At 41.5% G+C, this 72,089-nt stretch overlaps 1 protein-coding gene across 1 annotated transcript; it reads left to right on the plus strand.

Annotated features, from left to right (window-relative positions):
* Positions 1 to 15,152: 15,152 nt before the first annotated feature.
* Positions 15,153 to 32,398, plus strand: LOC136764052 (sialoadhesin). Its single transcript, XM_066717882.1, has 10 exons — positions 15,153 to 15,222; positions 17,852 to 17,951; positions 18,280 to 18,639; positions 18,810 to 19,079; positions 19,460 to 19,729; positions 19,946 to 20,224; positions 20,487 to 20,574; positions 20,754 to 20,805; positions 21,567 to 21,700; positions 31,756 to 32,398. Exons 2-10 carry the CDS (start codon positions 17,897 to 17,899, stop codon positions 32,396 to 32,398), a joined length of 2,151 nt encoding a protein of 716 aa, XP_066573979.1. The 5' UTR covers positions 15,153 to 15,222; positions 17,852 to 17,896.
* Positions 32,399 to 72,089: the final 39,691 nt, after the last annotated feature.

Genomic DNA, 72,089 nt, shown 5'->3' on the forward strand with positions numbered 1-72,089 from the left:
GAACATTTAAAAATAGACTGGATAGGATCCTTGGATCACTTAGATATTAATGGACACCAAACGAGCACGATGGGTCGAATGGCCTCCTCTCATTTGTAAACTTTCTTATGTTCTTTTAGACTGTGGAAGACTGTAAGGTCACACAATTATGTCATCACTCAGGTTTTTGACACCAGATATGCCCTGCCATGTTTTGTGTATGGCATTTTAGAATACTTCAGCAGCTGATGATATTCCAAAGTTCAAGTTTTTATATCTTCTCAGTCCCATGTGCATTGTGAAAATGGTGATTTATCTACTGTCTGGGTGTAGGTCTAGTTGGTGGTAACTGTGTGTCTACAGCTCTTTTTGCCTGTGTCTCTGCAGTGACCCCCCTATAGGAGTGTGGTCTGACTCCTCACCACTGACAGACAGTAGAAGGACAGAACTGAAGCTGCAGCTATGGGTGTGGAAGAGACGCTGCGCTTACTGGGGGCGGTTCTGCTTATCTGGCCTGGTAACACTGACTATAAATTCTCACACAAGAAACACCAGCCCTGTACTGTGTTGATTCTCCACAGCTTGGTTTAATTAGCTTGAAACAGAAAGTATAATATTGAGCACTAAGCAACCCGAGTCACTTCACTGCAGTGTCAGATTAAACACACAGCACAGATGACAGAACAGTTTATGTAGTGTTGGTTGTACTACTGGAGAGGACTCAAATAATTGTTTTGTTTTGAGACTGAGGAACAGAGCCCCTACGACCACCCCCATTGTATTGAAAGCCTGCAAGGTTTGTGTTTTGTTTCTGCGATAAGGGGTTATGTGACATCACCAAAGGGGAAACTTCACACTGTCAAAAATGACCATGCCACCCTGTGGCAGGGAGGGGGTTAACTGTTAACTTTTGGTTTTGCTCCTTTTGTGGCACGGTGAAGTCCTTTGACCAGCCCGTGTATTATTGTTTGAGTTTTGTGTATCTTTTGTTTGGCCATTGTGCCAGTTTATTTTCTTTATTTAATAAAGCCTGTTTTGTTTGCCTGTGGTCTGTCTCCAAGCCTCCAAGCCTCCCTTACTGGCTACCCCACCACACACCCAAATTAATTTATGGTGAGGAGGGTGCCTCACTACTTCCCCTCTTTCCCCGTGCAGGTTCTGCAGAATCTCCAATATTGGCTAACGATATTTATTAGAGATGCTGTTAGAATACCAGTTAAAGTCCAATGGGGCACGAAGCCCACTAATGCCAGGGGCTATTGTCCTAGTACATACCAGTTAATATAGCTTTTAATAAAACTGAGCAACTACGAACTTATGTATATAAACACTTAAAATATTAATAGCAAAATAAAAAAATAAAAAAATCTAATCTAAAAGTTGACAAAACAACGCAGCACCGGTCCCTTCTTTGGTGTCCCCTCTTCTGGCTTCCCTTCACAGTGCCGCCGGTGATCACAGATAGAGGAGAGAGTCAAAAGAGGGAATTATGAGGGGTCGTCAGCACAGCGCTGGACATTCATTAAGGCACTATTGTTGTTAGTCACTGTACACGTCCCTCCTCTATGGGAGCTTGTCAATTCGTCCCTGATAATCCATCCCCGCGATAGTTCGACCCTATAACAATTTGCACCCACGTCAATTCACCCCCATCATTATACCTTCTCCACTTGAGCATTAGTAACCATGAGTGAGTGCATTCACTTATTGTAGAGCCATAGAACACACATATGTGTACAGTGAGGGAAAAAAGTATTTGATCCCCTGCTGATTTTGTACGTTTGCCCACTCACAAAGAAATGATCAGTCTATAATTTTAATGGTAGGTGTATTTTAACAGTGAGAGACAGAATAACAACAAAAAAATCCAGAAAAACACATTTCAAAAAAGTTATAAATTGATTTGCATGTTAATGAGGGAAATAAGTATTTGATCCCCTAGCAAGATTTCTGGCTCCCAGGTGTCTTTTATACAGGTAACGAGCTGAGATTAGGAGCACTCTCTTAAAGGGAGTGCTCCTACTCTCATCTCGTTACCTGTATAAAAGACACCTGTCCACAGAAGCAATCAATCAATCAGATTCCAAACTCTCCACCATGGCCAAAACCAAAGAGCAGTCCATGGATGTCAGGGACAAGATTGTAGACCTACACAAGGCTGGAATAGGCTACAAGACCATCGCCAAGCAGCTTGGTGAGAAGGTGACAACAGTTGGTGCGATTATTCGCAAATGGAAGAAACACAAAATAACTGTCAGTCTCCCTCGGTCTGGGGCTCCATGCAATATCTCACTTCGTGGAGTTTCAATGATCATGAGAACGGTGAGGAATCAGCCCAGAAATACACGGGAGGATCTTGTTAATGATCTCAAGGCAGCTGGGACCATAGTCACCAAGAAAACGATTGGTAACACACTGCGCCGTGAAGGACTGAAATCCTGCAGCGCCCGCAAGGTCCCCCTGCTCAAGAAAGCACATGTACAGGCCAGTCTGAAGTTTGCCAATGAACATCTGAATGATTCAGAGGAGAACTGGGTGAAAGTGCTGTGGTCAGATGAGACCAAAATCGAGCTCTTTGGCATCAACTCAACTCGCTGTGTTTGGAGGAGGAGGAATGACCCCAAGAACACCATTCCCACCGTCATACATGGAGGTGGAAACATTATGCTTTGGGGGTATTTTTCTCCTAAGGGGACAGGACAACTGCACCGCATCAAAGGGATGATTGACGGGGCCATGTACCGTCAAATCTTGGTTGAGAACCTCCTTCCCTCAGCCAGGGCATTGAAAATGGGTCGTTGTAGAACCATCTCAGAAATAAGTGGAGAAGTCGCGGAGACAAAGCAAACAGAACTTTAATCGGGCCGGCTCGGAAGTTCCACTGTCAGAAATAATTCCTTCAGTGAGGCTTAATGTTTACAGACATGAGTACAACTTTTATAGGAAAAATGACATAACATCTTATGGCCATTCATCCAATCAGAAGATACAGGTCCGGGTCCGTTTTACGATCTGTCCTCCTGTGAAGAGGTGATGGATACAAAAAGCAGATGTCCGTCTTTGATGTGCACTAGGAAGATGCGATCCCACGGTGGTCATTCACCGGTGTCAATCGCTCATTAACAGAAACATTCCTGCCTTATCTGGAGAAACGATTAAGCCATAAACAAATTCTCAGCAGACATCTGTAGGCTATTTCAGCACTGCATAATCTTTCATTACTGACGGGAGTTTCTAACAAATCGACCTTGTTGACCCTTTACTTGTCCTGCTAAATCGAATCTGGTACCAATGCTAGTACCAATACAAAACATTAAATAATTATCACAAAACACTTTCTTCAACTTCCTATACAGAGTCTTCAGTCGTGGATGGGTATTCCAGCATGACAATGACCCAAGACACACAGCCAAGGCAACAAAGGAGTGGCTCAAGAAGAAGCACATTAAGGTCCTGGAGTGGCCTAGCCAGTCTCCAGACCTTAATCCCATAGAAAATCTGTGGAGGGAGCTGAAGGTTCAAGTTGCCAAACGTCAGCCTCGAAACCTTAATGACTTGGAGAGGATCTGCAAAGAGGAGTGGGACAAAATCCCTCCTGAGATGTGCAAACCTGGTGGCCAACTACAAGAAACGTCTGACCTCTGTGATTGCCAACAAGGGTTTTGCCACCAAGTACTAAGTCGAAGGGGTCAAATACTTATTTCCCTCATTAACATGCAAATCAATTTATAACTTTTTTGAAATGCGTTTTTCTGGATTTTTTTGTTGTTATTCTGTCTCTCACTGTTAAAATACACCTACCATTAAAATTATAGACTGATCATTTCTTTGTCAGTGGGCAAACGTACAAAATCAGCAGGGGATCAAATACTTTTTTCCCTCACTGTATATATACCGGGCAGGCTATATAAAATAAATATATATATATATATATATATATATATACACGCTGTAGCGTTATGTTGGGTATATTTGGATAAGAGCATTTGGGCTCTAAGCTGAAGCACAGATCTAAAGAAGACCTCTCCCCCCCCAAAGTTATCAGATTTCCTTGGCTCATCAGCTTGGAACTGGTTTGCATCAAAGTGACAGTTTTGGGGAGGATGGCACTGAGAAGAGGCCAAATAGTTTGGAATTCTGCTATGAGATGTCTGGAGAAAGGGGCCTGTAGGTGATAAAAACTCTTTGAAGTGGATGAGAGCCCCACTCCAATAGGACCCTGGGGGCTGAAACCGAAATCCAATCTCAAGAACTCAGGAACCAATCACCTATTGATCTGACAGACTATAAGGAACAGCGGACAGTCTTTCTCTCTCTCTCTCTCTCACCTGAACCAGTAACTCGCTGCCACAGCTCAACCTGTAGTTCTGTTGCCAGAACCGGAACCAGAAACCAACCAAGTCTTTGCCGGCAACAGAAGAGTTAAACTGGGAGAAGGAGATTGAGCCGTACGAAGAATTCTTTTAAAGGACTTTATTAAATAAAGAACTTTACAGACTGAGCTGCCCGCCTGTGCCCACCTGATCAGTGGTGTTTTACAGCTGGACAATTGACTAAGTCGACTGTATACGAAAGTGTCAGTCATTTAAATAGCTATTTGAGTCTTAAGAAACTTGACCCTTGGAACAAACAGGGCCCTGCTTTCCTCAAAGACTTCGTCTTCAAGTAACTACGGTGGAACCCCTGCTTACAAAGAAGATTTTGTGCACAACCTTGGAGCCTTCAAACCAGTGGAAAATCTGTTTGGAAACGACTCTACTTTCGCAAAACCCCAACTTCCAGGTGCATCGACTGAGTGGAAGTTCTTGGACAAAGCCGAACCGGACTGCCTTTGTTCCAAACCACACGGACCGTGTGCTGTTATCTGAGCCCGAAGCCAGAGAGGCCTCTCTGCGACGAAGTTCAGATAAGTTTAACAGTTTGGAGTTCATGATTCATGACATTTGAGAAATCAATTAGAAATGTTAATCTGTGAACTCTAGAATGTGTAATATCATTTAGTTTTCTTAAATATAAATGTATGTTGCATTAAACTGTTTTGTTGATAATTTTAGAAATAAAATCTGTCAACGCCGAGAAATATCTTCTCATTCCTGTTTAACTGTTTAGTCTGAAATTGACACAAATTAATAGACATTAGATTATTGGTGGCCCTGCCTATCCTTAATCATTGAATAATAATCAGTTAAGGGAAATTGTGGTAACAAGTAATGATAGGATCTTTCTCGGCACCTAAACGTAAATGAAACTGACATATATATAACGAGAAGTTACCTGACATAAATACTAACCTGCGTAGTTATTTAATGTCTGACTAATAATACTAACGAGAGACTCACCTTCGTCTTACTAACCGGTATTGTAGTCAATGTGTTTATAACCTTTTTTGTTTAACGATTTGTGTTATCATATGTGATCCCATGGTCTTTGATTTGGTCACGGAAGTGATTTGTCTTTGATTTGTTGATCTAGAGTTGAATTTTAATTAGTTTTTCCCTTTTGTATAATTAGTGTAGTGCTACATTTAGTCTTTGTTTTGAATAAATTTGACAATTTATATCTTTGGAATTGGTGTCTGCGTCCAATTATTACAGAAATTGAGTTCTACAAGATTCCAGGATTCGTGATAAGGTGATAGTATAAATTCACTTCTTTAATTGAAATTTATAAGTGTACCTTACGCTACAACGCACACACACACAACTATTTTGTATAATTTATTATAATGTATGCTTTTAATTGATACATTCATCTGAGACTATAATGCCAATAATTACGTTAATTAATTAAATAATTAGTCACAACAGCTGGCAGCGATGACTGCTGGCTACTTAAAATAGATTTAATGTTGAAATTGTAAATCAGTTGGTACAGTGTTTAGGGAACAGCACTGTTATCCTGGTGATCTGTGTTCAAATCCTGATCAGTACATGTGATTTTCTTATGTGTACATTGTTATTAAACGTTATTACAAGTACAGATCAGGAATCAAACCCAGATCACCATGGTCACAGTACTATTACCTAACCGCTATTGTAACATGCCACGACACTATAAGGGGTTAATGAGTAGAGGTGGTGTGGTGGGAGGATCATAGAGAGAGGGAATAAAAGAGAAAGGAAGCAGAAGGATAGGCTTCAGAGTGTGTTAGGGTGTGTGCAGTACATATGAGCACTGTTGCAGTGAATAAACAATAAAAAGGACTTATTGTTGCACCTTGAAATATGAGTTGGGCTCATCTCTTGGAAGAGCCCCCGAGCATTACACTATTTTAAATAGCCTGCAGCCGTCGCTGCCAGCTGTCGTGACTAATTGTATAAAACTTAATTATTGGGGTTATAGTCTCAAATGAATGTATCAATTAAAAACATACATTATAATAAATAATACAAAATAGTTGTGTGTGTGTATTATATATATATATATATATATATATATATATATATATATATATATATATATATATATATATATATATATATATATATATTCATATAGCCTGCCTACTATATACACCGATCAGCCATAACATTATGACCACCTGCCTAATATTGTATAGGTCCCAAAACAGCCCTGACCCATCGAAGCATGGACTCCACTAGACCTCTGAAGGTGTGCTGTGGTATCTGGCACCAAGACGTTAGCAGCAGATCCTTTAAGTCCTGTAAGTTGCGAGGTGGGGCCTCCATGGATCGGACTTGTTTGTCCAACACATCCCACAGATGCTCGATTGGATTGAGATTCGGGGAATTTGGAGGCCAAGTCAACACCTTGAACTCGTGATTCATCAGACCAGGCCACCTTCTTCCATTGCTGTGGTCCAGTTCTGATGCTCATGTGCCCATTGTAGGCGCTTTTGGCAGTGGACAGGGGTCAGCATGGGCAACCTGACTGGTCTGCAGCTACGCAGCCCCATACGCAACAAACTGTGCTGCACTGTGTGTTCTGACACCTTTCTATTAGAACCAGCATTAACTTTTTCAGCAATTTGAGCTACAGTAGCTCGTCTGTTAGATCGGACCACACGGGCCAGCCTTCGCTCCCCACGTGCATCAATGAGCCTTGGCCCCCCATGACCTTGTCGCCGGTTCACCACTTTTCCTTCCTTGGACCACTTTTGATAGATACTGACCACTGCAGACCGGGAACACCCCACAAGAGCTGCAGTTTTGGAGATGCTCTGACCCAGTCGTCTAGCCATCACAATTTGGCCCTTGTCGAAGTCGCTCAGATCCTTACGCTTGCCCATTTTTCCTGCTTCTAACACATCAACTTTGAGGACAAAATGTTCACTTGCTGCCTAATATATCCCACCCACTGACAGGTGCCATGATAATGAGATTATCAGTGTTATTCACTTCACCTGTCAATGGTCATAATGTTATGGCTGATCAGTGTCTACACATATGTGTGTTCTATGGCTCTGCAATAAGTGAACACACTCATTGTTACAAATACAAAGTGGAGAACATATAATGATGGGGGCGAACTGTCGTCGGGAACGAATTGTCGCAGGACGAAATGTTGTGGGGCGAATTGACGGGGACCCCTACTCTACCCTCTCTAGCCACTCTACCTCCATACTGCCTTCTCAAAGGGAACCCTGTCTCCACCATTCCCTGTTAGGGAATCAGATGGGAGGTGAAGATCTACAGTAGCCGTGCGGATTACTGTAAATAGTTTAATTAAATGAAAGGATGCTGATCTGATAAGATACAGCCAAAATGTTGCAATGGACAAATTTAATAATTACATATTTTTATGAAAGCAGAATAAGCAAAACGGCAACACAGGCATAGTATAACCAAAAGTGTTATCAATAGTTTGCATTTGCAGTAATTCGTTATCCTATCCAAATTTAAGATAAATCCATGTAAATGTGCATCCTAGCTGATTCTGTCATCTTAACAATAACATACTTAATATAATACCAAAATAACAACTGAATAAAATCGTCCTAACCAGTGCCATGCCATGCTCTTTAACAGAGTGTGCTTTCAGGGGATCCTCACATGTAACCTTTAAATGTTTACAAACCAATAGATATCACTTAAAAGAAAGTAAGACATCAATACTGTGTTAATTGCCGAAACAAGATGCATAACATTCATTGATACTGAAAAAATACCAGCTTAATTGCATTGATTTCAGTGTGTGTTTTCGGTGCCGGGTGATTTGAAACTCGTGACTGCATTTCTCATGGATAGAAAAATACAATGCATTTAAATCCCATTTGTTATAGCAAGTTGCTTGATCCGTGTATCTTCACAAATAGAACAAAATAAATTGTAGACTGTGTAAGCATTTAACGTACTTACAATTTAGAGAAGATACCTGTTTATGTTTTCAAGAAAATGCGTTTCACATATGACTGATTAGCAGAAAACAAAACATGTGCATGCATTAAAATGACAGTGAATGACATACACCTTTGACATTAACGCATTATTGATATGTCTGATTTATGTCAGTTTGTAAAAATGTAAACGGTATCAAAATGCACTTTCACTTGTTTAAAAATGCATACACTACAAAATGCAAAGTACAATATGCAAGAAAATTAAACAAATGCAAATCTTAATTACCATTTTAATTGTCTACTGTGGATAAAAATAACCAAATTCAATCCGTGCAATGGTTGTTTTAGCTAATGGTATTTCTTTTAAGACTAAACATGGCTTGAGCATGTTTTGGTTCTGAGGTAGAATTACTTAAGTGTCATTAACTTAGTTTGAAGTCACCTTTTTTGTTTGTTATCAAACTGAGGAAGAAGCTGGGTAAAACTTCTGTTAGCAGCATGTAGTTTATATTTGGGTTTGTTGCCCTGGTCTATGGAATATATAAAGTACCATTGAGTTTCACAAAATAAATATTCAGTTGGAATGTGATGCTAGTCTCTGTGGAGACAGGGAATGGCAGCCCATTTGTCAGTTTGGGGGGGGGGGGGGGGTCTCCAGCATGGACGTGTTATCTGTCGTACTTTGGTGAGAACAGGCCTGTCATAAAACACAGAACCTCAAAGCTGTCTCCTTAAGTCCTTTAACACAAGCCTAAATTTCTCAGTTAGGAAGGTATATGAATTTGTGTATATATTTGCCAAAATAAGGTCGTATGATTTAGATTACTAAATTGACTGACATCATGCTTTCCACAGGGATAAGCAGGGCAGGTTTCACATGGGAAGGGGTGTAGCAAAAAATGTGGCAAATCCACTTTTTAATCAGGCAATAGAAAAAGACTTGGATTCCTATAAAACTGCAGCCAGTCTGATATCCTCATGACCCCATCAGCTTTCCTCCTCAGGATATCAAATACTGGTCCTGTATAATCCCATTCCCTACACACGGTTCCCTTTCTTCTAGCTCTGGCTTCTCAATCCACGTCCATGCATCTCTGTCTGAACACCCCCTCTGAGCATTAAGTGTCCTCTTTAAAGACAAGGCTTTGGGCAGTCTTAGGGTGGGGAGATAATTTAGAAAGTGCTCCAGTTGGGAGGACGGGAGACACCATTAAGTTCGACAGGTGCACTACTGTCAGGTGATGAGAAACCCATGCAAAAATGTATCAAACGCATACAAATCTATTAAGTCAATTAAGACAATTAAATGAAGTAATTGAATAACTAAACTGAATAATTCAAGAAAGTAATTGAAAATCAAACCCACACTAACCCACACACAATAAAATACCCACTGTCTGTGGAACCATGTGACCTGGCCTGCCCAAGCAGGCGATGTCATGTGATGCAGACCTTTCTCTGGAGGGCCCACGAGTCTGGAGCCCAAGCCTGCTTAACTGGGAGAGCCGCTGGACCTTTACTTTGCCCAGCACGCTACGGCCCCGGACACAGTCACTGCTTCACAGGCACCGCCCTGCTGGTCACTGTGATAAGTCATAGCGCAAGGGTACTGGGCGCTCCTTGGCAGCCACCGTGGTGGCGCACTGCAAGCTCTGGCGGTCATAGGCGAGGCGGGTGCATGAGACTGACCATATCACCAGGCTTTACTATCGGCCCCTCCACGGAGGATATGCTGACACCCACTCTCCAGGACAAGGAGCAGTCCCTGCAGCTGGCCTGGGTTTACCCTTTTACACCCCAGCCCAATCCCCGCTGCCAGCCTGCAGGAGTGCGACGACGGAGAGGCCCCCTCCAAGTGAGGCCAGGTCAGGTCAGGTCTCTTCAGATGCATCCTTGCCGCAATTGGGCATGCCAAGTCACAGTCACTCCAGCGTGTTGGATGGTGCTCTGTTGGTGGTGGAGTCCTCATAATATAACCCTCAGTGTGCCCCTGAACCAATCTGTCACCAAGTGGTGATGACAACAGATGCCCAAAAAGGTTGGGGAGCAGTCTGCAATGGACGTGGAGTCCGAGGCAGATGGACGGCGCATGCACCAATCCTCTACAGCAACGTCCTTGAGTTACAAGCGGTGCTCTTCTGGCTGTTTCACATTCTGCCAGTCCTACGGGACAGACATGGATCTTAATAAGCAAGGAGGTCTCTGGACACGTAGACTAGATTGTCTAGCATGCCGTCTGCTTCTGTGGACACTGGCTCCGTTCCATCAGAGCAGTTCACCTCCCCGGCTTATCCAACATGGTGGCGGACCTCCTCTCTCAGAAGGGTTCAAAATGGAGCCTCCACCCACTTGTAATCCAACAGCTGTAGAGCTGGAGTGGAAGTGGATCTCTTCACTTCAGCAGAGTCCAACTACTGTCCACTATAGTTCTCTGTCTGCTCAAGAATCCCGTTGGTCCTGGAGAAGGTCAGGAGAGAACGAGTGACAATTCTGCTAATAGCGCCCCTGTGGCCTTGCAGATTCTGGTTCGCGGAACTGGTCTCTCTACTGGTCGGAGGGTGCTAGCAGCTACCCGTATTCCTACCGCCACACAACAATTCACACCTGGTGCCAAGACGGGAGTCATGACCCAGTTACTTGCCCCATTGAGGTCATATTACAATTTTTACAATAGCTGTTGGACCAGGGCAAGTCTGGCAGTGTATCTTGCGGATATCTCCACACGTCATGTCCGGATTGATGGTGAGCCTCCTGGGTCTCATTTCCTGGCTGCGCAGTTTCTGAAGGGAGCTTGTAGGCTGTGGTCTCCTTGTGCTTCTTCGCTGCCCGCATAGAGCCTTGATGTAGGCTGGACACACTTAATCAAGGCCCTTTTGAGCCACTGTAGTCAGCTGACCTCAAATTAGTGTGACTAAAGACCACGTTTTTGCTGGCAATCACCTCTGCAAAACACATGAGTGAGTTACACGCCCTGTCCATACACCCATCATGTATCCGTCTAGCGGCAGATAACTCCAGGGTTACTCTTCGGTTTAATCCTGCATTCCTCCTGAAAGTGCTGTCTCCATTCCATGTCAACAGGCCAACTGAGTTGATGGCTTTCCATCCTCCTCCCTTCTCTTTGAAGGAGGAGAGTCGGCATCACCTGCTCTGCCCTGTGTGGGCCCTCAGGTGCTATCTGGTGCACACAAAGGTCACTCGGCGCTTGGACCAGCTGTTCGTGTCCTACGGAGCAAGGACACAGGGCCAGGCGCTTTCTAAGCCGGGCCTCTCACATTGGACTGTGGACACCATTGCCATGGCCTATGAGTCCACTGGAACCCTGGACCCCTGCAACAAATATCTGTTGGATGAACCTAGAATGAAAACCCCAAACAAACAGATTCTTAGTTGAAATTACTTTATTTAAAGTATCATGTGTTATTAATAAGCTGTATATAACTACATTTGTTTATGTCGCATTGTATTTTGTTATTTATATTAACAAATGTTTTTCGAATTCCTGTAGAGGAATATGCTTAAATACCAGTTTTACCTTATATAATATATTTTTTTACAGTATATAGTAGTTAAACATTTACAGTGGCTCGTTGAGGACATCCAAAAAAAAAAAAAAACACCTCTGGTTATCTCGTGATCACAATATAACGAGTTATTATGTCGTGACCACGATATAAATTACCTCCCGTTAACTCGTGATCGCGACATAGAGTCTCTGGAACCCTACTGAGGGATGGAACATCATTCTTCCAAAAGATATTCCCTCATTTGGTGTTTTGATGATGGTGGTGTAGAGCGCTGTCTAACACATCGGTCCAAAATCTCCCACAGGTGTTCAATTGGGCTGAGATCTGAGCCCATAGTATATTATTAACTTCACTTTCACACTCATTAAACCTTTCAGTGACCGATCGCTTTCACCATAAGATAAAGGTGATCACTCAGAATAACTTAGTAATGATTTGCAGTGACCCATCCCTCTAAGGGGAAAAGTGGACCCAAACTATGCCAGGAAAATGCCCCCTACAGCATAACAGAGCCTGTATCGTTGTCTTGGTGTCGCCACACATGCACTCGCCCACTTGTCCAGAACACTAGTCAGTTGAGCGTCTTTGTCACTGAAGCTCCTGCCATTTGTGCCCCAATAATGACCCCTCTTTCAAAGTCACTTAGATCCTTTCCTCTGGCCATTTTGATCCAAAATTGAGGTCAACTGGGCCTGCTCAGCATTTTTATATGTCACAGAGCATGATAAGGTGTTAATTATGGATGGTTCGATACCACTTTTTCTTTTCCAAAATTCTTATCACAACATTTAGTTAATGCAATATATATATATATATATATATATATATATATATATATATATATATATATATATATATATATATATACACTCACCTAAAGGATTATTAGGAACACCATACTAATACTGTGTTTGACCCCCTTTCGCCTTCAGAACTGCCTTAATTCTACGTGGCATTGATTCAACAAGGTGCTGAAAGCATTCTTTAGAAATGTTGGCCCATATTGATAGGATAGCATCTTGCAGTTGATGGAGATTTGTGGGATGCACATCCAGGGCACGAAGCTCCCGTTCAACCACATCCCAAAGATGCTCTATTGGGTTGAGATCTGGTGACTGTGGGGGCCAGTTTAGTACAGTGAACTCATTGTCATGTTCAAGAAACCAATTTGAAATGATTCGACCTTTGTGACATGGTGCATTATCCTGCTTGAAGTAGCCATCAGAGGTGGTGGTCATAAAGGGATGGACATGGTCAGAAACAATGCTCAGGTAGGCCGTGGCATTTAAACGATGCCCAATTGGCACTAAGGGGCCTAAAGTGTGCCAAGAAAACATCCCCCACACCATTACACCACCACCACCAGCCTGCACAGTGGTAACAAGGCATGATGGATCCATGTTCTCAATCTGTTTACGCCAAATTCTGACTCTACCATCTGAATGTCTCAACAGAAATCGAGACTCATCAGACCAGGCAACATTTTTCCAGTCTTCAACTGTCCAATTTTGGTGAGCTTGTGCAAATTGTAGCCTCTTTTTCCTATTTGTAGTGGAGATGAGTGGTACCCGGTGGGGTCTTCTGCTGTTGTAGCCCATCCGCCTCAAGGTTGTACGTGTTGTGGCTTCACAAATGCTTTGCTGCATACCTTGGTTGTAACGAGTGGTTATTTCAGTCAAAGTTGCTCTTCTATCAGCTTGAATCAGTCGGCCCATTCTCCTCTGACCTCTAGCATCAACAAGGCATTTTCACCCACAGGACTGCCGCATACTGGAAGTTTTTCCCTTTTCACACCATTCTTTGTAAACCCTAGAAATGGTTGTGCGTGAAAATCCCAGTAACTGAGCAGATTGTGAAATACTCAGACCGGCCCGTCTGGCACCAACAACCATGCCACGCTCAAAATTGCTTAAATCACCTTTCTTTCCCATTCAGACATTCAGTTTGGAGTTCAGGAGATTGTCTTGACCAGGACCACACCCCTAAATGCATTGAAGCAACTGCCATGTGATTGGTTGGTTAGATAATTGCATTAATGAGAAATTGAACAGGTGTTCCTAATATTCCTTTAGGTGAGTGTATATATATATATTCTAGTGTCATACACTGGATTAAAATATGACTATAAATAACTCAAACAAATATATATGGAAATGCTTATTTATATATAAAGTATATATAAATATTTCCAGTGAAAAAATATAATTTTCAATGTAGAATGTAACTCAACTTAACATTAATGTAAATAGCATCTCCAGTGTTGGTCCTAAGTTATACATTTAAGTTTTCACTTTATTTTTCATTCAATAGCCTAATAGTTTAGCAATGTGAGCTGCACCGAAAATGCCTTAACATTAGCGTCCTTGTGGCAATGTTTTCTGGTCATAACAGAGAAATACAAAATGTATTAGACTATGTATGTAACTAATTTATACAATCTACTTAACTAAACAATTTACTTTTCCACGTTTCCAAACCACACTCAACACACACTCCAGTGTTTTTGGCCTATATTGGACTGATACCAACTTTGGATTATCGGATCGGCGCATCTCTAGTGTTAATTGCTTAATGGTATCATGCAGTACATTTGTTTGGATGCATCTGCATTCGTTATGTTCCTCCACTAATTTATTCAGGTTTTTCCTTTAATTTGTCACCTGTCTATATGTATATATATTTATTTATATAAAATAATGTCCTAATTGATAACTATCTTCTATCTTCATTATTTAAAGAAATGCACAGACTTCTAATACAAGACTTTCATACAGTAATAAAGATTGTTACTTCACTTCTATATAAACATCTATTTTTAAACAGTTTTTTTTATTTTCTTTTCAGGTTTCATTTCCTTGTTGATTTTCTCTCTCAGTAAAACTGTTGCAATTTATATTGTATATACTGCTACTCCACATCACAGATCACAGATCTGTGAACTGCAATTGCTGGGCTGCTAATTTTAAGAAGTAAACTTGAGTGCTCTATACACATTCAGATTTTGTGGATAGAAAATGTGTGGCTTAATTACATTGAGTAACATCCATATTTAATTCATAACGAAATTCCTCATCATTCCTGCTGATAATTAGACATTTAACATAAAATAACTACATTATCTGTACACCTGGTTTAACCCCTCCCCACATCATCGCCCCACCACCCCTCCAAAACCAGCACCACCCGCAAATTATTCGTCATGACATGACATGATTTCTTATTTCTCTGACATGTGACTTCCTGCACTGGGCACTTTAGAGAAGGAAACAAACTCCAGTGCTATATAAAGATTTACTTTCATGTTTTAAAAGTCCCCAGTGTTACTGGTAGCCCTCAGTCAGTCAGAGCGCAGAGCACAGCCTGTGAGTGCGGAGCTCTCTACACGACACTGAGCAACCCAAGGGACCTGGAGCCACTGTGAGTCACATACACCATTAACACCATACAGCAGCACAGAGCTATGCATTGATCTCTGCATATCCTCAGATTTGCACAATGATTAAAATACAAATCAGTACAATAACAAGAAGGCGAGAGGAAGGATAGAGGAGGATATTTCCAGCTCCCTCAGATTGCACTGCTTGTGCTTGTGGACGGCCTCCTTCAGTTCATAACTTGCATTTCTGTAGGATTAAAGACTGGTGGCCTGTCAATAATGCTGATTCAGTGTCATTTAGTCAGAGACTTGGATATGTGATTAACGATTGTGAATTTACCCCGATATTCCCACATGGGAACAATTTGATATTTGTAATATGTTGTGGAATTGTGTGATCTCTATATGCTGCCAACATTCCCTCCTTTTTGTATACAGTATTTAAAATATTTGGGGTATATTTTTAATATTTTTGTGTGAAATTAATACATTGAAAAATATTTTAGAAATTAACCTCACCGTATATTTGCAAACTAATAAAAATGATATATGGATTTCTGAATAAGAAAAAGTTAATACATCCCATATATTATAAATATACAAAAAGGGCCCAATTTTGGCATGTGATGAATATGCTGAGCACAGACTTCTACTATATATTACACATGTTTGTGTTTTTGAATTTGGGTATGTAGTTATTATTAACTTTTTTCTAAAAATACTGATATGTATATGTGTCTTGTTGCAGTTTTGGATATGAGAAAGTTCTAGAAATTAGTATTTAGGTGAATAGCGATAATTCAAAACTAAAACAGAATATTCTACTACAATGTTGTTTGGTATTTTCCTCTTTGTATTCTACATTAAATAACAATCTTCCAGAGATTATACATATTCATTAAGTGGATTCATTTTTTGCGCCATTAACTTGCATATAGATCAAGCTTGAATGCTTATATGTTTATACAGTGAGGGGAAAAAAGTATTTGATCCCCTGCTGATTTTGTACGTTTGCCCACTGACAAAGAAATGATCAGTCTATAATTTTAATGGTAGGTGTATTTTAACAGTGAGAGACAGAATGACAACAAAAAAATTTTGTCCCACTCCTCTTTGCAGATCCTCTCCAAGTCATTAAGGTTGCGAGGCTGACGTTTGGCAACTCGAACCTTCAGCTCCCTCCACAGATTTTCTATGGGATTAAGGTCTGGAGACTGGCTAGGCCACTCCAGGACCTTAATGTGCTTCTTCTTGAGCCACTCCTTTGTTGCCTTGGCTGTGTGTTTTGGGTCATTGTCATGCTGGAATACCCATCCACGACCCATTTTCAATGCCCTGGCTGAGGGAAGGAGGTTCTCACCCCAAGATTTGATGGTACATGGCCCCGTCCATCGTCCCTTTGATGCGGTGCAGTTGTCCTAATGTTTCCACCTCCATGTTTGACGGTTGGGATGGTGTTCTTGGGGTCATTCCTCCTCCTCCAAACACGGTGAGTTGAGTTGATGCCAAAGAGCTCGATTTTGGTCTCATCTGACCACAACACTTTCACCCAGTTCTCCTCTGAATCATTCAGATGTTCATTGGCAAACTTCAGACGGGCCTGTACATGTGCTTTCTTGAGCAGGGGCACTGCAGGATTTCAGTCCTTCACGGCGCAGTGTGTTACCAATTGTTTTCTTGGTGACTATGGTCCCAGTTGCCTTGAGATCATTAACAAGATCCTCCCGTGTAGTTCTGGGCTCATTCCTTACCGTTCTCATAATCATTGAAACTCCACGAGATGAGATCTTGCATGGAGCCCCAGACCGAGGGAGACTGACAGTTATTTTGTGTTTCTTCCATTTGCGAATAATCGCACCAACTGTTGTCACCTTCTCACCAAGCTGCTTGGCGATGGTCTTGTAGCCCATTCCAGCCTTGTGTAGGTCTACAATCTAGTCCCTGACATCCTTGGACAGCTCTTTGGTCTTGGCCATGGTGGAGAGTTTGGAATCTGATTGATTGATTGCTTCTGTGGACAGGTGTCTTTTATATAGATAACGAGCTGAGATTAGGAGCACTCCCTTTAAGAGAGCAAATCAATTTATAACTTTTTTGAAATGCGTTTTTCTGGATTTTTTTTTGTTGTTATTCTGTCTCTCACTGTTAAAATACACCTACCATTAAAATTATAGACTGATCATTTCTTTGTCAGTGGGCAAACGTACAAAATCAGCAGGGGATCAAATACTTTTTTCCCTCACTGTATATGTATGAGACTTCATTCAACTAAGGTTTCTCAAGCTTGCAGGAAAAAGTAAGTTATAATTTTCATTTTGGGCTACTGAGTCTAGACTGAGACTGAATTATTATTATTATTATTATTATTATTATTATTATTATTATTATTATTATTATTTATTATTATTTTTATTTATTTATTTATTTATTTATTTATTAGCAGATGCCCTTATGCAGGTCGACTTACAAAATATATTGAGAATGAACGCTGTAGTGTCCTCCACCTGTTTCTTCTGTCTGCCTTCCTGCAATCCATATTGAGCACCCTGTAACTATTAATTCATTAATAATATGTACAATGGTTTTCTAGGTTTTTTAATAATGAATGGAAGGATTTCAGGAAGTGTTTAAACTGTGTGTCTACAGCTCTTGTTTCCTGTGTCTCTGCAGTGACTCCCTATAGGAGTGTTGTCTGACAGACCTGAAGCTGCAGCTATGGGTGTGGAAGAGACACTGCACTTACTGGGGGCGACTCTGCTCCTCATGCCTGGTAACACTTCTGTCACATGAATGTATATACATTCAACACAGGAGACCCAGCCCTGTACTGTGGTCATTCTCCATAATGTGTTTAGATAAGAAAAAAGCTGAGCACTGAGCAAACTAAGCCACTTGCAGTACTGTGATCCTCCTAGTTTAGTTCTTACTGAGCTGCATGCTTATGTACATTTACAGCTTGTCTGCATTATTGCAAAATGCATACATCTATATATGCATACTTATATATGAATGTAATTACACTCACTTACACTCATTATCCTGAGCACTGCTGTACCTCTAACTGGCCAATGCTGACGACTGGCCTGGTGTTTCTGCAGGTGTCCTCAGCAGTGAGTGGGGTGTGACCTATCAAGAGCAATCCATCTGTACTGTGAGAGGCTCCTCTGTGGTGTTTCCCTGTTCTTATAGATACCCTGACAAAGTTAAAGAGGTCACACAAGTGATGTGGTGTCGGGATCATGAAAAGTGCACCGATACCTCATATGTGTATCACAGTGGAGGGGGTTCAATCAGCCCTGAATACCGACACAGAGCAGAGTACCTGGGGAATAAACAGAAGATCTGCACTTTGAAGATAAAGGACATAAGAACAGCTGACAGAGGGAGCTATAGATTCAGATTTGAAACCAATGTTGATCAATGGACTGGTGCCCCTGGAGTGACTCTTTCTGTCTCTGGTAAGATTGGTGATTCTTTTAAACCAAAGTCTGATTTATGTATTTAAGACATAATTCATGTCACTATTGTATCACAATAGAACACTGTATAGACACTTTCTTTTGTAATCAGATTTCCAATCTATCTTTCAAATATTCTAACTAAAATGTGATCTGTTTATTTTACAAAGATGAAGCTTTGAAAGTAACAGTGACATCCACAAGAAGTGATGAGATCACTGTGGGAGACAGCGCGACCCTGACCTGTAGCACAGAGAGCTGCTCTCCAACACAGACAGAGCTCAGCTGGTTTAAAAATGGCCGGCCCATCTCTCACACACAGACACCAGCCAACACACTGCGCTTTAATCCTGTTTCCTATCAAGACTATGGGAACTACTCCTGTGGCCTGAAAGACAATGCAAGTGTACTGTCTCCACAAATCACTTTGGATGTTAAATGTAAGTGCCTATCAGCCTATGTATAATTTCAGTTTAATTTAATTGTACATAATCACAATTCTATTTCTCATCCAGTTTAACTAAGTTTACTTTATTAGAATGTTAATTGTTTAATCTAAATTTTAAGGACTTCAATGACAAGAGAATCAGCTTAGTAGCTGGTTCAAGAAAGTGGATGAGAATTGACTGTTAGACAGAAAAATGCCCCCAATAGCATCTCAATATGACCATGAAGAGGACTGTTTCACAGATAATAATTTATTTTGGAAAGAATAATTAACATTCAGTAGTGGGACACATTCTCTCATTCTAACAGTATTTAAAACCATGTTTTCTATGTTAAATGTTAATCTACAGCTCTCATTTGCTTTCTCTTTCAGACGCCCCAAAGGACACCTCAGTGTCAGTCAGCCCCTCTGGTGAAATAGTGGAAGGCAGTTCTGTCACCCTGACCTGCAGCAGCAAAGCAAACCCACCAGTGCAGAACTACACTTGGTTTAAGACCAATGGAGCTGCTGTCTGGGAGAAAGGATCAGGGCAGAGTTTCACCATTACAGAGATCAGCTCTGGAGACAGTGGGCAATACTACTGTGAAGCACAGAATAAACATGGAGCTCACAACTCTACAGCTGTAACTATGGATGTACAGTGTGAGTATATCTTTGCTACTGTGAGTACTGAAGTTCAGAGGGGTCAGTGAACTCCCTGTGGGGTCACACAGTGTCCAGTGATCAGGCTGGGAATCAAACCCAAGACCTCCTGGACCTTCACCCTTCTCTCTGAGCTGTAGAGGACTCTGGGGCTTCACTGCCTGGACACTGTGTTCAGTTGAACCCTGAATGATCACAGACTGTTCTCTCTTCCAGACGCCCCAAAGAACACCTCAGTGTCAGTTAACCCCTTTGGTGAAATAGTGGAAGGCAGTTCTGTCACCCTGAACTGCAGCAGCAATGCAAACCCACCAGTGGAGAGATACACCTGGTTTAAGACCAATGGAGCTGCTGTCTGGGAGAAAGGATCAGGACAGAGTATCAACATTACAGAGGTCAGCTCTGGAGACAGTGGGCAGTACTACTGTGAAGCACACAATAAACATGGAGCTCACAACTCTACAGCTGTAACTATGGATGTACAGTGTGAGTCAGGTACACAACATCTTATTAGAAAGTTATATAAAAATATATGGCAACGAAAGAATCACAAAGATGTAGAACTTACTGGTTAAGAAATATCCTGAGAGATAGCACACCCTGGGTTGAATGCTCTTTAATTACTTAATTAAACCATTTCAAGTGTTAATAAAAATACCCGATTCTAGTTTCCTTATTTTTACTTCAGTGTCAGCAGCTCAGGCCATCTACGTATAATAAAATATGAAACTGTTTTGTCTTTTGCTTTGAATTCCAGTCAAGTGGAAGACAGTGCTTCCAGCTGTCCTGGGGAGTGTGCTGTCTGTCTGTATTGTCACTGCAGTGATTCTCATCTGTGTCAGAAGGTCAGTGGCATCAACGCTGCATGTGTGTGAGTTTGTAACGTTCTGAACTCTCAAGGCAAAATACAACTGTATGTCTATGTATATTGTTCTCAGAAAGTGCCAACAAGACGTGGACTGTGTTGAAAAAGTTGACAGAGAGACTTACTTGCTCTGGTCTTTGTGTTTTGTGTGCTTCAAAGGAGGAAGGCTGGTCCATCTGGAGAGGAGAGTAGCAGGGACACAGGGACTCAGGTATAGATTCAGAAAAATATTATTAATAATGTTAATAATATTAATAATATGAGATATATTACATACCTGGGTTACACTATATAATAAGGTGTTAAAGGTAGCTAAAATGTGTCCCTCTTATGAATCATTTATAATCAAATGGGTAAAATAATGTCATTATTTATGTATTGCTTTATAACCTGTTCATACATTATTTTAAGAGCGACACTTTTTAGCTACCTTTTTGGTTTTGTGACCATTCTAACTAATTTATAATGCATTGTTTGTATTTTATAAAATAGCTATTAATAATATATTAAACATTTATACTATGAAATCTAAATATAGCTGGCTGGCTCTGTGTGTTTGTGTGTGTGCGTGTGTGTGTTCACTAATAATACATTTGTAAGCAGCTTACCCACAGCGGTAACATTTCAGTTTCCCCAGATACATTTACTTACTTACTATTAACCAGTAGGAGATCCATAATGCAAACACAATTAATTAATCACAGACAGCAGACCAGTTCTTGGCTCTGGCTTGTGAGGGAGTCTCCAGTAGAGCACTATGGAAACCACTGACTGGTCTGTGATCCTGAGAAATGGCCACTCAGGACTGTCACAATCTAGAAGCAGTGTGCAGTGATAAAAGTAACACACTATTTAAAGACACCTTGCATGGCCAGAGTGATGATTACAAAAACTTTGGAGGGGTGGGGGGCAGGGTACAGTAATTTAGCTATAGCCGTGTGTCTTATTCTATATGTTCCCAACTGTAAACAGGCAGTCATGGAGGACATATATGCGAATGTGCGATATCCACACCCCTCAGAGAAAGAGCAGTGCCAGAGTGCACCGATAGAGGAGGATGAAGACGACTATGAGAACATCAGCTTCCACACCAATACTGCACCCAGGCAAGTCTCCAGGCCTCCCTCCCACCAGCACTGTGCTCCCTGTGCTGAGATAATGAGGATTCTCCCCAACCTGAGCTCTGCTCCCAGTGCAGCCCATTACATTACATTACATTATTTGTCATTTAGCAGACACTCTTATCTAGAGCGACTTAAATTTGTACCCATTTATACAGATGGGCAGTTTACTGGAGCAATCTAAGTGGCCCCTCACTGCTGGCATCACCTGTAACACACAGAGAGCCGCAGACACTGTCGCATTACCACGGTGCTCCTGTTACTTTTGACCCTGATCAGCTGAATCAGAGACACTTGTTCACTATTATGACTAACTACATTTATGTTTGTTGTGCAGATATGTATAGTCACTGCTCTGGAGTCAGAGGAAACCTGGGTTGTGCTGGATACTGTGCAGTGAAGAGGAAATGGCGGGGAAACATCACTTTACATTGACAAGCAAAAGGTTAATTATTTAGAAAACTTAAGTGAAAAAGAAAAAAGATTATTATAAACATTATTATGAAGAAGTTAATAATGTGTCTATCAATAATAATACTCTTGAATAATAATACATCCCTTAAAAAAAATCAGGAGATAAGAGGTGAGATTGAAGCAACTGTTTGGGAATTGAAAACGACTGCTTTTTGTAAAATAATAATTGTATTGTAATAAATATATTTTGCATGGTAATTTCTTGACCAAACGGTGTCTGAACGCAGGGAATAAACGAGAGCTGTGCTTCAGTCATGAACTATAAATACATGTAACCTTAGTAAATTTGGCTTTCTTGTTAAGAATTATTGTGAGAGAGGGAATTTTGAGTTACAATTCACAAATATATATAACAGTAGTCCCCAGGCATAAGGGATGCTGGGAACATCCTCCCAGACTTAAACTGGACAATAGCCACTAATGGACTGGTCAAGCACCCTGTACATAGTTGTACTGTGTGATCTTGATCGCTATCTACTGTACTTACCTGTGTGTGTCCAGCCAGGCTGGGTTTCCTAGCACCTGTACAGCCCCTCTGCTTGTTCCCTGTGTGTGTCTCCGGCCACAGACATGTAGTCCTTCAAATGATAGTTTTAAGTGCACAAAATTATAGAACATTCCTGTGTTTATTTCATGACAGAGCGGATTTAAATTTAACTTCATATCAATTTTCTTCATCTTTTTTAGAGCTCACTTGAAACTAAATACAGCAGAACTATGTGGTGAAAGCCTAAACATTTTATTTGAAATAAAACAGCAATAATAATAGTAATAATAAGTAATAATTCAGAAGCGTACTCTGCCATCTTGTGGACATTTTGGAACATGTTTTGGTGCATCTATTTATCTGTCTGTTCAGTTCTGGCAGTGCAATGATGAATTGATTTAGTTCCTCCTACTTGCATTAATTGGAAATTGTATCAGTTTTTTCTCCCTGGTGTCCATTTAATTTAGTGCCTTTGACTTAACAAGGAAAGTGAATTGAGAACGACTACATCATTGTGTTAAGGCAACTGGAAAACATGTGAGTTTAGGTCATTTTTGTCGGAGGCACTCAGAGACCGGGTTGCCTGTAGCTTAAAGGTAATCTTTTCCAGAAACATTTTTTGTTATACTGGTTGAAAGTCTCTTCACATCCTGTTAGCAATCAATAATTTAAGTGGTCTTCTGTGGAAGGGACAGCACTAAAAAAGTACCGACCAATGATTGCATTCGGTCCGAATGTAATGATAGGATGTCCTTCCTGTCTGTCAATCTATATTTGCATACCGCCGCGTCGGCAGCGCGGTAACCTTGACGCTGTCGCGAGCGCGAGAATGGAAGGCGAGCCGCAGCTACTATTTTTAAAAACATAATAAACGTAAATAAGTTGTTTACGTTCGTTATTATTGTAATGTCTAACCTGTGAATGAGACATGAGGTCATCTGAACCCGCTGCGATCGATTCCACCCACACGTCTCTCCTGGCGCTGAGACTCTGCTCTGTGTGTGTGCGCATGTGTGATAGAGGGGGCGTGGCTTTGGAGACGCTCTGAAGCGAGGGCGGCTGTATGCTTTCACAACAAGCTGCGAACTGCTGCCTCTCAGGATTGCACAGCCTAGCTCAGTGATTCCCAACCTGTGGGCCGCAAACAGATTTTTAAATGCTTTTAAAATAGAAATACATTTTTTGTTAAAAAAAAATATAGTAATTAGGCCTGTCTTGGAAGGTTCGAAGGTTCGTTCGGTTTCCAGACCTTCGGAGGTTTTGAAGGACAATCACATTTTTATTTGGCTGTATTCAAAACTGCATACTACCCATACTACATGTACATTACTGAAATGTTGGTATGTAGTACGTATAGTATGGGTAGTATGCGGTTTCAAATACATCCATTGACTTCAGATGTCACTTGTAGTCTATCTACATTAAAACATTTGATTTGTATAATCCCCATTACTTAAATAAAAGTTGTGGTATTATTGGACCAGATTAAATTTAAACAATGTATTTTGAAAATGTACGATTACACTGATAATTTAACTATTTTTTTCTTCTGAAAGAGTACTATCCCCCATCTATCAGCATGCATGTGGACCACTCTGTTATTCTGCATTATTGTTTCTTTATCTGTCATTGTGCAAAGTGTTGTGCAATATAATGCAAACGTAAAAATAAAATAAATGTCTCGAAAAACATCTGCTGTTTGGGATTTTTTGCTAAATGCACAGAAGACACCAAAAAATTTGAATGTAAGCTGTACAACTGAAGTGGTCTATCATGGAGGAACTACCAATCTCTGGGATCATTTAATCAATGTAAATTTTAATTAGTATGCATAATGTATTAGGATTAATGGGTCAATTGCAAAGAACTGAAAGCAGCACACTAACTGGTTAGTAAGCAGCTCCGTACTAAGTTCATTGCAATTTACCCATTATTATTATTATTATTATTATTATTATTATTATTATTATTATTATTATATTTTTGTTTTGTGTTTGTTTTAGTTTTGTTTTTTCATAGAAAACAGCAGCTGGCATTGTGGAACCTGAGTGGACATTGGGAAAGCTGAATTAATGCAATTGGGATCCCTGGCCTCATCAAGGGACTTTCTTTTATTTTAACCTAAATATTTTATGTTTTGAGTAGGCCTATTCTAAATTTGGTAATTGGTATCCTTGATTTTATTTTATGGACAGAATGGAGGAGGAATTACAAAGTGAGAGAGCAGTTGCAGCTGTTAAAAACTGATAATGACCAGTTACAAGAACGCACAGTAGCTGATTCGGCCCCTAGTACCTCCCAGGTAGCTGGAGGAATCTCCCCGATGGTAGAGCGATTAGTGTGTATTCCCAGGGAAAGAAGATGCCCTAGATTTAGTGGCAAGGGTGGAATTTCTGTAGCTGAATGGGTGGAGGAAGCACGGGTCAGCATACGTGGAAGGTACATGTCTATTGCAGATCAAGCCCTATTTATAATGGATCATTTAGAGGGTGAATCTAAAATTGAATTAAAATATCGTTCCCTACAAGAGAGAGAAGATCCTGAAAAGATCTTTACAATTTTGTTAGAACTGTATGATTGCTCTGAATCATATGTGGGGTTACAACAGAGTTGTTTTTGCTTGGAAACAACAAGAGGGTGAATCATTGCAGGAATTTTCTCATGCCTTATTTGCCCTTATGGAGAAGGTAGTGCAGAATGCTCCAGATGGAATGCCAAACTCTGCTGTATTATTGAGGGATCAATTTGTAGAGCATGTACAAGAAAATGCATTGCATAGGGAACTAAAACATTTTGTTCGTCTTAATTCTCAATCTACCTTTTTGGATGTTTAAAAGGAGGCTTTTTGATAGGAAGCTGAAGGAAAACGAACCTATGAAGCAAGACTGGATAGCTCAGCTTCTCCATGTTATGCATTTCAATATGAAATTCAGGGGAGGGCAGAGGTTGGTTTTGCTAGGGGTGGGAATAGATTGGAATTCGCTGAGTTACGAGGAATATTAGAGAGGCAACAAATGCAACTTGATAAACTCTCTCAATATATAGAGAGATTGCAAAATCCTGTTAATCAGAGATATCAATATAGTCAAAATGGACAACCCATATGCAGACAGTGTAATCAGGTGGGCCATATAGCCCGATACTGTGGTAAGGATCAAACTGCTGCAGTGGTATCACAGCCTCTGCAGCACTCTATGGGAAGGCAGGTTCAGAAAGTTGATCAGCCTTCGGAAAACGAATGCCCTCTGAAGTTCTGAGCCATACTTTTGGAGGGGTTAACTCTGGCTGGTGTGTCCTATGGCTGTACAATTGGTGGGTCAGTGTCCAATGGGTACTGTGGCTATGAGGGGGGTAGAAGTGCCATGTTTGTTGGACACTGGCTCTATGGCGACCACAATTTCGTAAGACTTCTTTGAGCAGTATTTTGGGTCCTAGGGTACAGAGAAGCATCCTGGTTGTGGATGGCTACAACTTCATGCGGCTAATGGCCTTGAGACTCCATATGTAGGTTATTTAGAGATAGAGATTAAGGTATTGTCAAAATCTATCCCAAATTGTGGGGTATTGGTTGTTAATATATAAAGACCCTCCTAGCGTGAGTGCTCAGTCTAAAAGAAGGATTCTGGGGTTGTTGGGAATGAAAGTTATTAGGGATTGTTACCATGAGCTGTTTGGTCAACATGGCACTGCATTGTTTAATCTCCCTGTGGTGCAACAGGCTCCCAATACATGGCAGCAGGCTTTTCTGCAGTGCCAACAGATAGAAGCAGATTCGGGGGATACTAGAGCACGGACTGTGAAAGTTCAAGGGAGAAAATTGGTACGCATACCCGCTGGTACAATGAGATTGGTAGTGACTACTTGTTCCCAAAAGGATTTTAAGTCTTTAGGATTTAAGTTTTATTGGAACCTCTAGGGTATGGAGGTGTCTTACCTGCTGGGTTGCTAGTGTCTCCTGCTATGGTCAAAATGGGTGTCACGGTTCCCACGTACTCACCCTCTCTCACCGGTAGAGGCCGCCATCACCCTGTCTTTCCCTGTTACTTCTGCCAGCTCCTGTCAATTACTCTAATAACATTCCGGTCTCCCATGTGCACTTGTTCACTCTACCTCTGTTTCCATTGGCCCTGCACCTGCCTTCCCAGTTCCTGCTCCTCTTCTTAAACCCCTCACTGCCCTCACTCGGGGCAAAGTCTCATCAGCATTGTCTACGATTCCAAGCCTTGTCTCGTTGCTCCTTGTCTCCTCGCTCCTTGTCGACCTTTGCCTGTCTTCTCATTTACGACTCCGTCTCGCCTTTGCCTGTCTGTCTGTTTGAACCCACGACCATTGCCTGTGACCTCGATCACATCCTTGCCTAGCCCTGATCTGCCATCTCCACAAACACTGCACCAGGGTCCTAATTCTCTTGCCCTGCGGTCCTCCCCTGAGACCCTGACAATGGGGAGAGGTATAGTCTATGTCCCGGTAGTAAATGTGGGGATGAGTGAGGCCCTCCTCTATCCCCGGACCACTCTCGGTACGGTATGTCAGGCTGAGATTGTGAGTTTACCCCCTGGGAAGTGATCAATGCTCCCGTTAATATTCAAAGTGTGTATGCAGGAAGCAGTCCAGAGGGAGTTGAGTCATTTGAATTCTCACAGTTGACTGTGCAGGAGCAGGGACGAGTACAACCATTACTCAGTAAATATAAATCTGTGTTTTCGGTTAAAGAGGGGGATATGGGTTGTACAACTTTGATTTCCCACCAGATCCCTTTGTTAGATGACACACCAGTCGGTCAAAGGTATAGGCGTATTTCTCCATCTCAATATGATGCTGTGAAAGCTCATATTCGACAGATGCTGGATGACCAGATTATTTGTGAAAGTAGCAGCCCATATGCTTCCCCAATAGTTCTAGTCCAAAAGAAGGATGGCAGTTTGTGGATGTGTGTTGATTATCGACAACTGAATGGCAAAACTCGCAAGGATGCTTTTCCTCTACCCCATATTAAGGAATCCTTGGATGCCTTGTCAGGGGCCCAGTGGTTTTCAACTCTTGATTTAGCCAGTGGATACAATCAAGTCCCTGTGGCTGAACCTGATCGTTCAAAGACTGCATTTTGTACTCCATTTGGACTGTTTGAATTTAATCGTATGCCTTTTGGCCTTTGTAATGCCCCAGGTACGTTTCAGCGTCTAATGAAACGTATGATTGGGGACTAGCGCTTTCAGTCTCTACTACTGTATCTTGATGATGTGGTGGTGTTTTCATCCACAGTGGATCAACATATGCAATGATTGGAACTGGTACTAGAACAATTACAACAACAGGGACTGAAAGTGAAGTTGGAGAAATGCTGTTTCTTTAGAAAGGAGGTAAAGTACCTGGGACATGTTATTTCAAATGCAGGAGTTTCTACTGATTTGGAAAAGACTTCTGTGGTAGCAAACTGGGAACATCCAAAGCATGTCTCAGAACTTCGATAATTTTTGGGGTTCACCAGCTATTATCGGAAATTTGTTGAGGGATTTGCAAGTTTGGCAGCCCCCTTGCACCAATTGGTAGCAGAATTGGTGGGGACCAAGAGGAAAAGGGGTTCTGGGAAGCAACTAGAAGAACTTTGGACTGAGGCATGTGAGCAGGGTTTTCAAACACTCAAATCAAGATTAGTGTCTGCTCCAGTGTTGGCCTACGCACATTTTTCAAACCCTTTTGTGCTTGAAATTGATGCTAGCCATAGTGGGTTAGGGGCAGTTCTCTCACAAGAACATGAAGGGAAGTTGCGCCCAGTTGCCTATGCCAGTCGGGGGCTACGGCCAACAGAGCGCAACATGGAGAATTATAGCTCTATGAAATTTGAGTTTTTGGCACTAAAGTGGGCATTGATGGAAAAATGTCGAGAGTATTTATTGGGACAGTCCTGTGTTGTGTACACTGATAATAATCCCTTAAACTACATTCAAACTGCCAAGTTGGGTGCAATGGAACAGCGCTGGGTTGCTCAAATGGCCGCGTTTGATTTTTCCAAGAAGTATCGTCCAGGTCGAAGTAATGGAAATTCAGATTCTTTGTCTCGGCAGTATTTACAGGATGAACCAGCACTTAAAGTTGCTATTCCAGGGACGCCATTTCCTAAGGTTCTGTTACAACTTCCTGGAGGCTGAATAACAGAGTCAAAATTCTATAACTGTTTTTTCCTCATATTCGAAAGCTGATTTGATCCCTCTACAGGCCTCTGATCCAATAATTGGGTGTTTTCTGGAATTCTGGCAAAGGGAGAGGGGACCTGATCCAGGTGAAAGGCAGTTATTATTGTGCCAGAGCAAAGGGTGCCCATGTAAAAAGAGAACATGTTTCGCAATGGTTATCAAATCAATATACATATTCAGTGCACAAACCAGCGCGGGTGAAGTTTAAGAGGAACTTGACACTGGTACAAGACATTGACTGGCAATGGCAGGTGGACCTGGAGGAAATGGGTCAGTACTCAAAGTTCAATAACATTATGAAATACATTCTAACCTGTATAGATGTGTTGTCCAAATACGCCTGGGCAGTACAGTTAAAAAACAAAACGGGTCAGCAAATGTGTGCAGCCTTTAAAAGAATATTCACCCAAGGGCACGTTCCAAAGAAACTGCAGACAGATCAGGGGAAAGAATTCCTCAACCAAAAAGTCTTCTCAAGCAACACCAAATTGTACATTTTGTGACAAACAGTAAAGTGAAAGCCAGTGTGGTAGAGAGTTTCAATAGGACTATAAAATCGAAAATGTGGAAGTACTTTACAACTGTGAATACTTTTAGGTATGTGGATGTCTTACCAGACCTGGTGCGCAGTTACAATCACACATTCCATAGAACTGTCAAGGAACGTTCAGTAGATGTCACCCCTGACAATGCCCTGAGGGTATGGAAGACAGTGTATGGATCATTTTTAAAAAGCAAACCTTCAATTTTCAAGTTTAAACAAGGCGATCATGTGAGGGTATCAAGGATTAAAGGGAAATTTGAAAAGTGGTATGAGCAGACATTCACTGATTAAATTTTCATAGTCAAAGAATGTGTGCCTGGATTAAGACCCATTTACAAACTAAAATATTATGCTGGTGATGAGATAAAAGGTCAGTTTTACACAGAAGAGTTACAAAAGATAAACCCAAATGTTGACAGAGTATATCGTATACAAAACATTTTAGACTCAAGAGGTCATGGCAGAAATAAACAAGTCTTAGTCAAATGGCTGGGGTGGGGGGTTAAATTTAATAGTTGGATCAAAGCTTCAGAGGTGAAAGACATAGCACCGGGGTTGTAAGAAGCTCAAAAAATGAGTGAAAACAGATTTTACCTGACTTTAACCAGCAACGCCTCACAGGATCTATTTCCTAATAACAAGATCTCCAACTTTATTGATCATCTAACCAAATCCATCGATCTATCAGGTAAATGGGAGATAGGGATGGTGGAGATGCACTACCCCATGACTGTCAATATGTTTGACAGGAAACAGAGCTTCGAATTGCATTCTGAGACAACCGATACAAACTATAAAAACTACTAGGCTACTATAAAAACATTGATATAGTGTTAACAGCCATGAATAATGCTATCAAGGCAGTCTCCACATCGCCCAAGGTATACTTTCAATACAATTATATTAGTAGAAGTGTGTGGCTTTTCGGTGATTCAACTTTGTTTTTTACCTGGGGCCAACTAGCACAAGTCTTGGGGTTCATTCCCGAGAAGGGGGGAAAAAAATCGCCCCATCCTGTGGATATTACTGTGGGTTTTAACCACATGTATGTTTATACTGATATAATTGAACACCAATTAGTGGGTGACACTTATGCCCCACTTCTGCGCTGTGTACCTAAAAAAAGGGAAAAAGGCAAGTTTGTTATGCTGTTATATGATAAGCCTCACTATGTCCCCCTGAGCATGGATCAATTCGACACCATCAGCATTGAAATAAAGACTGACCAGAACGAACATGTCACATTCGCATACGGCAAGGTGATAGTGAAGTTGCATTTCCGACCTGTTAGATACAACCACTTTTAAAATAATGGTGATTGTTGAAAACTATGGAGACCCGCACATGTATAGGAACTACTACAAGTATCAGGCGGGTAACGGCCTCCCTGGTTTCGCCGGGATGCCGGTACAATACGGTGCGGGGGTAGCTGGTATATTTAGACGTGGATTAGAAATTGTCAAACCACATGTCAGATTGGCTGCCACAAACATGGCTAAAGATGTGGGCGGGCAGGTTACAAGTGCGGTGGCCAGTAGAATAAATGCTCCGAAACAGGAGGGCTCAGGACTAATGTATATAAGGAGAGGCATTAAAAGGAAAAGAACGACACCACTGGGGCTCACAGGACCCCTGGCACCTGTTAAAGTAGGGCCAACCGGAAGAAACACAATCATAAAAGAAACAGGGCCGGTAAGAAGAGGAACTCCAGGCAACAACATCATGGGGATATATTTTAAACATGGCTTTCGTTCACCAAATCTGAACTGGACCTTTTTCAACTGGTCCCCACACAGACCAGTATTGAGAAGAGTTTCTATGTGGAGGTGCCGCCCCTGACAGCACTCTCTGACAATGCCCCACTGGAATTCTACATCACTGGAAATGGCAAAGACTATCTAGATCTGAACAACACCATCATCTATTTGACTTGTTAAATAACTAAGCACGATGGCACTGATCTGGCCCAGGATGATCGGGTGGGCCTGGTAAATTACCCTGTGGCCTCCCTCTTTAGCCAGGTCAACATCACAATCGGGGACAGACTTATTGGCCAGAGCAACAACTGTTATCCGTACAGGGCTATAATAGAATCAATTCTCAACTACAGTGAAAGCACTTTGAACACACAGTACTCTGCAGGCCTTTTTGTCAAGGACACAGCCAGCCAGCATGAATTAACCGCTCTGAACGGGGCAAACCTGGGGTTCAAAAATAGAGCTGCCTATACAGCAGGAAGTTGAAAACTGGAATTGTTGGGGTGTATTCATGCAGACATGTTTTTTCAAGACAAATTAATGCTGAACAGCGTTGATATAAAAATAAAACTCACGCGTATCAGAGAAGCGTCCTGTCTCATGAGCACCGCTGAGGATTTCAAACTGTCGGTTCTCTCAGCAGCTCTGTTTGTGAAGAGGGTCCGGGTGGTCCCCGCTGTCAGGCTGGGTCACGCCGATGCGCTGCAGGTGGCTAATGCAAAATACCCTGTAGATCGGGTTCAGATGAAAGTGTTCAGTCTGGCCAAAGGAAGCCGGGTGTGCAAACAGGAAAATTTGTTTCTGGGCCAATTGCCTAAAATAATAGTAATTGGTTTTGTGGATAACGCCGCATTCAACAGTGATGTTACAGAAAACCCCTTCAACTTTAAACATTGTGATATTAATTTCCTGGCCCTGTATGCAGATGGAAAGCAGATTCCCACTAAACTGCTACAACTGGATTTCGCAAAAGATAACTGTGTCCGGGAGTACTTTAACCTGGTGGAAACAGCCGGAAAGCGCCTAAAAGACAAGCCTCTTGTAGTGGGCCACAAAGAATTTGCTAAAGGTTACACGCTGTTTGCATTCAACCTCAGCCCGGATCAAGAGTGCACCGGGCACTATTCGCTCATAAAAACAGGGAACCTAAGAGCAGAAATTTGTTTTGCCCAACCATTACCAACCACCATGAACATGATAGTGTATGCTGTTTTTGACAACAGTTGAAATTAACATGAGACGCCAAGTCCTTTACAACTACAGCTGAAAAAAAAAAAACTATTGCTTTGTGCCTTTCGCAAAAGTAGCCATGGATACCAAGCAACTTTGTGACATTATGACTAATGACATTTACATGAGAAATTATTTTCTGGGTGTTTCCATCTGATAAGCTCCCCAAACGATCACGAGTCCAGAATAGGAGACCGGTCTGTTTCATCATGAACACCCACCCCCACGATCGTCCTGGAGAGCACTGGCTCGCTATCTATCTAGGAGGAGATGGGAAGGCTGAATTATTTGATTCTTATGGATTCCCTCCCAATGCTCCCTTTTTCCCTAAATCAATCATGCGTTTTTAAACACAAATGCCATGTTAATCATGTATAACAGTAACCAGTTGCAAGATGCTTTATCCACAACATGTGGAAACCACTGTGTGTACTTTTTACAACAGCATTGTAAAGGGCTAGCTTATCAGATTTTAAAGTTGTGTTCTGAAGATTGAATTAGTAATGACAATATGGTAATACAGTTTGTGAAAAGTTATAATAACTGGAGAACGAGGCCTGCTTGTTTGTTTTGTTTTGTAAATGAGAATTGCCAGGTGTGTAACCGAATGCATGATTTTAGGATCTGTCATAATTGATAAATCAGCCATGAACAGAAATGAGCAATGTTAGAGCCATGTATGAATGACGCTATAGAGGTATAGACACACTAGATTAGTGCTTGTGTGTGTGTGTGTTTAACTTTAATGAAATTTGAAATTCTCATATATGTAATGTATGTTAACCAGATAATAAAACATTATATACACAATAATTACGGTTTTACCTAGTTAATAAATTCACACATACAAACCATTGTTTGTTACACGTTACATTTTTATTCAGCCCAATTATCACAAAAAGGATAGGAGCCCCCTTGTACACAAATTCCCCATTCTCATTCCATGAAGTTACAGCGTTGTTGGAGACATTTTCTTAAGTAATATTTCTGCATTTTTCTTTTGCCTCTGTGGTATAGCCTCTAAAATATCATCAAAAACAGGCTCTGTAGGTGTTATTTCGGTCGGAGTATTTGTGTCGGGCATCTGCAAAGTTAAAGTGGCTTTTTCGGATTCTGCCTGCCGCGTCAGGGCCAGGTACCACTGTAATACTTCTGCATAGTGTTTAGATTTTTTAAATTCACCCAACTGAGAGTTTTACTAAATATATTTCATTTCCCCATCCAATTTATATGTGGCTATTTTTCTGATGTTGTGTTCAACTGGAAAGTCCTCTTTAATTCGTTCCATCTGTTTCCGATGAACTTAATACATTTTCTCTGTGAACTGCATTTTTTTTACTTGACCAGTAAGCTGGTAATGAGGGGGAGGGCAATACTTAGCAAATTACTGATAAACCCCCAGACTGGTTCAATAGATTTCTCTTTTTCTTAACAAACACTGTCTTTTACTTTTTATAATGTTGCCACTTTACTTGAGTTTCTGAAATTGTTTAGCGCTCAAGTGGATGTTTCCTTTCAGTGTATTTAGTGCGATTTCAGACACAGTCTGCACTAGATCACTCCCCGCCGCACACAGAATAGCCTTCCTCTGCTGCGGGGCGGCTTTAACCAGTAGCTGCAGGACAGCGATGGTTCTTTGCATGCGCTCTGACATACTGACAGCCAGAGTCAGAGGTAGCAAATGCGCTCAAAGTTGGAAAGCTGACAGCTATTACTGTCTCTGTTTTTTATATAAATAAACCACCGGAGTATCAGGGGGGAAAATACCTGTCCTTAAACAGTATTCATCTGGAGTATTTGACATGAGATCGACAAATAAATATCCGAAAGATTTCTTGGTGGCATCTTCATAAGCTTCCAAAAAATATTGCGGCTTGGCTGGGTACATCTGTCATGCTAACGTTGTAATATGTAATTTATCTCTCTGGTTTTTGAAAAGGACCATATATTTGGTGTTTAAAGTGATAGTTCTACTTTTCCATCCCTGACAAATCACATTTTGTACAATGTATAAAATACTGAGGTTTCTGTGGTGTACGTATTTAGTGAAGGCTTTTTCAATCTCATCGCTTTCACATGCCTTTTCCATAAGATCATCAATAATCAACATGTTTACTTTATCGCAGGGCAGTAATTCATCATCATTAAATGTTTCAGGCAAGCCCTCTATACATGTAATGAGTATTTTAACTTCAGTTCTTTATAGAGAGGCTGCATGCAACTATAACACCATACAATTTTATCAGGCATGCACGATAACGCACGGCTACTATTGTCTAATAGTCAGATAAAAAACTCTTGCTGCAGTTAGAGGGCCCTGACAAAATACATGAAAACGGGTGTTGTAGTCTAAAATCCTTTGTTCAATAACCGTGGGCAAGGATGTAAGGTCTGGTCTCAGGACACGTTTATCATTCACGACTTTTCAGTGTCTTTTGCAGTGTTCTTGTTTCTCGGTGCCAGTCGCTCTTAATATGCACTATACCCGTTTGCCACAGTTTAATGTATTTTATTTCACCATTTGCACCAGTCTCCTTATCCACATAGTCAAGTATCAAATCTTTTTGGCTATCGAAATTAATTTTCTCACTATTAGCCACGTTTAATGTGATCCCTTTTATCTTAATACACACTTTCCCTCCTGAGATCTTATATCCATAGGATTTAGGTCCTGTTTAAACAAACTCAGTAATTTGTTGACCTGGAGGCAGTTCACTTGTCAATTGACCCAGATAATCTCCTAATTCGGGGTCCCACTGGTTTGACCTGCTTACATAAATGATTGAATCAGTGTCATAATACAAACAACTATCTTGTCATGCATCCAGAAGAGAGTACAGTTCTAACCTAGCATAGGCCATATTGAAACTGGCAATACAAATATTTACATTTAACAGCTGTGTGTAGTGCTCTTTTGCCCGTTTCCAGGTGACACAGGCGCAGTCATCATCAATAAAATCACAAGACGAGACCTCGTGGTATGGGGCAAAAACATATTTAAATAATTCGTTGGGGTCTCTCACAATACTGGTGTTTTGTAAATCGGGTCGGATTCTTAGTAATGTTGAAATGATGTAGCGTTCACAGTCTGTGTCATTTTTGCACCACTCAGGGTAGCCTGAAGCCTCTTTGTCTTTTAGATGTGTTTTAATATAGTCACTGAACAATGTGTTGGATGAGTGTTTAAAATGCCAGATCTCGAATATTTCAGCTTTTCTGTAACCCTTGTCTATAGCAGCCAGCAGCTGTGGCATGCACAAGACACCTGTAAGCGCTCTCTCCTCATTGCTGTGTGTGCAGGGAGAACCCTGTTTTGTGTCAGTGAACGTCCAACAGAACGCAAAGAAAAGTTTTTTACTGGTCATAGCGACGAATATGCTCCAAAAACACCCGAGACGGGTCCCCACCATCACCAGCCACCCCCATTTGTAGATCGTTATTTTCATTAATCACCTCAAACATCACAGCATCACCACCACCAATCTGATTTAACATTATCATCATCTTGTAATGCTAATTTATCAGACAAATCCAAATCTATATATTCCTGATTTTTTATTCTGTAACAGCACTTCTAGATCTTGCAGAGAGACTGGTTCACTCACAGTGGCCCCATTTATCAAACTCTCATCAGAAAAGGGGTAATACCCTTTTTGTTTTAACAAATTTGACAAAAAATGTATTTTGCACTGAGCTGTCTTTAAACACCTCCACAAGCTGCCAGCAAATAGGCACATCTTGCTAAACATCAGGGCCCTGGAATCACCAGGGGTCTGTATGTCTGCACAGGGTGATTGATCACATTTAATCTCTGTATCTCCACCCGGGGTGGTGTTAGCAGTTCTTGGCCCGCTTACCTCTTTTTACAGTAGTAGGGCTCGGTTTGATCACTTTCGCACATTGCCCCTCCACATCAGAGGTACCATCAATAAGCCGTTGTCTTTTTCAAGCTGGCTCCTCATTAGAGGTATCGAGCAAAACGGTCTGTCTTATGTAGTGCTTTTCTGGGCTCTATGTTTACCAGCTGTGTTGCTGGTGGCTGCTTGCGCTGCTGTAGACTGCCCGTTCCCTTATCAACACGATCGGGTTTCTTCTGCCGTTTCCCTCTTGACACACCTCTCAATGGTCCCTGCAGGGGGACTGATCACACTGGTCATGCAGCATTTTCAGCTATAAGAAAACAGACAGTGTCATGGTATTTACACTTTATACGGTGACTTTTCACAACATTTCGAAAATAATAATAATAACATCGGTAAAAAACAGTGAATGTTACATACCTCCATTCAAAGTTTGCTCTGTCACTTGAACTGCGTGGGGGAGTGCGTAGTTATGCAGGTTAAATGTGTAGCGTAAGGTACACTTATACATTTCAATTAAAGAAGTGAATTTATAGTATCACCTTATCACGAATCCTGGAATCTTGTAGAACTCAATTTCTGTAATAATTGGACGCAGACACCAATTCCAAAGATATAAATTGTCAAATGTATTCAAAACAAAGACTAAATGTAGCACTACACTAATTATACAAAAGGGAAAAACTAATTAAAATTCAACTCTAGATCAACAAATCAAAGACAAATCACTTCCGTGACCAAATCAAAGAACATGGGATCGCATATGATAACACAAATCGTTAAACAAAAAAGGTTATAAACACATTGACTACAATACCGGTTAGTAAGACGAAGGTGAGTCTCTCGTTAGTATTATTAGTCAGACATTAAATAACTACGCAGGTTAGTATTTATGTCAGGTAACTTCTCGTTATATATATATATATATATAAGTCTCATTTACGTTTAGGTGCCGAGAAAGATCCTATCATTACTTGTTACCACAATTTCCCTTAACTGATTATTATTCAATGATTAAGGATAGGCAGGGCCACCAATAATCTAATGTCTATTAACTTGTGTCAATTTCAGACTAAACAGTTAAACAGGAATGAGAAGATATTTCTCGGCGTTGACAGATTTTATTTCTAAAATTATCAACAAAACAGTTTAATGCAACACACATTTATATTTAAGAAAACTAAATGATATTACACATTCTAGAGTTATGAATCACAGATTAACATTTCTAATTGATTTCTCAAATGTCATGAATCATGAACTCCAAACTGTTAAACTTATCTGAACTTCGTCGCAGAGAGGCCTCTCTGTCTTCGGGCTCAGATAACAGCACACGGCACGAGGTCCGTGTGGTTTGGAACAAAGGCAGTCCGGTTCGGCTTTGTCCAAGAACTTCCACTCAGTCGATACACCTGGAAGTTGGGGTTTCGCGAAAGTAGAGTCGTTTCCAAACAGATTTTCCACTGGTTTGAAGGCTCCAAGGTTGTGCACAAAATCTTCTTTGTAAGCAGGGGTTCCACCGTAGTTACTTGAAGACGAAGTCTTTGAGGAAAGCAGGGCCCTGTTTGTTCCAAGGGTCAAGTTTCTTAAGACTCAAATAGCTATTTAAATGACTGACACTTTCATATACAGTCGACTTAGTCAATTGTCCAGCTGTAAAACACCACTGATCAGGTGGGCACAGGCGGGCAGCTCAGTCTGTAAAGTTCTTTATTTAATAAAGTCCTTTAAAAGAATTCTTCGTACGGCTCAATCTCCTTCTCCCAGTTTAACCCTTCTGTTGCCGGCAAAGACTTGGTTGATTTCTGGTTCCGGTTCTGGCAACAGAGCTACAGGTTGAGCTGTGGCAGCGAGTTTCTGGTTCAGGTGAGAGAGAGAGAGAGAGAGAAAGACTGTCCGCTGTTCCTTATAGTCTGTCAGATCAATAGGTGATTGGTTCCTGAGTTCTTGAGATTGGATATCGGTTTCAGCCCCCAGTGTCCTATTGGAGGGGGGCTTGATTTATGACTGATGTCAATCCATGCCATCTTTTGGAAATGCCGGTTGGCCTGGGTTTGTAGCTCTATGTCGGGATTTCGGCTCTCGTCCACTTCAAAGAGTTTTTATCACCTACAGGCCTCTTTCTCCAGACATCTCATAGCAGAATTCCAAACTATTTGGCCTCTTCTCGGTGCCATCCTCCCCAAAACTGTCACTTTGATGCAAACCAGTTCCAAGCTGATGAGCTAAGGAAATCTGATAACTTTGGGGGGGAGAGGTCTTCTTTAGATCTGTGCTTCAGCTCAGAGCCCAACATGCTCTTCTCAAAATACACCCAACATAACGCTACAAATGCTGCCTCACTGACTTTCCTCTCACTCTCTTTAAATGTGTGTTGTTTATGATCAGTGTGTTTATCCCACACAACTGTCAACATGAAAAGTGAAAACAAACATTGGTACCGTAACTTTACACATTATTTGTTATTATGTTTTAGAAGATGTAATTAATTCATAATATGTAACAGCTCGTTCTATGCCATACCATAAAATCTGAATCAAACGGGGCATTGAACAAATTGCTTTGGCCTACCTTGAGAACTCGTGTCTCCTGTGGTTTGGAATGCGCTATTCGGGACGTAGGCGTTGGGGGTTGAGTTCCACTCTCCGTGGTGTGCCGCTGGGTGCTGAGCCCAACAGTCTTGGGTTTGTTTTTCTATGTTGTAGTATCTCGGATCTTTGTAAGTCCAGTATTTCGGCTGAAATGATACAAACACCTATACATGAACTATACATAATATACTAACACTTTTAAACTCTATTACTATAAAAACCATACTTACCATTGTTACATAATACATTTAATAGCTCTGTCTCATGAAAGGTGTTCCAGTCAGATGCCATGATGAAGAATGTGTCCATTAATATATTATGTTGAAAATGTGACACTTATAACAGTGGTTGTTTCTGACGTGTAAATTAGCCGCATGGAGTTGCTTATTTATCGGGGGCAAAATGGTATTTCATATTTATTCTAAGAAACACACTCAATTTTATTCCACAGGACATACCAAGTAACTGCCAAAATTGTTTTTCTCATAACAGAATTCTGTTGGGGTGGTACATTGATGTCCATTTCACTCTGATAAAGTTTATCTCAGCATACATCTGTATCTGTGCGTGCTACGGTCAACATGTAGAGCGTGTGTGTCTTCACGTGATCTTGTTCAAAAACAAAATGTGGACACAGGGTGGGGGTGACCATTTGGAGAGAGAAAGTGTTATCACATTCGTTCACACGACTGACTGTACCCACGTGTCCCCCGATACACGCACCCAACTCCGCCCACACCCCGCCTCCTCTGAAGAGTCACTGCCCCCATTTACAGTATAAAGAACGCTCTTGTAAATGTAGAAAACATGCCACCAGATCGGGACAGAATGTCGGGTCCAGAAATCCGGGTCCAAACTTTCAAATAATAGACGGGTCTGGGTCGGTTCTGGATAGCACACATCTGGGTCACTTCGGGTTCGGGCACACATTTTTGGACCCGTGAAGACCTCTACCTTGGATCACTTAGTTACTAATGGAAACAAGCACGATGGATCAAATGGCCTCCTCTTGTTTGTAAACTTTAAGTGTGGACCCAGATTTCTAACTGCACAAATAACTAACAAAGAAAAACAAGTCAATTTGCAGCCAATCCAGAGTTCGTGATCCAGAAGAAGTTTAATTTCAAGCAAGAAATACAGAGTTACCGGTTGCTCTGTAAGTTCTTTGTCGTTCTTGTCCTGTCCTTTCTCTCCATACCACCTCCAAGTGTGCGTGTGCCGAACTGCGGTCCAGGGGGGAAGCTGCCAAAGTGTGGTCTTTGGGAGTCTTAGGGAAAAATAGTTGAGCCTTACCTGTGCACATGCCTGACCATTATGCAGTATGTCTGATGCCAGATGTTTAACATCAATTAGTGGTTGGATGCAAAACATAAACATATTGATTGACTTACTTTGAAATGTATTTGAAATCAAGTCACAAGCAGCTAATGTAAACTTCATGGTCACCAATTTCTATAATTCATTCTTTTTTTAAGTTTGAAGTCTCTCTTGAAATAGAGTTAGAGTTACAAGAACAGTATGGAAGCATATAGTGGACTTCATTCAAATTCAAATGTAATCCCACAATTGAATCTTCATTTTCCATTTATGCAAGCGTTATTTAAGTAAAAATGCAAATATAATCATGTCATTTGTATTTTTATATCCGAGTACGCACATTCGCTGACAATATTAACATTTCAAATGGCTTTTGCATAAACAACATTTCATTTTCAAAGCCTTCCCCCACTGATACACAAAAGATTGCATGCTTGGCTTACTGTACTTATAAGTTAACCAATTAGATCCTAACTTTACTAATTACAAGACCCGCACTTACCAGTCCTATATACAAAAGAACAGGCGTTTAACTTCACACAATCTGCATCAACTTCATGTTGAGCCCAATACAGTAAATCACATCAAGCATGTTCAATGTTTAGCGAAACACACGCTTCGGTACAATCGGGTTGCATTTTGTTGTGCAGATTTCCGCGGTTCTGCTTAGATCTGCAGAAACCCACTGATATATAAAAGATCAAAATCTTTACTGTACATTATGTAATTTGTTGAGAACAAAATTATGTAACAACGGTCAATGGTAACCAAAATCACCAACCGATTGAGGGCTGAACTCACACCGAAAATCAAAGTAAACAATTGAAATCACAGGCTGTTCCAACTTGCGTGAATTTCATCACGGCACCTCATAATGTGACTCAGTAGTGTGTATGGCCCCCATGTGCCTGTATGCACTCTCGACAACATCTGCGCATGCTCCTGATGAGACAGCAGATGGTGTCCTGGGTGATCTCCTCCCAGACCTGGATCAGGGCATCAGTGAGCTCCTGGACAGTCTGTGGCACTACTTGGCGACGTCGGATGCACTGATACATAACATCCCAAAGGTTCTCAATTGGTTTCAGGTCTGGGGAACGTGAGGGCCAGTCAATGGCATCAATGCCTTCGTCATCCAGGAACTGCCTGCACACTCTGGCCACATTGTCCTGCACCAGGAGGAACCCAGGGCCCACTGCACCAGCATAAGGTCAGACGATGGGTCTGAGGATTTCATCCTGGTACCTAAACAGCAGTCAGGGTACCGTTGGCTAGCACGTGGAGGTCTGAGCGACCCTTCAAGGATATGCCTTCCCAGACCATCACTCACCCACCGCCAAACCAGTCATGCTGGATGATGTTGCAGGCAGCATAATGTTCACCACGGTGTCTCTAGACTCTGTCACGTCTGTCACATGTGCTCAGTGTGAACCTGCTCTCATCTGTGAAGAGAACGGGGCGCCAATGGCGGACATGCAAATTCTGGTGTTCTCTGGCGAATGCCAATCGAGCTGCAAGGTGCTGGGCTGGGAGCACAGGTCCCACTAGAGGACGTCGGGCCCTCATGCCACCCTCATGGAGTCTGTTTCTGACAGTTTGGTCAGAAACATGCACACCAGTAGCTTGCTGTAGGTAATTTTGTAGGACTCTGGCAGTGCTCCTCCTGTTCCTTCTCACTCAAAGGAGCATATACCGGTCCTGCTGCTGGGTTGATGCCCTTCTACGGCCCTGTCCTGCTCTCCTCGTGTAACGCCTGTCTCTTGGTATCTCCTCCATGCTTTTGAGACTGGGTACTGGGAGACACAGCAAACCTTGCAATGGCACCTATGGATGTGTCATCCTGGAGGAGCCGGACTACCTGTGCAACCTGAATGGGGTGCAGGTACCACCTCATGCTGCCAGTAGTGACAAGGACACTAGCAAAATGCAAAACTAGAGAAGAATCAGTCAGGAAGGATAAGGAGAGAGCAATTGTCTGTGGCCACCACCTGCAAAACCATTCCCTTTTTGGGGGTTGTTTTGCTATTGCCTCTCCAGTGCACCTGTTGTCACTTTCATTTGCACCAAAACAGGTGACATTGATTCACAATCGCTTAGGCTTCCTAACTGGACAGATTGACTTGATGTTATACTGCGATGATTACGTGATCCCTTAATTTTTTTGCCAGTATCTTGTCTTGTTATCGTCATAGTTATGGTCACTGAAAATACACTGCCTTGCAAAAGTATTCACTCCCCTTGGCATTTTTCCAATTTTGTTGCATTACAACCTGTAATTTAAATGGATTTTAATTTGAATTTCATGTAATGGACATACACAAAATAGTCCAAATTGGTGAAGTGAAATTAAAAAAATTACTTGTTTAAAATAATTCTAAAGAATAAAAAACTGAAAAGTGGTGCGTGCATATGTATTCACATGCTTTGCTATGAAGCCCCTAAATAAGATCTGGTGCAACCAATTACCTTCAGAAGTTACATAATTAGTTAAATAAAGTCCGCCTGTGTGCAGTCTAGGTGTCACATGATCTCTCACATGATCTCAATATATATACACCTGTTCTGAGGCCCCAGAGTCTGCAACAGCACCGAGCAAGCGGCAGCACCAAGCAAGCGGCAGCACCAAGCAAGCGGCAGCACCAAGCAAGCGGCAGCATGAAGACCAAGGAGCTCTCCAAACAGGTCACAGACAAAGTTGTGGAGAAGTACAGATCAGGGTTGGGTTATAATAAAATATCTGAAACTTTGAACATCCCACGGAGCACCATTAAATCCATTATTAAAAAATGGAAAGAATATGGCACCACAACAAGCCTGCCAAGAGAGGTCCGCCCACCAAAACTCATGGACCAGGCAAGGAGGGCATTAATCAGAGAGGCAACAAAGAGACCAAAGATAACCCTGAAGTAGCTGCAAAGCTCCACAGTGGAGATTGGAATATCTGTCCATAGGACCACTTTAAGCCATACACGACACAGAGCTGGGCATTACAGAAGAGTGACCAGAAAAATGCCATTGCTTAAAGAAAACAAATAAGCAAACACGTTTGCTGTTCGCCAGTAGGCATGTGGGAGACTCCCCTAACATATGGAAAAAGGTACTCTGGTCAGATGAGACTCAAATTGAGCTTTTTGGCCATCAAGGAAAACTCTGTCTGGCGCAAATCCAACACCTCTCATCTCCCGAGAACACCATCTGCACAGTGAAGCATGGTGGTGACAGCATCGTGCTGTGGGGATGTTTTTCCATCGGCAGGGACTGGGAAACTGGTCAGAATTTAAGGAATGATGGATGGGATGGGAAATTCTTGAGGGAAACCTGTTTCAGTCTTCCAGAAATTTGAGACTGGGACAGAGGTTCACCTTCCAGCAGGACAATGACCCTGAGCATACTGTTAAAGCAACACTCAAGTGGTTTAAGGGGAAATATTTAAATGTCTTGGAATGGCCTAGTCAAAGCCCAGACCTCAATCCAATTGAGAATCTGTGGTATGACTTAAAGATTGCTGTACACCAGCAGAACCCATCCAACTTGAAGGAGCTGGAGTAGTTTTGCCTTGAAGAATGGGCAAAAATCCCAGTGGCTAGATGCCAAGCTTATAGAGACGTACCCCAAGAGTCTTGCAGCTGTAATTGCTGCAAAAGGTGGCTCTACAAAGTATTGACTTTGGGGGGGATGAATAGTTATGGACGCTCAAGTTTTCAGTTTTTTTGTGTTTTTTCTTGTTTGTTTCACAAAAAATATTTTGCATTTTCAAAGTGGTAGGCATGCATGTTGTGTAAATTAAAAGATACCCAAAACAATCAATTTTAATTCCAGGTTGTAAGGCAACAAAATAGGAAAAATGCCAAGGGGGGTGAATACTATTGCAAGGCACTGTAGGTCACTGATGAATAGTTTTAGTCATAGTTTTGTTTACAAAATTAACACTGCATCCTACCAGTACCAATGGTAAGAGATCACTGTGGAGGAAAATGTGTATCTTGAATCATCCGGCCTAAAATTGAATCTGATCTCTCAATCTCACCGCTTGGCTTTTTAACCCCCTGTGGCTTTATGACTACTAACCAATCACCATTTCTTTTTCACTGTCTGGCCAACCACTATTACAGTTTTTCTCAATTACTTAAACATTTCTTGAAATTATGCCTCCTTTTCTCGAAACTCTAAACACAAATCCATAACTTCTCACCCAATTCCCCAAACTTCCTATATTCAGGTCAAAATGAAGCTCTCCACTCAATACCATTCAATCTTGCTGAAAAACCAAACTTTGCCCTCAGACATGACACACAAGCCCTCAAAAACACACACACTACAACATAGTCTTACACACCGGTGAGCAATTCAAAACAATACTACAAAAACCGGTAATAAGTTATGTTGCTTGTGGTTCTCCCACTCAAAAACCTTTTCACATGATGAACACAACAAAAGACACAACAAAGGTATACATTTGCACATTTTTTATTCCTTAATGTACTGTACAGTACAATACACCAAACAGCTAAAAAAATATTCTGCCCCAGTATCCCGTCTTTGGTCTGGGACAGGCCAGAGAATCTCGTCAACATCACAGGCTATATTGGCCCTAGCCAGGCACCGGGAGTAAAATCCTCTTGCATGCCTGATCCACCCCTGGCACGCATCAGCTGAAATGTCTAGGCAGGCTTCTACCATGGCCTGGAGGAGGTGAACACGGATGTGAGGTTCTCGGTCATACACTTTCCACCGCCATGCCAAAGAAACCTCCTCTATCGGGTTTAGAAAGGGAGAGTATGCAGGCAGAACGATGTTGTAAAACCTCGGGTTATTGGTAAACCAGTCACGAACCAGAGCAGCGCGATGGAAGCTGACGTTATCCCTAACAACAACATAGCGAGGCTGCACTGGTTGTGTTGGCTCCTTCTGGTCAAGCTGGAACACACGCTCTCTTAGACCATCAAGGAAACCAAGGAGGAGCATAGTGATATAGGGTCCAAGAATGACATGGTGGTGGATTACCCCTCGTTGGCTGATGGCAATGCACATAGTGACATTCCCTCCTCGCTGGCCAGGGACATTCACAATAGCCTGATGGCCAGTTATGTTCCTCCCTGTGCTTTCGGAGGATGCGATCAATTGTGGAGAGGCTGATGGCATTTATCCCTCGAAATTGGTGATTGTCTTCAATCACTCTCCTTTGAATCTCTTGCAGGCAGATTACATTGTTGGCATTGACCATATTTACCAGTTCCCTCTCTTGTTCCTCTGACAAAAGCCTTAGCCTGCCTCCACTAGGTGATTGTCTCTGTGTCCTACAAAAATAGAAGTACTGTAACACATCCTTTTTACAAAATGGAAGCGTACAGAAACTATCTGTATGTGAGGCAATTTGATGCTTTTTGTTTTAGTAGTATAGTGTAACAGCTACAGTACATGTATGTGTTGTAACAGCACAGAGTACAGCACTCAAAAGTTACAGTAGAGAGCAGTCTGAAGTACACCTACCTGTTTTCCTCCCTGAAGGTTCTTATGATTGAGGTGACGGTGAAGCGGCTCAAGTTTGGCTGTACTCATTGCCCAGCCTCCCTCATAGTCATACCATGGACAAGGACATGGTCAACTAGAGTGGCACAGATTTAATCCCAGACTGCTTGTCTCCTTGCCCTCCTCCTCTCCCTACTCCTCCTCCACCTCCTACTGTTCCACTTCCTTCACCTCTTCCTCCACTCCCTACTGCTTTCTTCTTCTTCTTCTTCTCCTTCTCCTCGTCCTCGTCCTCGTCCTCGTCCTCGTCCTCGTCCTCGTCCTCGTCCTCGTCCTCGTCCTCGTTGATGTGCTCGACCTCTTCCTTCACGTCTCTCTGGATCCATTGTTCCAAAACTAAATGAACTGACTCAGGCCCTTTTATCTATCTATTGAAGGTTCTGATTGGTGTGTGATCAATTTTGACTCTTAGTGTTTCCACCTGTGTAATTGTGTGCTAATTGTGCTCAAGCTGTGCTGACTTGAATGAACAATATTGAAAGAGTTTAGGGATTTGGGTGTGCTTTTTGATAAATGGCATTATGGTTTTGAAATTTTAGTTCAAAAGCCTGGTTATAGTGTTTAAGCAATCGAGAAAAACTGTAAATATTTGTTTTTAAATAAATGTTCAGCAATAATGTTCTTTGCGAATAACTGGCCACCCTCTGAATTTTAACCCTGTTGTGGTACCATGGGGTCTCTGTGACCCCACCCCAATGCTACTGTCAACTTAACTTTTTTCATGGAGCAGGGTTAAACTATAGCTTAAACTTTGTATAACCATAAAAAGCCAGTTCTAAAGCATACTGCTGAACAACGGAAGCCATTAGTTCCAAGAACACACAAGCACACAGTGAATTGTGAAAATGTGTTATTGACCAATACAATAACTCATCCAATACTTTAAAGTTAATAGATTGGTTTCTTATTTACAGGTATGACAAACCTACAGAATCACATCAGGGTGCTGTTTTGTCTTCTTACAGGAGAGGTTTTATTGATGCTGAAAGAAAAACATGGGCGTTATGTGGGGGCGCTGTTCAGACACATTTATAAGCAGACTAAATTACCCCGGGTTTATGTATAGAGCCCTTAAGGGCATGAATACAGAAGCACCTTTCTTATTTAAGCCAAGGCAAAGATTATTTATAATACATCAATACACGCTAATCAAAGGGGACGGTACAGTGTTTCTGCATGATCAGCTGACAAGGTCCAATAGTTATATCTACCATTCAATGATGGAGCTTCAAAAGGAGCTTACACATATAGTGAATATTGTCCAATATTAAATTGTGCATTCTTAGGGCTTTTGTATAAGGTTTTGCTAAAGTTTGTGCACAAGGCATTCAGTAATCTTTAATCTCAGTAGACAGGATTGAAAAACTTGTTGTTTTCCCCTCTTTGCTTCCAAATCATTTTTTATTACTACAAGCATGGCTAAGTATGTATATTATACTTTGACAGTATCCCCAGTTTTATTTTAGTTTTCCTGGTTCCCTGTTCATCTCCACATCATTATCGATCCCTGACCCTGCCTCATTGTCAATTAACACACCTGCGTCTTGTTTCCCTGGCTCATTAGTTCCCTGTATATACAGATGGGTGACAAATTAAAGGAAAAACCTGAATAAATGTGTGGAGGAACATAATGCAGATGTCTCAAAACAGGTGTACTGCATGATACGATGAAGCAATTAACATCCTATCATGCTCTGTGACAATTTTGGATCAAGATGGCAAGAGGAAAGCATCTAAGTGACTTTGAAAGAGGGGTCATTATTGGAGCACGAATGGCAGGAGCTTCAGTCACGAAGACGCTCAACTGGCTAGTGTTCTTGACAAGTGGGCGAGTGCATGTGTGGCGACACCAAGAGAACGGTACAGGCCTGACTGCTTGACCCCTACAGTGAGGGGGTCCAGAGGCTCTGTTATGCTGTGGGGGGCATTTTCCTGGCATGGTTTGGGTCCACCTGTCCCCTTAGAGGGAAGGGTCATTGCAAATCATTACAAAGTGATCACCTTTATCCTATGGTGAAACATTACTATACTGATGGGAGTGGTCTCTTCCAGGATGACAATGGCCCCATCCACAGGGCAATGTGAATGATGTGATGTGAATCATATGCTATGGCCTTTGCAGTCACCAGATCTCAACCCAATTGAACACCTATGGGAGATGACGTGTTAGACAGCTTTCTCAACCACCATCATCTAAATACCAAATGAGGGAATATCTTTTGGAAGAATGGTGTTCCATCCCTCCAGTAGAGTTGCAGAGACTCATATAATCTGTGCCAAGAGTATTGAAGCTGTTCTGGCCTCTCGTGGTGGCCCAACAACTTACTGAGACACTTTATGATGGTTTTTCATTTAATTTGTCACTCATCTGCATATCCCTTATACTGCATGAAATGAAACATTTATAAAATCTGCAAATTCTTTGAAAACTCAAGTAATCTACAAGTTTATTACATTTTCACAGTATGTAAAACTGCTTTATGAACATTAACTTCATGGTGCTTACAAAGATCCCCTAGTAGCACACCATCTGGGTTGCATACTGTAATCTTTGTTTCACACTCTGTTTACAGAATAATGAAAGGTGTAAACTTCAGGTTCACAAAAGTATACATCACCTTTGGGGAGTTGTAAACATTGTTTGCAGTGTTTACAAATATCTGCGTACCTTGTAGCTCACCATGTACAGTACTGTGCAAAAGTTTTAGGCAGGTGTGAAAAAATGCTGTAAAGTAAGAATGCTTTCAAAAATAGACATGTTAATAGATTATATTTATCAACTAATTGCAAAGTGAGTGAACAGAAGAAAAATCTAAATTAATTCCATATTTGGTGTGACCACCCTTTGCCTTCAAAACAGCATCAATTCTTCTAGGTACACTTGCACAAAGTCAGGGAATTTGTAGGCATATAGTCAGGTGTATGATTAAACAATTATACCAAACAGGTGCTAATGATCATCAATTCAATATGTAGGTTCAAACACAATCATGAACTGAAACAAACAGCTGTGTAGGAGGAATAAAACTGGGTGAGGAACAGCCAAACTCAGCTAACAAGTTGAGGTTGCTGAAGACAGTTTACTGTCAAAAGTCATACACCATGGCAAGACTGAGCACAGCAACAAGACACAAGGTAGTTATACTGCACCAGCAAGGTCTCTCCCAGGCTGAAATTTCAAGGCAGATGGGTTTCCAGATGTGCTGTCCAAACTCTTTTGAAGAAGCACAAAGAAACGGGCAACGTTGAGGACCGTAGACGCAGTGGTCGGCCAAGGAAACTTACTGCAGCAGATGAAAGACACATCATGCTTACGTCCCTTTGCAATCAGAAGATGTCCAGCAGTGCCAGCAGCTCAGAATTGGCAGAAAACAGTGGGACCCTGGTACACCCATCTACTGTCTGGAGAAGTCTGGTCAGAAGTGGCATTCATGGAAGACTTGTGGCCAAAAAGTCATACCTCCAACTTGGAAACAAGGCAAAGCAACTCAATTATGCATGAAAACACAGGAACTGGGGTGCAGAAAAACGGCAGCAGGAGCTCTGGCCTGATGAGTGAAAATTTGAAATATTTGGCTGTAGCAGGAGGCAGTTGAGAGCGGGAGAGTGGTACACGAATGAGTGTCTGCAGGCAACAGTGAAGAATGGTGGAGGTTCCTTATAAGTTTGGGGCTGCATTTCTGCAAATGGAGTTGGGGATTTGGTCAGAATTAATGGTCTCCTCAATGCTGAGAAGTACACTGAAACCAGTACTGGAGTTAATTCGACAGTGGGATCGGATTGCTCAAAGGGATGGTCTCCTGTACCGATGCATCTCCCCAACTGATGGAGGTGACAAAGTTTCAGTTGCTCCTGCCTAAAAAGTTTACAACCAGAGGTGTTACTGCATGATAACCATGGGCATGGAACGATCTACAGAATTGGTTTAGGACCGCTGTTATTGGCCTGGTATGTATATGATATTAAGCAGTGGAGTAAAGACTGAATACTGTACTTTGGCAAATTTATGGGTCATTTACTTGCCACCCAACCGGGGGAGGTTTTAGCTATTGATTTCACCTGTTTGGAGCCATCTAGTGATGGGAGGGTGCAGGTTCTGATTATAACGGATGTTTTCTCTAAGTACACGCAGGCCATTCCAACGAGGGAACAGCGAGCTGTCACAGTTGCCCAAATACTAGTGCAAGAATGGTTTTATAAATTTGGAATTCCTACTAGAATACATTCAGATCAAGGTCGTAACTTTGAAAGTGCTCTTATTAATCAACTATGTCAACTGTATGGTATTTAGAAGACGCGCACAACACCTTACCATCCTCAAGGTAATGGCCAGTGTGAATGGTTTAACCGCACTTTGCATGACCTTTTGTGTACTCTTCCTCCTGCACAGAAGCGAAACTGGACTGAGCATCTTTCTCAATTGACATTTGCTTATAACACTTCAGTTCATCAGTCTACTGGCGAGTCCCTGTATCTTTTAATGTTTGGCCGTGAACCACAATTCCCGGTTGATTTTCTGCTAGGTGTTGAAGAAGAACCAAGGGCTGGTCGGGTGGAAGATTGGATAGTGGAGCATCAAGAGTAGTCTATTGGAAGGCAAGAAGACGCCTGGAGGCAACTGCTGTAAGGAGGGGTGAACGACACAATAAGAAGGTGAGGGAGGTAACCCTATTGGAAGGTCAATTTGTATATTTAAGGGAACATGGCATACGGGGAAGGAATACAATTCAAGATCACTGTAGTCTACAAAATAATGAAGGCCCCAATGGAGGGAGGGTCAGTGTACACGGTTGCACCTTTGGATGCTATTGGAAGTGTTAAACATGTCCATCAAACGCAGATGCACTCTGTATCTAACTTTGTACTTCCCAGAAGATCTACTTCTGCAGACCCAGGTTTGGATGATGTAGGTGCTGTAGAGGAAGATGACTTGGAGGGTGAAGATCAATGGGCATTGGTTCATTATGAGCCAGCCATGAATGCGCAGCCATAAATGCCATTGGGGGTTGAGGGGAGTAATTTGATTACTCAACAGATGGACCTGCGGAGGACAACTCGACATACGGCTGGAAGGCATCGTAAACTTCATCATTTACCTCAAAGTACAGTTTCGGAGATTACTGTAAATAGAAAAGAGGGGGCTCTACTTCCTCTGGTATCTGGTCCCAGTAGCTGTCCTTTTGTACCCACTGCATTTCAACCTTGGCAGTAATGGGAATAATCATCGGGACGATTTAAAACTTAGGGGTAGAATGTAACCGGTGAGGTTAATTGGTCCTCATTATTAAATGCAGCTGGTGCAGGTAACTTTGTTAATGGGTTCCACGGGTATGGGATATATAAACGAGCTTCCTAGCGTGTGGAGCATGTCTCTACCTTCCCTTATGCCAGGGTGCTTGAGTTGGTTTCGATTTGCGTAGAGGTATGTTTTGTTTTAATGTTTGTATTTCTTTATGGTTTTATATTGGCTAGCTATAATTATTCTTATTTGTAGGTTCTTTTGTGATGCAGGATGTTGCAGTACCGGGAGGTAACTTTGTATTACATGTATGGGTGTGGGGTAGGGTAAGCTGAATCCCGGAGTAAATGTTATCCATTGCCACGGTAATGTAGGGAAGTTGAATACCTGAGGTATTGTTCTGGTCACCATGGTGACATTTTAAATGAGGTTTTTATATCCTTCAGAAGGAGAGCGTCAGCTGCTGTTTTCTACGTATTTTCTTTTATTTTATATAACTTTGTGTGTTTGTACGTAAGTGGGAGGGGCGGTAGAACGTGATCAGCTTTAATCTGTTACAGTGGACAAGTGATTGGATTATGGTTTGTTTTTATATATATATTTTTTTTTAGTTTATTTTCTTTTTATAATTGGTCGTTTTTGAAAAGTATGTGTGCAGTGATTTTCTTATAGTTCATGTATACATTTATAGACTGGTTCTGGGTTTATGATTAATGTAATTTGACATGTCATGTATTACTCTGGTTAGCTGAAGCGAGTGTTGGTCGCCCCCTGGTGGTGATTGTTCGATTGTACTTCTATGTATTGTAATCGGTTTTGAATACTTTTAACTAGTCTTATAATATATGAAATAAACTTACTGTTTTTTTTTTATTTCCACGTCTCTGCTTCCTCTTATTTGTTTAGGGGGCGCCTGCATTGAGGAATTGGTCTTTAGTTTTAAGTACTTCTTTGCGTGAAATTCCCAAAGTGGTGTAGTTGACATTTACCGGGTAGAAGAGAATCTGTGTGCCTCATACCACAGTTCGGCTTACTATGGTTACACACACTTCTCTCTAAATTAATAACCTTTCTTGACTAAAATCGAACAATTATTTTAAAACTGCCATCCAGGAAATCCAGGAAAGCATTCATGAACAAACAGTGACTGATCAAACACTGATCCAGAGACCTGGCTTTGCAACGAGATGGAGATTGAATTACAAAGTTAGAAACTCGTTCAAATCTGCTATAACAATATAATGACAATAATATATTAATATACTTGTAGAATGTTATGGACCAAGGGCCAGATGTTAGAAAAAACAGGTGTGCAGACAAGCAAAAAGGTGGTTTCCAGAAAAACATACAGTTTATTCATAGTCACCGGTTATGAATAACAGCCATAAGGAATAACAGATTCCAACAAAACACAGTCCAAAAAAGAAACAAAAACCCCACCAGCAGGATAAATAATGCCACACAGCTTCCTAGTCCCAGGTTCACTGTTAACTATATATTTCGCATAGGCCCACTGTACCATCCAACCCACTCCAGCACCATCTTCCCCACTAACTACTTGGTCCTGCTTTTCTACTATAGTCCACTTAGGCCCACCCCCTGGACCAAACCATTAGACAATCATGGTAGCAAGAAAAAAGAAAATTACACAACCCCAAGCATACATTGCCAAAATAAGTTGTTACATTTATGTAAACTTATAATAAAGTGATTTGAAGAAGAAACAACCCTAACCTATAAACTAAGGAAATTACATTCCACACCAGGACCTTAACCTCCCCCCCCCATGTCAGTGAAAAGGCGACCTAGGTCTCTAAACTGCATTCCTAAGATGGCCTCTGTAACCCTCCACTGCCTTCCCTAAGATGGCTGCTCCACTACCCCACCCCAGGTAAGCCTTTGTTTGGGAGGTTTTTTCCAGCATCTTTAAATGAGGGATTAGCCTGCTCCATCACATAGAAAATCATGTTTCAGAACTCAACACGAACCCTTTCACAAAGACTAAGTCTTATTACAAAGCCCAGATTGTCAGCTATATTGTGTTCAGTATCCTACCACATAAACTGCAGGCTCTGTGGTTGGAAAAAGTGTTTATAACTTATTACATCTGAGGAGTTCACAGCTGAAATGCTGTATCACTATTTAATTCAAGTTTTTAGTGACATATGAACGGATAAGCAGGAGAAATGCACACACGCAGATATTTACTGTCTGCTGTCATTTTGTTTTTGCTGATATTTGAATTAATTTTGGTTTGGCAATGGCAAAAGGTTCACTCGACTCACCAATACTGGGCCCTGGTTTCAGAAAGCACAGCACAACTTACCTCAGTAAGATTATTATTATTATTATTATTATTATTATTTTTATTTCTTGGCAGACGGCCTTATCCAGGGCGACTTACAACATAAGTGAAAAAATACAAGTACAAGTACAAAAGTACAAGGCATCAATCATTACAAATTCAACAAAACGATGTTGTTTAGCATTGGCCCATGACTTATAATGAAACTAAGTAGACCTGGCACTGTGCAATTCAATGTCATTTTTTATTTGTTCCTATAGCCAGGGGCGTCGCAAGGGGGTAGGCATCCTAGGCAGTTGCCTGGGGCCCCGGGCTGAGGGAGGGCCCCCTAATGGCAAACTTCCCCCAGCTCTCACGGGAGAAAACTCGGCCGCACCCCCCCCGAGTCTCACAAATTGAAACAAATTGAATATTGGAATTTACAAATGGACCACATAAGGCTGCAGATGCAAAAGACAAAAATAGAAATACAACTGCTGGAACATCGGTTAAAGGTGGGTGAGGTGCCCACAGGTGGATGATTTTACTTGTTTGAACAACATAAAAATAGTAACTAATGTACTGCATTTTTACTTGCAGGAAATGAACAAGACTTCATAAAAAGAAAGGCATATTGTCTTTATTTGACACTGGGGACGTGATGGGTCAATCAGAAATGATGATAGCATATTGTGTCTCTGATTGCTCTTCCATCTCGTGCGTCAGCGGGGTGGTCAGGATTGTTATCAGGATCGTTCACTGGTTGAGTAGGACATTGTTATTCTCTAATTGTGGCAATGTTGTGGAGAAGCACGCATGCCACAATAATGTCACATGCCCTTTCTGGGGTGACCCTGAGCCTACGAAGGCACTGGAACCGGGCCTTGAGCATCCCAATGGTTATCTCTACCCTGACTCGTGTCCTGCAGTGAGCCAAGTTATAACGTTGCTGCGGGCCGGGCTCAGGATCAGGGTAAGGGGTCAGCAAATAGGGCTGGCAGGTGGTACCCTCTGTCACCAAGCAGGTAACCATCGAACTCTCCTATGATAATACGAGATTAGTTTAAATTTCCAGTTGCAATAGGAGGAAACAAAATATTGATTATAATAGAATATAGCTATATATATAAACTCACCACGGGCAAATCTGGCGCTTAGTGTACACTCATGAAATATTTGCGAGTCATGCACGGACCCAGGCCACTTTGCTTCCACGTTGCTGATGATGTGGGCTGCATCACATTCACAGTGCAGAACAGTAATTAGCTGCAGTAGCTGTATTGTGAAGTATCTTTCATTGGAATGCTAAAGGCTACTATTAGGCTTAACTGCACATTAATGCTTCCTATTCACATAATCTCCTTCATTTACCGAAGGAGCTGTGATAGGAATATGAGTGCCATCTCTGCAGCCAATCACACCTGGAAACCCTAAAATATATCAAATTAACTGATTAGTGCTTCAAGTCTCAAGGCTTCATACTAAATAAATAAATTATTGCTTAGACTGATACCTGCAATTCTGTGGAATTCTTCTTTGACGAGTCTTGTGGTTCTGTGACTTGGGAATACCACAAAAGTGTACAGTAAATGTTCAGTGCAAGAGTCACATTTCTGACAGCCCGACAGACGGTGGCCTTGGAAATATGCTCAGCGTCACTGATGTTATATAGAGACTCCCGCTGGCAAACAAACAAAGTGCAACACAAAGAATCTGTCCCGAACTGAGAGCATGTCCACAATGTGTCATATGAACGATATGAGGGCTGAGAATATTGTTCAGATGATTGATTGATTGTGCAGAAAAATGGTAGAGATCAAACACATAATCATCAGGGCATGATAAAACATCCAAGCAGGGTCTGATCACCCTCTCCCAACGGAGATTTCAAATGGTTCTTCAAGAAAAGGACACGTCATGTCTGACACCTCCTTCAGTCTGCAGGCTTCAGCTAAAGAGGAGGAGAAACTCCTGCCAGCGAGCAGGTCAGCTTCACGGAATATGTTGCCATAGTAAGTGACAGAGTTGAGCTGAACTGGCTGTGAAACCGACAAGCCAGAGTTTCCTTCAGCTCTGAGTCAACTAACTCTGAGTTTTCACTAAACCCGCTTTCTGAAACAGGGCCTAAAACTCGACATTTAAACTTGTAAGCTCGGGTTTAACATGAGATATTCTTGTTGTGTTTTTTCTTGACATGGCCCAGGGCTCTTCCATACAGATATAACGTTTAGATGAGATTTTTTTGAAGAATTCTAGTGTTACGTGGGTGGTTACTAGGACAGCTTATAGTGGTAGTATAGTAATAGTGTTATACCCACTATTAAAAACAAGAATTAAAGTACAATATGCAGGTAATGTAATACTGTAGTGATTGTGAAGCCAGTCCTCAGTGACGCAGGAGAGCATGGCTGTGGCCAGTCACCCCCAGTACGTTACAATGTGTTTTTGTATTGTGTTTCAGGGGGACTGCAATTTATATAGTGAGGTTTAAGTAATTAAGTATTAAGTAAGTATTTAATCACATAGAAACGGATACATTGTCATGTTACTTCACTTTCAACCTGTCCATAGGCCTGCTGTGGTACTAGAGACGTCGAGTATCCCTCCCCTCCACACGGGACTGCAGAGATGCTGTGAAGCGCATTGAGCCTCATCTGACTCAGTGTCTTCTGAGCGGCGGAGCCCAGCAGCACCATCAGCACCAGCAATGAAAAGGTATCACTGCACTGTATGTGGGGCTGTTATACTTGCCAACATTTAATGTATAACATATATTTAGTGTTTTTAATGTATTCATTATTTATATATTCATGTTATTTATATATTTAAAATATCTATATTTAGACGTTTAACAGATGTTATCTTAATTTAAAAAGTGGATTATCCCACAGATGTTTAATGCATAATATGCTGTATATAACTATATTTAAGAAATATTGTATTATACATTATTTGACATGATGTAACTAATTTTCAGAAAAGCATCTTTAGGGTAAATAAGTAAAATGAATTCAAATGATTGCATTTCATATACCGTATTATGTCTTGCATACATTGTTTGATTGTAATTTTGTTTTGTACTGAATAAATTACTTGATAAGACAAAGACACCTGCTACATGTTTGCAATAGTAATAATTAATATTAAGGTTTCTCTGTTTACATTAAACAACTACCACATAGTTTCCTTTGTTAAATTAAATATATGAACATATATACACTCACCTAAAGGATTATTAGGAACACCATACTAATACTGTGTTTGACCCCCTTTCGCCGTCAGAACTGCCTTAATTCTACGTGGCATTGATTCAACAAGGTGCTGAAAGCATTCTTTAGAAATGTTGGCCCATATTGATAGGATAGCATCTTGCAGTTGATGGAGATTTGTGGGATGCACATCCAGGGCACGAAGCTCCCGTTCCACCACATCCCAAAGATGCTCTATTGGGTTGAGATCTGGTGACTGTGGGGGCCAGTTTAGTACAGTGAACTCATTGTCATATTCAAGAAACCAATTTGAAATGATTCGACCTTTGTGACATGGTGCATTATCCTGCTGGAAGTAGCCATCAGAGGATGGGTACATGGTGGTCATAAAGGGATGGACATGGTCAGAAACAATGCTCAGGTAGGCCGTGGCATTTAAACGATGCCCAATTGGCACTAAGGGGCCTAAAGTGTGCCAAGAAAACATCCCCCACACCATTACACCACCACCACCAGCCTGCACAGTGGTAACAAGGCATGATGGATCCATGTTCTCATTCTGTTTACGCCAAATTCTGACTCTACCATCTGAATGTCTCAACAGAAATCGAGACTCATCAGACCAGGCAACATTTTTCCAGTCTTCAACTGTCCAATTTTGGTGAGCTTGTGCAAATTGTAGCCTCTTTTTCCTATTTGTAGTGGAGATGAGTGGTACCCGGTGGGGTCTTCTGCTGTTGTAGCCCATCCGCCTCAAGGTTGTATGTGTTGTGGCTTCACAAATGCTTTGCTGCATACCTCGGTTGTAACGGGTGGTTATTTCAGTCAAAGTTGCTCTTCTATCAGCTTGAATCAGTCGACCCATTCTCCTCTGACCTCTAGCATCAACAAGGCATTTTTGCCCACAGGACTGCCGCATACTGGATGTTTTTCCCTTTTCACACCATTCTTTGTAAACCCTAGAAATGGTTGTGCGTGAAAATCCCAGTAACTGAGCAGATTGTGAAATACTCAGACCGGCCCGTCTGGCACCAACAACCATGCCACGCTCAAAATTGCTTAAGTCACCTTTCTTTCCCATTCAGACATTCAGTTTGGAGTTCAGGAGATTGTCTTGACCAGGACCACACCCCTAAATGCATTGAAGCAACTGCCATGTGATTGGTTGGTTAGATAATAGCATTAATGAGAAATTGAACAGGTGTTCCTAATAATCCTTTAGGTGAGTGTATATATATATATATTCATTGTATGGAAAGGCAGTACTGTTCTACTGTTCAGTCATGAAACTAGGTTGGTTTCACTATTTGAATTGTCTTGCCTTGATTTTGATTATTAGCCAATATGTTTTGTCAATGTGATGTTGCCTCCATTTGTTATAAACTTGAACACATTGGTCATACATTGACAATTCACCACCAAATTACATAAAAAAACAAACAGAGCTATTAATACATCACAAATAACAAATACAGTACCAATAATTTAAAAACTGTTATGATTGTAATATATGTATATTAATGTATATGTACACTTAGTGATAATGATCATCTCACGCTCGTAAATGTTCTCATCAATGTCTCCCTCATTCGGCTCTAATGCCTCTGACCCTGTGAAGGATCCGCTCTCATCTCTAACCAGCTGGGCACACTGTGCACGTCCAACCCAACATCTCCCCCACTTGACTTTAGTGTGTATGTATATATATATATATATATGTGTGTATATGTCTGTGTATATACACTCACCTAAAGGATTATTAGGAACACCTGTTCAATTTCTCATTAATGCAATTATCTAACCAACCAATCACATGGCAGTTGCTTCAATGCATTTAGGGGTGTGGTCCTGGTCAAGACAAACTCCAAACTGAATGTCTGAATGGGAAAGAAAGGTGACTTAAGCAATTTTGAGCGTGGCATGGTTGTTGGTGCCAGACGGGCCGGTCTGAGTATTTCACAATCTGCTCAGTTACTGGGATTTTCACCCACAACCATTTCTAGGGTTTACAAAGAATGGTGTGAAAAGGGAAAAACATCCAGTATGCGGCAGTTCTGTGGGTGAAAATGCCTTGTTGATGCTAGAGGTCAGAGGAGAATGGGCCGACTGATTCAAGCTGATAGAAGAGCAACTTTAACTGAAATAACCACTCGTTACAACCGAGGTATGCAGCAAAGCATTTGTGAAGCCACAACACGTACAACCTTGAGGCGGATGGGCTATAACAACAGAAGACCCCACCGGGTACCACTCATCTCCACTACAAATAGGAAAAAGAGGCTACAATTTGCACAAGCTCACCAAAATTGGACAGTTGAAGACTGGAAAAATGTTGCCTGGTCTGATGAGTCTCGATTTCTGTTGAGACATTCAGATGGTAGAGTCAGAATTTGGCGTAAACAGAATGAGAACATGGATCCATCATGCCTTGTTACCACTGTGCAGGCTGGTGGTGGTGGTGTAATGGTGTGGGGGATGTTTTCTTGGCACACTTTAGGCCCCTTAGTGCCAATTGGGCATCGTTTAAATGCCACGGCCTACCTGAGCATTGTTTCTGACCATGTCCATCCCTTTATGACCACCATGTACCCATCCTCTGATGGCTACTTCCAGCAGGATAATGCACCATGTCACAAAGGTCGAATCATTTCAAATTGGTTTCTTGAATATGACAATGAGTTCACTGTACTAAACTGGCCCCCACAGTCACCAGATCTCAACCCAATAGAGCATCTTTGGGATGTGGTGGAACGGGAGCTTCGTGCCCTGGATGTGCATCCCCCAAATCTCCATCAACTGCAAGATGCTATCCTATCAATATGGGCCAACATTTCTAAAGAATGCTTTCAGCACCTTGTTGAATCAATGCCACGTAGAATTAAGGCAGTTCTGACGGCGAAAGGGGGTCAAACACAGTATTAGTATGGTGTTCCTAATAATCCTTTAGGTGAGTGTATATATATATATATATATATATATATATAATTAATTTTTAGAGTTACATTTTTTTTCTGCTATGTGAAATATCCATTTTGGTATATTACTTATTTTTTCTACTACACTGCTAAAAAAAATGAAGGGAACACGTAATCATCACAGTATAACACCAAGTCAATTAAACTTCAGGGATATCAATCTGTCCAGTTAGGAAGCCTAAGCGATTGTGAATCAATGTCACCTGTTTTGGTGGAAATGAAAGTGACAACAGGTGCACTGGAGAGGCAATAGCAAAACAACCCCCAAAACGGGAATGGTTTTGCAGATGGTGGCCACAGACAATTGCTCTCTCCTCATCCTTCCTGACTGATTCTTCTCTGGTTTTGCGTTTTGCTAGTGTCCTTGTCTCTACTGGTAGCATGAGGTGGTACCTGCAGCCCATTCAGGTTGCACAGGTAGTCCGGCTCCTCCAGGATGGCACATTCATACATGCTGTCGCAGGAAGGTTTGCTGTTTCTCCCAGTACAGACTCAAGAGCATGGAGGAGATACCAAGAGACGGGCCATTACACGAGGAGAGCTGGACAGGGCCGTAGAAGGGCATTGACCCAGCAGCAGGGCTGGTATCTGCTCCTTTGTTTGAGGAGGAACAGAAGGAGCACTGCCAGAGCCCTACAGAATGACCTCCAGCGGGCTACTGGTATGTATGTTTCTGACCAAACTGTCAGAAACAGACTCCATGAGGTTGGCATGAGGGCCCGACGTCCTCTAGTGGGACCTGTGCTCCCAGCCCAGCACTGTGCAGCTTGATTGGCATTCGCCAGAGAACACCGGAATTTGCAGGTCCGCCATTGGTGCCCCGTTCTCTTCACAGATGAGAGCAGGTTCACACTGAGCACATGTGACAGACGTGACAGAGTCTAGAGACGCAGAGGTACCTGCAACATCATCCAGCATGACCGGTTTGGCGGTGGGTCAGTGATGGTCCTGGGAAGGCGTATCCTTGGAGGGTCGCTCAGACCTCCACGTGCTAGCCAACGGTAAACTGACTGCTGTTAGGTACCAGGATGAAATCCTCAGACCCATCGTCAGACCATACGCTGGTGAAGTGGGCCTTGGGTTCCTTCTGGTGCAGGACAATGCCCGGCCTCATGTGGCCAGAATGTATAGGCAGATCCTGGATGATGAAGGCATTGATACCATTGACCGGCCCTCACGTTCCCCAGACCTGAATCCAATTGAGATCCTTCGGGACGTTATGTATCGGTGCATCCAACGCCACAAAGTAGCACGACAGACTGTCCAGGAGCTCACTGATGCCCTGATCCAGGTCTGGGAGGAGATCCCCCAGGACACCATCTGCTGTCTCATCAGGAGCATGCCCATATGTTGTCAGGAGTGCATACAGGCATGTGGGAGCCATACACACTACTGAGTCACATTATAAGTTGCCGTGATAAAATTCACGCAAGTTGGAACAGCCTGTGATTTCAATTGTTTACTTTGATTTTCGGTGTGAGTTTGAATCCAGCCCTCAGTTGGTTGGTGATTTTGGTTTCCATTGACCGTTGTTACGTCATTTTGTTCTCAATGAATTACTGTCTTATTCAATTATTTATTTATTTTACATTGTTACACCTTAATTAAATTCCTTATTTTTCCTCATATTCCATTCAATCTCCATCAGAAACTCCCGTGCTGAAAGTGGCAGCACATTTGTCTCATACATAACAAATTCTCCTTTCTCAGCCTTTTAAGCCTTTTCAGTTCTCAAACCCTCTTAACCTGCGTGGTTAACATCACTCTGTCATCCCAACAGCTGTTCTTTCTCCAATTTCTAATTTCTTATTAGAAATGTATTCAGGTTTTTTATCAATATGTATACTATTTATACATATATTTCACTCCATTATTTTAGCTACTGAATTAAAATATTTACTTAACGAAATATCTAAGGAAAATAAGCCTTTTCATTGATCTCAATAATGATTCAAGAAATGTGTCCAGTCAATTATTTCCCCAAAAAAGAGCCTGCGTGCGCACTAAGAGTATGTCCGCCTGCACAGCTCATAGGTACTCAGTTTATTTAGACATTTCTGGGAATTTCAAAACTCTTCATTATGGAACTTATAGCTACTAATGCCCACATTTTTTATTTCCTGGACCACCACAAAAATATTATTTTTATTTTTCCTTTAAATTATTCAATATTAATTTAGCTCACTTATTCAATGGTTGTAATTTTATCCTTAAAATTCTTGCGCTTCTCCTACATCTTAAAGCCAGGGGCCAATTTAACTTTTACTTCCGGTATTTTATGCTTGGCACCAATAACCAAACATTTCTGAAAGTAAGACTATAGTATGCCACTATGCTGTTTGCATTCTCCTGCCTGGAATTTACATCAGGCTGTCTGTCTTGTATTGCCTCTTTTCACAGGTTGTTTGGGCTGCACTAGTCTCTCTGCTCTGCTCATGTAGAATCTAGCCTTTCATTCCCTTTAATTTGACTTTACAGAATTTGTCCATAATATGATTTTTAACAAACAAATCCTTGTCCTTCTGAGAGGACACCATGACTATTTATTTATTATTATTATTGATCTATTTATTTATTGTATATTTTGTATTACTTGAACATTATTCTTTTAATAGAATATATTCTTTATTTCTTATTTCTGATGGCTTAGGCCAGGGGTGGGCATACTTTTTAGCTAAGGGGCCACAATGGGTCTTTAAGAACATTTGGTGGGCCACACAAATTTAGTAAAACTGTATCAAGTAATGATACGTTTTACCATAATGTATGCATAAGTGCATCTAATTTCAAATTCACAATCAGGTTCCTTTATTACCTGTGACTGTCAAATAGTCCACTCTTACAATCAAAATCATTTTTATTTTCACGTTTGAGCATAGTTTTTAAATAATTCAATAGGTTTTTCAATAAAGACAAACAATCTGAACAAAACACATTCAATAGATTAGCATTAAGGCTTTATGAGACAAACACATTGAGTGTGACTTTCCATAATGCAGTGCACAAATATTACCTCTGAGTTTGGTGTGTCCTCTCTTTATTTTACTATTTCCTTTTGCTATTCCAAGCAAACCTTTTTCCATGCTCATTTGAGTAATCTGCACACACTACCAGTCTTCCTCTCTTCTAAGAATCTAGGTGTCAACCCTGATGCTGGGCTCTCCTACTCTCTGCACATCTCCAAACTGACACGCACCTGTTGGCTCGTCCTGAGCAACACACGCAGAATCCAACCCTTCCTCACTGACTACTTGTCTCACCTGCTTGTCCAGACCCAGGTTCTCTCCCGCCTGAACTACTGCAACTCCCTCCTGACTGGCATGCCTGCTCTACTACCCGCCCGCTCCAGCTCATCCAGAACTTGTCTGGTGTCTCTCTGCCCCGATTTGCACACGCTACTTCACTGCTGCGCTCCCTCCACTGGCTCCCAATACTGGCCCAGTTCAAGACATTAACCCTCACCTACCATTGTCTCGACCAGACTGCCCTGCGCTACCTTCAGACCTCTCCGTACATCCTCGCCAATCCTCATGCACCAGAAGACTAATTCTACCTCCTCTCCACTCCCCTTCCTCCAGAGCCGCTCCTTTTCATCCCTTTTCACGACCTTCCCACTGAAGTCAGGACAGCAGAGTCCCTGACCACCTTCTGGCAATTACTCAAGACACATCTGTTCAGACTGTACCTGTAATTTAGTAGTTTATTCCCCTGTGTGGCTTGGCTCTCCTGTAAATCTGCACTATATATAATGTTTCATTAAACTACTTGCTTTTACATTGCTAGTACTAGTGTTTATTTTGATTTCCCCTATGTCCCCTTCCCCTGAGCTCTTATCTATGACTCACATTTTGGCTGCACCTATTAGCTATTACAATCTAGGATGTAGGATTTGTATTAACTGGATTATTTTCTATGCGCTATGTAATTTTTAACTTGTAATTGTAACCTGTATTGCACTTTTGTAATGTTCTTTTATTTTGTAAGTTGCCCTGGATAAGAGTGCCTGCCAAGAAATCAATACTATTAATAATAATTTGGGCTTCCCTCCAAAAATGATGGCCTGCTTGGTTCACGTGGTGCAAATGTTTCATTGAAACTCCATTTGGTTTGAAATCAGTTGAATTATTTTAATGAGTTGATTTTTTCTTTTTTACACTAGTTTATTTTTCTGTTGCATTTTAGACTACATATACTGCTGTTCTCCACCATGAATTCTAGACATGATTTCTGATCTCTCTGACATGTGACTTCCTGCACTGGGCTGTACATTTTAGAGAAGGAAACAAACTCCAGTGCTATATAAAGATGATGCGTCCCCAGTGTCACTGGTAGCCCTCAGTCAGTCAGGGTGCAGAGCACAGCCTGTGAGTGCGGAGCTCTCTACACTGGACACTGAGCAACCCAAGGGACCTGGAGCCACTGTGAGTCACATACAGCATTGACACCATACAGCAGCACAGAGCTATGCATTGATCTCTGCATATCCTCAGATTTGCACAATTATTAAAATACAAATCAGTACAATCAGAGGGCAAGAGGAAGGCTAGAGAAGGATAGCAGTGTGGAGTAGTGGTTAGGGCCCTAGACTCCAGTGTGGAGGGTTCTGTGTTCAGGATACAGGATACTGCTGTTGTACTCTTGAGCAAAGTACTTTATGTAGATTGCTGTATAAACATGTAATAATTTTAAAATGTGATATATTGTAACAATTGTAGGTCACCCTAAGATATCAAGTAATAATATTTCCAGCTCCCTCAGATTGCACTGCTTGTGCTTCTGGACAGTTTCCTTCAGTTCATACCTCAAATTTCCTATTGGACAAAAGACTAACAATCGTGATGGTCTGTCAATAATGCTGAATCCGGGCCATTTGGTCTGAGACAATGATGTGTGATTTAAGTTGGTTAATTAATTGGTTAATTGCCATAAGATAAATACAAGGATCTCACAGTTCTACCATATATATATATATATATATATATATATATAAAATTTTCCATATGGTAAGAAGTTATCGAAGAGTTGTACATGTGTCCTGTGGTAGTTCTAAAAAAATAGTATTTAAGTGTCTACCAGAGTTTATCAATAAAACAAAGTTCTGGATGTTCTGCCTTCTGCTGTTCTTTGGTTAATTCATCTTTGGGTATTCTATTGCTTTCATATTATTTAAAGATTTTAAAAATTGTAGCTTCGATAACTCATCCATATTCGGGAAATATTTTCTGCTCTAATGGGTTTTGCTTTAGCTCCATTGGTATAGAAAAAGCTTGATTTCTCCATATATGGACATTTGGATGAGAATGAATTGCTCAAAACAAACATATCAGTAGAGTTGACAGGAGCAGCATTACAACCTGGGCTAGCAGAGAATTCTGTCCACTGAGACTGTATTTATGTATGTGGTTTGTAAATTAATTGCAGTTTAAGTTGCCTGTTTCTTCTTTCTGCCTCTCTGTAATCCATATTGGGCCAGACGCACCATGTAACTATGAATTCAGTGATAATATGCACAATGTTTCTATAGGTTTTCTTAATAATGAGTGAAATGATTCAGGAAGTGTTTAAACTGTGTGCCTACAGCTATTGTTTCCTGTGTCTCTGCAGTGACCCCCCTATAGGAGTGTGGTCTAACGCCTCATCACAGAACTGAAGCTGCCGCTATGGGTGTGGAAGAGATGCTGCGCTTACTGGGGGCGACTCTGCTCCTCCTGCCTGGTAACACTGACTTCTGTCACATGAATATATACCAGATTTCTACTGTGATGATTCTCAAAAACCAGTTTCAAATAATAATTAAAAAATGTATATCACTGGGCACTGAGCATTTCAGTCACTCCACTGCAGTGTCTGATTAAACACACATCACAGACTGCAGAACAGACTTAATCACTTAATGATCACTGATGTCTGACACATAACTATGTTGTGGTAACTCTGTGATCCTAATTTAAATATATAGTTTATGCAGCAGTATATTCCATTATCCATAACATATTGCTTGGTTACTGGGCACCTTGCTAAATCAATTTTTCTGAAATACCTTAATCCTAAGAGAACACGTTTCCTTCTCAGTGAACATAGGATTATTATTTATTGTGTTACATATTTTAAATTAATGCTTTCTCTAAATCTTTTATTATATATTTTTTCTTACTTACTGATCTGTGACTCATCCTCTTGCTGAGCTGCTCATTCAATCTCATTGCATTTTTTGATAAGAAATAAAAAGTATTTCATTCAAAATTCCAGATATTAGAAATGTCAGATAAATTATTTGCTGATTTCAACAATGCAATAATAAAAAAAAAAAAATCTTGTTACACAGATACAAACATAATTTGTGTGATTGTGTAGCATTGTGTTATGATTTTTCTGGGATTACAACTTCAGTGTATAGTGGAGTATAATCCAACTATTGTTTAGAAACAAGATATATCATTAAGTCCACTATGTATCATGTAATTTCCTCCCAGTGAAAAGATGCATTCAGTTATAATGCTTATTTAAATTGATTGATTGCTTCTCAATCTTAATTTCTTTGCAGATACTTTTAACTATGATGTCATGTGTTAAAGTATCTACTGTGTTTAGGGCATGATTAAGAAAGTATACATAACCGTAACCACTTATTTTCAGATCTCTTTTTTCACCAGCGTTCACAGCACTGTTGAGAGGTTTCTTTTGTAAAGAAAATACTGTGATCCTTATAGTTTAGTTCTTACTGAGCTGCTGCTGCATGCTTGTGCATATATACAGATTGACTGCATTATTGCAAAATGCATACATCTATATATGCATACTTATATATGAATGTAGTTACACTCACTTACACTTATCCTGAGCACTGCTGTACCTCTAACTGGCCAATGCTGACAACTGGCCTGGTGTTTCTGCAGGTGTCCTCAGCAGTGAGTGGGGTGTGACCTATCCAGAGCAATCCATCTGTGCTGTGAGAGGCTCCTCTGTGGTGTTTAACTGTTCTTATAGATACCCTGACGAAGTTAAAGAGGTTAAACAAATGATGTGGTGTCGGGATCATGAAAACTGCATTGATACCTCATATGTGTATCACAGTGGAGGGAGTTCTATTAGTCCTGACTACAATCACAGAGCAGAGTACCTGGGGGATAAACAGAAGGACTGCACTTTGAAGATAAAGGACATAAGAGCAGCTGACAGAGGGAGCTATAGATTCAGATTTGAAACCAATTATCCTAAATGGACTGGTGCCCCTGGAGTGACTCTTTCTGTCTCTGGTAAGATTGGTGATTCTTTTAAACCAAAGTCTGATTTATGTATTTAAGACATAATTCATGTCACTATTGTAAAGGACTGTGAAGACAATAGAACTCTGTATAGACATTTTTTTTTTGTAATCAGATTTCCAATCTATCTTTCAGATATTCTAACTAAAATGTGATCTGTTTATTTTACAAAGATGAAGCTTTGAAAGTTACAGTGACATCCACAAGAAGTGATGAGATCACTGTGGGAGACAGCGCGACCCTGACCTGTAGCACAGAGAGCTGCTCTCCAACACAGACAGAGCTCAGCTGGTTTAAAAATGGCCGGCCCATCTCTCACACACAGACACCAGCCAACACACTGCGCTTTAATAATGTTTCCTATCAAGACTATGGGAACTACTCCTGTGGCCTGAAAGACAATGCAAGTGTACTGTCTCCACAAATCACTTTGGATGTTAAATGTAAGTGCCTATCAGCCTATGTACAATTTCAGTTTAATTTAATTGTACATAATCACAATTCTATTTCTCATCCAGGTTAACTAAGTTTACTTTATTAGAATGTTAAATGTTTATCTAAATTTTAAGGACGTCAATGACAAGCGAATCATGAGAGTTGACTGTTTGACAGACAAATGCCCCCAATAGCATCTCAATATGACCATGAAGAGAACTGTTTCACAAATAATAATTGATTTTGGTAAGAAGAATAAACATTCAGTTGTGGGACACATTCTCCCATTCTACCGGCATTTAAAAACTTATGTTTTCTATGTTTAATGTTTATCTACAGCTCTCATTTGCTTTTTGTTCCAGATGCCCCAAAGAACACCTCAGTGTCAGTCAGCCCCTCTGGTGAAATAGTGGAAGGCAGTTCTGTCACCCTGACCTGCAGCAGCAATGCAAACCCACCAGTGCAGAACTACACCTGGTTTAAGACCAATGGATCTGCTGTCTGGGAGAAAGGATCAGGGCAGAGTTTCACCATTACAGAGATCAGCTTTGGAGACAGTGGGCAGTACTACTGTGAAGCACAGAATAAACATGGAGCTCGAAACTCTACAGCTGTAACTGTGGACATACATTGTGAGTATATATTTCCTACTGATCTGATATTGCTGAAGGTCAGAGGGGTCATTGACCTCCCTGGGGTCACACAGTGTCCAGTGTTCCAGCTGAGAAACAAACCTAGAACCTCCTGGACCTTCATCCATCACTCTGAGCTCTAGAGCACTCTGGGGCTTCACTGCCGGGACACTGTGTTCAGTCAAACCCTGAATGATCACAGACTGTTCTCTCTTCCAGATGCCTCAAAGAACACCTCAGTGTCAGTCAGCCCCTCTGGTGAAATAGTGGAAGGCAGTTCTGTCACCCTGACCTGCAGCAGCAATGCAAACCCACCAGTGCAGAACTACACCTGGTTTAAGACCAATCACAATAAAGAGTTAAACAAAGGGCAATTATTAACCAAATATTAACAATATCTACTCTGGAGACAGAGGGCAGTAGGTAAAGTACTTCTTATAAACAGAGAAATAAAATGAAATGGCAATGAAAGAATAAGAACATAATTGTATACCTGTTAAAGTAAGCTGTATAACCTTCTGGTTAATTAAGATCATGAGAGATAGCACACCCAGTGCTGAATCCTCTTTAATTAGTCAGTGCCAATACGCATTCACCATTTACATTTACTTATTTTTACATCATCAGCAGTAATGTTTAAATTTTGAAACAGTTATCTGAAAGGGATAATGGATAGTCACCTTGGACACAGATATTCATGAAAACCCTTCTAGCAATATATTTAGACTCTGTACTTACCACCATAAGAAGAGTCTTCTGACTGGAAGCTGGCAATTTGCGCCTTCCAGGGACATCACAAACGGTGTACTTTGCTCAAGTCTGACTCACTCCACATCTGTGTGGTGTACAAGTGATGTGACTTTGAACACAGTCTTCTGTGTGACTGCACCGTTACCACAGATTCATTTGGAGTTCTCCAAGAGAGTTCTCCTCAGTTCTTGATTTTATGATATTCATTATTGAGTGTGATCTGTTAGTAGTCAGATAATTTACATTAAATAAGTCCCTAGCAGCAATTAGGTACGACAGTTGTCCCATGCTTATTGCTGTGGTGAGTATATTTCTGTGATTACAGGAAGTGTTTCTCAGCCCTATGTGCAGCACTCTACACTATTAGGCCTCAATCTGCAGATTTTCACTGGTGTGAAGCGTGCTGGTAAGCCCTTCCCAGTTATGTGTTACCCAATGATCCCACTACCGGTGGACCTGCTGTCTCAGGCGGGTGGTGCATTCTGGCACCTGAACCTGACTGTGATGCAGATTTGGCCCATGAGAGGGGATCAGCTTTCAACCAGTTTTTTCTGCTCTTTTGCCAGCGACAGCTCCGTCTATGCACTCTCAATATGGCTACTGCTAGCAGGCTGTTCAATCCTGGTGCCTGTGCCTTAGCTATGACCCTATTTCTTACCAATAGCAGTCAACTGCAGGAGCCACTGGATGGGGGCAAGTCCCCATCCATGTGCAAAGTCTACCTGGCAGTGATTTTGCTTGCTATCCTAGCATTGACAGTGTGTCACCTGATCCCCATTGGCTTCACAGTATTTGAGAAGGGTGCGGCATCTTCGCCCCCCTGTGTGTCACAAACATCCTTTGTGGTGCCTTGATGAGCCGCTTCAGGTTGTTGATTTGAAGTTTGTTTCTTTGAAGACAACGTTCCTGTTGGCTGATGTCTGCTAAGTGAGTGAGGGTAGATGCATGCATTCTGATCTCATTCCATGCATGGTTTGGCACTGCTGGAAGCACATCATGTGTTCTCTTACGAGGTGCTCTATTGTTTGAGGTGTGTGCTGCAGCGAGCCGCTCTACGCTGCTTACTTTTATGTGTATTTTACAGGTTGGATGTGGTGAGCGCTGCACCATCCCTTACTTTACCTGTTTTAAATTCTGCTATGTCATTTCAGCAGGCCTGAGTTCTTCCTGCTCTTTATATCTGGTGCTTGAGTTCCTTGGGGTTGGAGTACATTCCATTGTGCTCTCTTGCCACTGTTCTGGCGATTTAGTCCTCCATCATGTTGGCGTAGGTGTTCATTGACCCATAATTCTATGCTGATGATCCCCTCACGCATCTCTTCCTGCTTGTCTGCCATTTCCGCCTGGATGCACTCGCACCACCTCAAGCTCAACCTCTCCAAATCAGATCTCAACTTTTTCCGCCACTCTTCCTCACCTTCTGCTGATCTCCCCATCTCGATCCCCTTGGAATCCACCACACTCTCTCCTTCTTCTTCAACTAAAAATCTAGGAGTCACCCTCGATCCTGCACTCTCCTTCTCCCAGCACATCACCACGCTGACGCGTACCTGCAGATTCTTCCTGAGCAACATACGCCAGATCCGTCCCTTCCTCACCGACTACTCGACTCAGCTGCTCATCCAGTCACTGGTCCTCTCCCGCCTGGACTACTGCAACTCCCTCCTGGCCGGCCTGCCTGCATCCACTACCCGCCCACTCCAGCTCATCCAGAACTCTGCGGCTCGTCTGGTGTTTCTCTGCCCCGATTCGCACACGCTACTCCACTGCTCCGCTGCCTCCACTGGCTCCCAATAGCGGCACGCATTCAGTTCAAGACTTTGACCCTCACCTACCACTGTCTTGACCACACTGCACCAAGCTACCTTCAGTCACTCGTCTCTCCATACATCCCCTCCAGACCACTGCGCTCCTCCAGTGTCAGAAGGCTAACTCTGCCTCCTCTCCACTCTCCTTCCTCCAGAGCCCACTCCTTCTCATCCCTGGCCCCTAAGTGGTGGAACGACCTGCCCACCGAAGTCAAAACAGCAGAGTCCTTGACCTCATTCCGGCGCTTACTCAAGACGCATCTCTTCCGACAGCACTTGTAATATTAGTCCTCTATCCCTGCTAGATAGCACTTCAGCTTATTATGCTCCTCGCATTCTTGATTGTTTTCCTCCTTGCTCCCTTTCCCGTAGCCCTAGTCTGTAACCCTACATCTTGACAGCACTTAGCTTTCACCGTCCAGGATGTAGGAAGTCTCTTACTGTACTTGTGTAAATTGTAAATTGGAATCTGTAAAATGTATTTTGTTATGTTTTAGCTAAGTTGAACTTGTAATGATTGATGCCTTGTACTTCTCTGTATTTTTGCACTTATGTTGTAAGTCGCCCTGGATAAGGGCATCTGCCAAGAAATTAAATAAATAAATAAATAAATAAATAAATAATAATAATAATAATAATAATAATAATAATAATAATAATAATAATCCCTTGGGGAACAGTTTCAAAATAGAAGGACAACTTTGGGTTGCGAATTCAACCTTGCTTATCTGTAATGAAGAAACTGTTCCTCAGCTTTCAAGGTCTTTACAGCTGGAGTGAAAGAGAACGTTCTGCCTGCATGAAGTACACTTGGGCTTTAAAGGGGCAGGCCAGGCAGATCACTGCAAGCAGGGGCCCATTGGCAACTTTGCCAGAAGGCTTTTCATGAATATCCATGTCAAAGGTGACTATCTATAATCCCTTGGGGAACTGTTTCTTCATTTCAGATTACAAAGGTTGAAACCCAATGTTCAGTGCATCTATGTAAAATACCTTATGATACAGTTTTGCTTTGAATTCCAGCCAAGCAGAAAACAGTGCTTCCAGCTGTCCTGGGGAGTGTGCTGTCTGTCTGTTTTGTCACTGCAGTGATTCTCATCTGTGTCAGAAGGTCAGTGGGCTTAACTCTGCATTTATGTGAGTTTATATATTCTGAAATGTCAAACCAAAATACAGCTGTAAGTATGACTATTGTTTTCAGAAACCATCAACAAGCAGTGGACTGTGAGATCTAGGGAGGCTATTCCTGCTGTTTCTTGAGATCATGTGATATCTGTTATACTTAGGATATTTGAAAGGGGGGAGGATTATAGTGTTACAAAAGCTGACAGAGAGATTTACTTGCGTTGCTCTTCGTTTCTTGTGTGCTCCAAAGGAGGATGACTGGTCTGTCAGGAGAGGAGAGCAACAGAGACACAGAGGTAGAGGGTCAGACAATTTTTTTTTTGTAACCCTTTCACACATGAGTTCTAAACGCCACACTGTGCCACCGTTTGTGAGTTTTTTCAGGCAAAAAAATGTAAACTGAAGAGAGACAGGGATGGGTAAAGTGAAGTAGTCATTATAGTGGAGTTCCGCAGTACAGTCAAGGTCCTTATAGTATCCAATGCTACCTGTATAGTGTCCCCTGGTACTTTACATTCTTTCATTGTAAGTTCATTGTAAAATAATATTAATAGGTGTAAGTTAGCTCTCACAATGTTTGGAGAATGTTAACTGCACTGTATTATTGCAGTTTCTAGTGCTCTCATATTTTGTAAGTTGCCCTGGACAAGGGGCGTCTGCTAAGAGATG

This window comes from Amia ocellicauda, chromosome 12 (genome assembly GCF_036373705.1).
Source record: "Amia ocellicauda isolate fAmiCal2 chromosome 12, fAmiCal2.hap1, whole genome shotgun sequence".
NCBI classification, from domain to species: domain Eukaryota; kingdom Metazoa; phylum Chordata; class Actinopteri; order Amiiformes; family Amiidae; genus Amia; species Amia ocellicauda.

Bases quoted from the DNA above. Each gene is read 5' to 3' on its own strand.
- LOC136764052 (XM_066717882.1), top strand. From the start codon at position 17,897: ATGGGTGTGGAAGAGACACTGCACTTACTGGGGGCGACTCTGCTCCTC. The intron at 17,952-18,279 runs GTAACACTTCTG...GTGTTTCTGCAG, and splicing joins GACTCTGCTCCTCATGCCTG to GTGTCCTCAGCAGTGAGTGG. The intron at 18,640-18,809 runs GTAAGATTGGTG...TATTTTACAAAG, and splicing joins AGTGACTCTTTCTGTCTCTG to ATGAAGCTTTGAAAGTAACA.